This window comes from Diabrotica undecimpunctata, chromosome 5 (assembly GCF_040954645.1).
Source record: "Diabrotica undecimpunctata isolate CICGRU chromosome 5, icDiaUnde3, whole genome shotgun sequence".
Classification (NCBI taxonomy): Eukaryota; Metazoa; Arthropoda; class Insecta; order Coleoptera; family Chrysomelidae; genus Diabrotica; species Diabrotica undecimpunctata.
Genome location: NC_092807.1, coordinates 19,038,439 through 19,110,500, shown reverse-complemented (window position 1 = coordinate 19,110,500; position 72,062 = coordinate 19,038,439). Strand labels below are relative to the sequence as shown.

At 34.0% G+C, this 72,062-nt stretch overlaps 1 protein-coding gene across 1 annotated transcript; it reads left to right on the top strand.

Moving 5' to 3' along the window:
* Positions 1-15,281: 15,281 nt before the first annotated feature.
* LOC140441139 (uncharacterized) lies at positions 15,282-70,576 on the top strand. The gene is made up of 5 exons (XM_072531603.1): positions 15,282-15,443; positions 40,440-40,567; positions 42,568-42,777; positions 54,635-54,712; positions 57,825-70,576. The coding sequence occupies exons 1-5, from the start codon at positions 15,401-15,403 to the stop codon at positions 58,026-58,028; spliced, it is 663 nt and encodes a 220-aa protein (XP_072387704.1). The 5' UTR covers positions 15,282-15,400; the 3' UTR covers positions 58,029-70,576.
* Positions 70,577-72,062: the final 1,486 nt, after the last annotated feature.

The following is a 72,062-nucleotide window of genomic DNA, read 5'->3' as shown; positions in this document are numbered from 1 at the left end:
TTTTTTTATTTTTTACCCGAATGAATGATGTTCGATTTTCTGCCAAAGAGAAATTTTTTGATTTTTTAAATCCATTAAATTTTAATCTTTTATTATTGAAGTGAATACTTCATATCGCTCGGTAGAGGCAACAAATTTAAGTTTGGGAATGTGAGGTAGTGTTTAATGCAGGTGGGCGGACTGTTTCTACCTGTGGCGGGCAGAAACAGACAGATTTAAAATAATTTTTCACAAGTATATCCAATTAAGTTAACAATGAATTTGTTAATTTTTATTTTCATAGTTCTTAAACATTATGAAGTTTATAATCAGTTGCGTTGAAAAATAATGAGTAAAATATTAGGAGTACTTTAATAAATAACAAATTCCTCAATACTTACAATTTATTAACATTACCCCAAAGGAAGGGTTTCAATAATACAAAAAAAGTAAATACTTTATTTTGACTAATTAAGTAATACACGAGGCATGTTTTTTAAGTAAGTACCGTTTTGCGATTCCGCCGCCGCAGCGCTACAGTCGGCGTTCCGCGCATGAGCGCTGGTTACCTACATCTTTGTCTAGCACTGACGCCATTACAGTCTGATTCTTCATTGTATACTTATTTACTCCAGTGTTTAAGATGCCTCCAACAATCGTGAGTCACGCTGATTGTGAAGTACGAGCTGTTATACGATTTCTTAGTGCTAAAGGCGTAAAACCGATTGACATTCATCGTGAGATCGTTGAAGTTTACGGACAAAACATTATGAGTGATGGAATGGTAAGGAAATGGGTGAGAGCATTTAAAGATGGCCGCACAAATGTGCATGATGAAGAACGGAGTGGGCGTCCTTCGGTCGTTAATGAAAATTTGGTGCAGAAAGTGGACGAAAAGGTGAGAGAAAACAGACGCTTTACAATTTCATCATTGTCCGATTACTTTCCTCAGTATTCTCGTAGTGTTTTGTATCGCATTGTTACCGAGAACTTGAATTACCGGAAATTGTGTTCACGTTGGGTTCCAAAAATGTTGACGAATTTGCACAAAACCCAACGTTTAGGCAGTGCATTTACTTTCCTTGAGTGGCACCACAGTGAAGGTGAAGATTTTTTAGACCAAATTGTTACTGGTGACGAAACGTGGGTGGCCTACGTCACACCAGAATCGAAACAACAATCCATGGAATGGCGACATTCATCATCACCCAACAGAGTGAAGTTTAATTATTGTTAGTGGAGTTTCTGCCTCGTAATGAGACAATCAATGCAGCGTCTTATTGTGAGACATTGAAAAATCTGCGTCGTGCAATCCAGAACAAAAGACGTTCCAAGTTGAGTAAGGGTATCGTTTTGCTGCCTGACAATGCCCGTCCACATGTGGCTAATCAGACCAAAGATCTCATCAAATCATTTAAATGGGAAACTCTAGATCATCCTCCACACAGCCCTGATCTGGCGCCCAGCGACTACCATTTGTTCCAGCACTTGAAGAAACACCTGGGCGGTCACAGTAGCGCACCTAGAATTTGCCTCTGGGGGGGGTTTTGGTTGGTCACCAAAATTTTTTTATGATGTTACCTCCATTTTGAGTCCTTAAAATCTGTAAGTAACAGTGTCGGAATAGGGTCCTGAGGGGGGTTTTAACCCCCAAAACCCCCCCTCGGTGCGCCACTGGGCGGGCAGCGTCTTCAAGACGATAACAAAGTCAAAACATTTATGATGCAGTGGTTAAGAAGTCAGGCGGCAGAATTTTATCAGGAGGGTATTCAAAAACTGGTGCCACGTTATGACAAGTGCCTCAATATTCACGGAAATTATGTAGAAAAGTAGATTAAGGTACAGGCTTTCATGTAAAAATAAAATTATTGCCATATCTTTGCACGTCTTTTTTTAATTCCAAAACGGTACTTACTTAAAAAACACGCCTCGAATTTGCTTGTCTAAACAAGAAGTTAGTTAGTTAGTTATGATTCCTCGCATGATTCTAAGATCTCTATTCCTGAATTTGAGTTACAATCTTCATCCTCAGGAAAGCTTTCTACAGATAAACCAGTATTAACAACAAATTGCGTGAGTGGTACAGCGTATTGTCTAACAAATGTGCTTTTTCGATTTAAATGTTTTTATAATTTTGCGCGTGTTTACATATTATTATATTAATCCACTCCTCTAATAACACTTCTTCCGAAAATTTAGTTTTTGCTCTATTTTCAACATCATTTATATTAAATGTTGTATTATGAGTTGTCATTCTACCTTTTATCAAAGCTCATATTTTTTCGATAGAGTTTAACTCTAGATGATAGGGAGGCAAGTGAAGACCTTGATGTCCATGATGTTCAAGCTCAAAATATTATACATATACAGATGAGATAGAAAAATTATCGTAAAAATTATTTTAGAGGATTTTTCGGCGAATTAAAATAAAAATAATCATTGCATATTTTTGCTAAACGATCTTTAACTCGTTAAATAGTTTCGTAGACAGTCGTTTATAAGCTTTTTATGAAATTTTTGTCAAAAATAGAATTTGATTTATTATGAAACTTTAAAAGTAATTATGGCTTACATTACTGTTATTGTTATAACAATTGACTTTTTAATTATAAACATGCATCTGATTTAAAAATTCACACGTATATTAACGCACACAGCGTTAGGAACAAATCCAGTCTCTTCTCCAGCCTGAACAATAATCAGCCTTTTGCCCTTGGAAATCGGATTCTTTAAAGTTTTTCCACTTTGATCTGCCCAGTGATATGGTGCAGTATGGCTGATGTGTACCTATATGTCTTTCATTGGTATAAATTATGGTTCTACCCTCAGATCAAAATTGAATTAGCTGCTTTAAATATTGTAATCGTTTTGAAAGAATATCATAACTTTTCATTAGGACACTCCAATTATCTTCAGATTTCCGCATTGTCTTTGGATTTTCGCCACCTGCGGTTTTTCGAGATGATTTGAAGACTATATGTTTAAAAGTATGATGGTTTTATTTGTTCCTATCTTTTTAGGAGCCATATTGTTAAGTAACTATTATTAGTAACTAAAATAAACACACTCTAGATACCCTAAATGACTTAATAATACACTAATTACTACTACCAATATACTAAGCACTAATCTAAAAGAAAATTAATAAAATATCCAACACGATCAAATCAACATGTCAAACACTCTCTGCGATACGTACTTATCAAACTACGACACTGGTAAGTAGTGCACTGGTCGTTTCCATGGTAACACTAGTAAACATGATTCACTGCGCATCGTCGAAGTATGAGTCATATTCCCAAACTTAAGTTAGTTGCAGTCACTCGTGATCGAGACGCTCACAGTAAAATATATATAATATATAAAGTTCATTTTCATCTTTTAAATATCATAACTATACTATTCTAAAGGCTGCAGTGTCAGGGAGAATGAATTTAGACGGCTTCCAAGAAAATAATAACATCTTTACCCAAATGGTAGTAAATTATTGGTTTTTTTTCGTAATAAATTATATTGTTCTTTTTAGGAACATCTTCAATAATTCTAATTCATGAGACTATATGGACATACCCTCTTTATCATATATGGGTTTTCAATTTTGTGTAAAAGTATTATTTTAAAATCTTTCTATATTTGCAGAAAAATATTATATCTCAGATTAATTTGAGACATCTAGTTTTATTAATTTCTAGTACTTGGGAACTCGTTATATATTAACTACCACTCCATCTTAACACATTTCCCAAAATAAAACCGATTGCTTGATCTTTGAATGTTCTTTTCCGGAGTGTACCTCATGCATTTAAACATGATATCGTATCAGTTGTTAAGTTAAGCGCGAACTCCACTTTAGACAAAACCTTTTAGCAAATTACATCAAGAACGATATGGACTTGTAATACATACGATTCCTTGGAAAATGTTCAAATACGTGTTTGCTACTCTGGATAAATAGCCGATTTTAGGGCTTTCAGAGAGGAGAAACTACTTGGAGGGTGGGTTAACAGGCTCTTCAGGACCGTCACGAATAAGTCAAACCGTTAATTCTCGATAAATTGTTCTTGCTCGTAATGTTTTGGCAAAACAAGGTTTACGGTGACTTTTCCACTGTTCAGAATTTATAAAAACATCAGCAAACGTCAACTTACTTCATATTATTTTTAATTATTCCAGGTTGTGAGGCCGCTGCAGTAGGAAAAATGTTTCTGATTCGGTTTGTTTGCAGATTCTTGTTAAAAAAAAATGTCCTCTTTAAACAAATCAGAAGGGTTCCGGGCAAAATTTGGAGTTTTTAAGTTACTTAAGTTGATAGTTTTCGAGTTATAAGCGATTTAAAATCTGAATAATGCAAAAATACCAATTTTTGAGATTTGAGAAATATGTAAATTATTATTTTTGAGCTTGCCAAGTGCGTAAATTGAAGTTTAAACATTCAATTTCATGATTCTAAAGAGTAATCGGGGCTTATTTCAGTTTAAACCGCTGTTTTTTTAATTTATAGTGCGTCTCTGTAGCACTTATTATTAACATAGTTTTTTTTAATAATTTATTTAGGGTAGTTGGGGGCAAAAACACGCACTTTCGTTATCTCCTATTATAACAATTTAGAACTTTTCCAATGTTATTACGGGAGAGCTTATATATTGTTTTTCCATTTTAAGTATCGACAGTAGTTCTATAAGGTCAATAATAAATGAAAAAAAGTTTTTAAAACATGTTCATTTGCGTACTCATGCCCCTACAAATGGGGCAGTAGTACGCAAGTGCGTATTTTTGCCTCAAATCTAAAATGTATGAAATCGCAAATAAAAGAGATGGTAGGCGTTTAAAAGAAACCAATATCTATTGAAAAAAACCAAACGTAAAATACAAAACGTTAATCTAATTTGAAAATCAGAATGAGCTGATTTTAATTGGCTTTGAAAGCTTTAAAACAATATCGTCCTTACGAAAACGAAATGTTGAGTCGCTTAAAAAATACACCTTCGTAACCATCATCATTTACTTGGCAGACCTTCGAGACAAATAATCTATATTTAACCATTTACTTAAAATTGCTCATTTTTCCTTCTGGCAGAATTCTATTAGTATAATCCTGCGTTGATTTCTTTCCCCTAGGTCTTTCACTGTGTCTTCAAATCTTCCTTTGCCTACTTTGGCGTTCAAATTACTTATGATAATTTGCCTATGATCGTAGCATCTCCTACGATAATGATTTTATTTTATTTATAGAAGACTGTAATACTTTTTGATTATTATAGAATTGCTTAATTTCTATATCGGGTTTATATTTTTCGGATCTGCATTAAATCCTTGGAGAATTATAGGGATCAGTCTGTGTATGGTGTGATATATATGAAGTTTATGAACTTAAGGACCCGCATCGTGAACTTTAGGACTCACATTAAGTCTACTTTGTATGAATGGTTTGGTAAATTGTTGCCTGAGTAGTAAATATATATATATATATATAATATTATATATATATATATATATATACAGTAAGGTCTCGTTATATGCGGTGGATACGTTCCACAGAAAAGCGCATATAAAAAAATTGCATAAAAAACACATTACTTGCTTTGAAAAACTTTTCCGTAGCCTTCTATAATTACATAAAACCAAGACAAAAACAGAAAAAGCTTCCAGAAATTAAAAGAAATAGGCTGCATGATAAATTACTTCGAATATCTCACAGAAATATTTATATTTATTCATATAGTGTCGATAAACAGAAAAACAAGGAAACTTTCAAAGTTGTCTTGTTCAAAAAGGTGTTTAAAATAGTTTATTTCTTCAATACTCTTCCAGTTTAAATCATAATATTTTTCTTTCAATTTTCTAACATCAACTGCATTTTCTTGTTTTACTTGTAAAGTACTTGTAAAGTACCGGGTAGCGGGTAGATACTGATCTATGATCCCGATAGGTGACAGATCTACTTCAGGATGTGCGCCTGCCCACGCGAGCCTTGGTTTATCTCCTAATACCATACAGGGGAAACCATTGTCCTACCCTCAGTCCATATCCAAACCTACCTTTTCTCTCCCAGTACCCTGGATGGATTTACCGATAACGACCCTAGATTGAATATGGAAATGATTTTTGATTAACGAATAGGAAGATGGTCCTCCGAAGAATAGGGGGTTGAGGTGCCGGGCCTGCTACCCGACACTCGGAAAACGTCATTATGCAAAAACCAATTAAACACAGCCTCGGATTTTGGACGGAAACAAGGATATACGACTTAGGCGGAGAAAAAAGACTATAAGAATAGGAACGTGGAATATACAAGAAATCGCATCTAAACAAAATGAAATAATCCCAGAAATCGAAAGACTAGGCACAGATATAATAGTCTTAAGCGAAACAAAAAAAAAAGTCAAGGAGAGGAAATTATAGGAAAATATACACACATATGGAGTGGAGTTTGCAAACATGAAAGAGCCGCAAAAGGAGTATCAATATTAATAAAAAATAAATGGAGAAAATACATACAAGATTACCAGCAAATAAATGAAAGAATAATGGAAATTAGGATGAACATATTTGGACAACCAACAATAATTGTTGGAGTATATGCAATGATTGACAATGCGACCATAAGGGAAAAGGAAGATTTTTTCAACGCACTAAAAGATGTATTAGACAGGACAAAGGAAAAAGATATTCTACTAATTGGAGATTTTAACAGCCACATAGGAAATGATGATGAAGATATAGTGGGACGATTCGGAGAAGACGAAATTAGAAACGACAATGGAAGGCGGCTAATCGAAATATGTCGAGAATACGATTTAGCCATAACCAACACAAGATTCCAGCATAAAACATACATAGATACAAATGGGAAGAACCTAGTAGAAACCAAAGATCAATTATTAATTTAATAATAGTAAGAAAGGCCAGCAAAACAATAATACAAGATGTAAGAGTATACAGACAAGCAGAATGTGCAAGTAACCACAGATTAGTGCTAGGAAAATTCATATACACGGGAAGACGACAAAAAGACAATATCCAGAAAGATGAGGAGATGCAAAAAATCGCAAATACGAGGTATAAACTAGAACTTCTACAACAATTTAGTACTCGAACACTTTATCAGAATAGGCTACAGAATATGCTACAGATGAACGAAGAATGGACCTCAACAGAAATGTATCAACACCTAAAGGAAAAAATAAACAAAGCGGCAAACGAAGTGCTGGGTATTGAACAACATAAGAATACATATTTGGAGAAATACAGCGACGACTTAGAAGAGATGATTAAAAGAAAAAAAGTGCATTTCATAAATGGCTAAACGACAGAAACCCAGGAACACAGGGAGAATATGTTACCCTCAGACAACAAGTTAAACAAAGAATAAAGCTCGAGAAAAACGAATACTGGGAGAGAATGTGCAGAGACATAGACAACACGATAGGGTATAACAGATCAACGGAAGCATGGAAAAAAATAAAAAACATCAGAAGTAATAAACGAAGTAAAAATACCATACAGATAATTACATCAAAAGAGTGGACAAAGCATTACACAAAATTATTGCAGGAGAATAGACCGGAGTATATCTCATACGACCCTGTGACAATAATAACTGAGGAAGCAGAAATCACAGAGGAAGATATAAATAAAGCACTAAAGAAATCCAAAAACAATAAAGCACCAGGACCAGGGAACATAAAAATGGAACTGCTGAAATATGGAGGCGCAAGGATAGTATCCTTTATACGAATGCTGTTCAATAAAATCGAAGCAGAAGAGAAGATTCCCGATGAGTGGAATTTATCATACATGTCCTCCATTTTCAAAAAAGGTGACAAAAGGTCACCAAATGACTACAGAGGGATCAGTGTAATGCCTTCAATAGCAAGAATCTTTTCATCAGTTATAAAAGGAAAACTAGAAAAACACATGGACCATTATAGCGAAGAACAAGCCGGATTCCGAATAGCCAGATCATGTTTAGATAATATATTCATTATGAGACAAGTGATTGAAAAGAACAAAGAAAAAAACATTGAAACACATATGACCTTTATCGACTTAGAGAAAGCATACGATAGCGTGCCCAGGAAACAACTATGGGAAGCAATGAGCAGAATGCGCGTTAGAGAGAAATGGGTGAATATAACACAAAGACTGTATAAAGAAACACAAGTGCAAATAAAGTTAGGTAATGAAATAACAAAAACAATCACCGCAACAAAAGGCCTCAAACAGGGATGTGGTCTCTCACCTACACCTTTTAACATATATATATATATATATATATATATATATATATATATATATATATATATATAGATCAGGCTTTGAAAAGATGGTATAGAAAATGCGGAACAATGGGCATACCAGTACAAGAGAATATATTACATTCACTACTTTTCGCAGATGATCAAGTCATTTTTGCACAAGACAGGGAGGATATGGAATATATGATAAGGAAATTAAAGGAAGAATATGAACTTTGGGGACTCAAGATAAATATGTGCAAGACCGAATACTTATGTATTGGACCCGAGGTTGCAGATTTGAACTTAAGTTTAGAAGAAGAGACTATTAAGAGTTGTAAGGCTTTTAAGTATTTAGGGTCAATGATTAGCCGAGATGGTACTTGTATGAAAGATATAGAAATGAAAATAGCACGGGGAAAACAAGCCACAAGAGCACTTCATGGAGTGATATGGAACAACACTCTAACCAAAGAAAACAAAAAGAGGATCTTTCAAAGCATAGTGATGAATATTACCCTATATGGAGCGGAAGTAAGGCCAATGACAACAATAATACGAAATAAAATAAGAACAGTTGAACTGGACTTTATGAGAAGATATCTACAAATCACAAGAGCGGATAGAATAAGAACGGAGGAAATATGGAACAGAATGGAAGTAAAATGCTCAATTACAAAAAAGTTGGAAAACAGAGCCCTGCAGTGGTACGGGCATGTACAAAGAATGCCAGAACATAGGTGGCCTAAAAGAATATTAAACTGGGACCCGCCGGGAAGAAGACGGAGAGGAAGACCTGCTACAAGATGGAAAACATACGTCGAAAATGCTATGATAGATAGAGACCTCAGAGAAGGTGGCTGGGAGAATAGAGTGCTGTGGAGGACGAAAACGGCGAACTCATAATGGGAAAAGCCGAAAAAGAAGAAGAAGAAGAGACTTGTAAAGTAAATCTTTGCCATTTAAAGCACGTGGTCTAAGATATTTATTTATTAAGAACTGTTTCAACATCCTATCTCCTGTCTTCTATCTCCCTACTCGAACTTTACTTGCTTTATGTCCACTTGCAGTTTTCTTCATCTTTTGCAATGTAAGTACAGTTAGGCATTTTTTTGATCGGCACAATAGTCCCCATCTTCAATAATTTTCGCTAGCTTCAGTGGAAATATTTTTGCTGCTGCTTTATCTGTTGCAGCACTCTCTCGTGTGATCTTAATATTATAAAATGCATTTCTTTTTATATACCGATTAGCCATCCTTTGCTTGCTGAAAATTTTTTACTAGCTTGGGAAGTAGAAGTTGGTGGCTCTGACTGTTTCATTAACTCATAAAACTGAAGAGCTTTTTCCTGGATTAAATAACCACTTACAGGAATTCTTCTTTGAATTAGTTCGTCAATGAAAATTGCGATGGCTCTTTCTGTTCTTTCAATAATACATCCCTCAAGTGAGATGAAAATTTGGCGCTTAATTTTGTACCAGAAATTATAGATATTCTTATAGCAACTTCATTCCTCTTATTTGCTCTTACAGTTGATTCGCCTAAATTAAAATGTTTTATAATTGCCTTAAATTCTTCTCTTTTCTCTAAGCGATCTAAAATTGCAATTTTCGTTTCCAACGAAATTGATTGTCTTTGATGTTTTTTTCTTCATTTGGAAAAATAAAATCTTAAAAAAAAAGAAATAATGGGGAAATAAGAATTCAGGGATTCTACAGTATTCACTGCCTTTCCTCGCTCAACCGTTTCCATCTCTCTGTTGTCCCATTCTCCATCGTTTAGGCCTCTCTTACTCATGGCGTCATCTATTTCGTTCCTCCAGGATCTTCGGGGTCGGGGTTGTCCTCTTTTCCTCCTTCCTATGGGGCTCCATTCGGTTATTCTCTTTATCCATCTGCTCTTAGTTTTTTTTGTCATTACTTCTCTTATCCATTCTTGTTACTCTGCAGAATCTTCGCAGGCATTCCATCTCTGTTGCTACTATTTTACTTCTATTTTTCTTATTTGTAATCTAATTTTCAGCACCATATGTCATAATACTTCGCACTAATGTTTTATAAATCTGTGTTTTTGTCTTCATATTTAGGTATCTATCCCACCATCATACCTACTGAGTTAAGTTGTCGGATTGCTGTTCTTCTTTGTCCTAATCTTTGCTTAATTTCTTCCTCTGCTGTTACCTTTTTCGTGATTATAAACCCCAAGTATTTGAATTCATCCTTTCCTTTGATTGTTACGTTGTCGTCAATCTGTAGATCTTCTATGTCTTCTTCACTTGTAAATAGGTACTCTGTTTTCGCGAGGTTAATATCTAGGCCAGCCTTGGTATATTCTTCTTGTAGTTTCTTCATTATGTAACTTAACTAATCTTAAACAACTTATTATAAAACGAAGTACTGCTAAAAGAAACAATATTTTAAAACAATAACAACAGGTTATACCTTCTAATGCGAAACTTGCAATGATGTAATAGGGACATCATGTAACAAGGGAATCCCCGAATTGCAAAGGCTCACTTTACTGACATCTGGATGTGAATAGTTGATATTTAATTATAATAGTTAATAATAGAAATTTTTGGATGAAATACAAACCGCGCAACTTTAAAATCGCATAAAATTAATCCGCATAAAAAGAGACCTTACTGTATATGATATGACATTTATTGATTTTGGCCATCGTATTTCTCTGGCTTAAAATTATCATTTAAGTATTGCTTTTACTTGTTCTTCCTCTTTATTTTCTTACAATTTCTCCTTTGCTTCGCACACCTTTTTTCTTATCTCTGTGTGTATGGCCTCACGTATATTTCTGCCCCCGTTTTTGTCGATTCTAAATTGTTTTTTATATTATATCGACATCCATCGGGTACCAAAAACTTAATCGGTAAACTCGACACTCGACTAAATTTTTTGCTTGTTAGAGCATTAAAATTAACACAGGAATACTTTGTGTAATTCGTGGTGCCATCTATCCGCCTCAAGCCAACACTTCATACAGAAAGCATTAGGGTTCCACTAATACTAAAATCCGTTGAACATAGATAGCGTGTGCGCATGGAAAACCAAATGATAAATATTTTTAAAAAATCTAAAAGGAGCAAAGAACATAACTGTAATCAACGAACCATAAATGTTATCGACCGCAATCATAATGTTTAATATAAGCATTGCCTTAAAGAAAACAATCTGTTTTGTCAATAAAATAATCCATTTCCTGCACTGATTATCAGGCACCTAGATAAATCCACTACAGTTCAAATTTCTACTAAATATTTGGGCTACAGACATATCAGTTAAATCTTAATCTAATCAACAAGTGCAGCTATTAGTATAAGAGCTAGCCACGTTTTCTAAAGATGAGAATTATGTATGCTCGGTAGTATTTTCTCCTCTATAATATATTCTCTCTTACTAGTAGGATAATTATATATTATATATATATATATATATATATATATATATATATATATATATATATATATATATATATTTAACTTTCTTCACAGTGAAAATGAAAAATCATTACCTATCTATTATTTTTCTATTTTTCATTAACATAGCAATCTTTCTCTTTCACTTTTCACATATAGATTTTCACATATTTTTTTCGTTAATTAACTATTTCTTAGTTCCTCCGTATCTTCATATTTTTCTTCTTTTAAGTATGATGAGAGTATAATTTAAAATTATTTAGTGAACTTATTTAATGTGCCGTAAAACGGGGTCAATAGAAACAGTTTTGAGGTTTTCAGGCTTTGTAGTTAACTATTTATCTAATCGGCCACCAAAAATATGCAAAATGTGTGTCACGGCCAATAAGGTTTAAGGGCCTAGTGAGCACATTTGAAAAAGTTTCCAAATTAAAAAAAAAAGTAGTGTGTTTCTATTCGCCCTCCAAACGGGGTGAAAAGAAATAATGCTTTGTTTTGCATTAGTTTCGCTTATATACCATTCCGGAGGTCAATAAAGACATTTAAAAATATATTAGTAATATGCCCAATTAATTTTTTTTAGTAAAAAAATATAATAAAAATACAAATTTGGAATCTATATCATTTATTAAGTATAAAAATATAGAAAATATACAGCTTTCTTACTTTAGGGAACACAAAAGACCCTGTTGCGTTGCATTAATTCTCACAGCATAACTTTTGTACTGTTATAACTATATGAACAAAAAATTACATGTGTAGGAACAAATAAAAAAGTTTTAACTTAAATCTAGATCTGCTGCGTTAATTCTCGCAACAGAATCTTCGTAAAAATAACAGATTGCATTAATTAAGATCATTTTGGTTGATGGGAAATTTAAGAATCTCCCTATTTGAACTGCTTGGCAACTCGGAGTTATCAGATGGATGAATTTGACCAACAACTTGGTCAAAAGAGAAATAGCAAACGTCTGGTTTCGTGGGAAATCCATAAATAAACCCTGGAGATTGCTTGGTTTGGCGATAATACCGTATGCTTTCGGTTTTCCTAAAACTGGTTGAAAAATTCTACCTTTGTAGGAAACACTAGGAACAGAAACACTTGTCTGTCCACGTTCTTGATTTTCAGCAATCTGGCTTAAAGAAATATTCATCTCCTCATCATCTGATTCGACCTCCCCTTCACTTCTGTGAACGACCTCCTCATCTTCACTCGATTCAGTCTCTTCTATATTTTTGTCGTTATGCGCATCTGAATCAAGCTGTTCGTCTTCACTTTCTTCTTCTCTAAAATCTGCTCCAGTTACCCTTTTACCAGCTACTACGGCGACCTTTTTTTTTTCGTCGTTGTGTAGGAGTATCAGAATATCTCATGGATTTCAGCATATTAACCACTACATTGCTAACATGTTCTTCTACTTCTTGAACATTTGCAGTGTTAGCACTAGGGAGTTGGTCTTGACTTGATCACGATCTAAAGGGTAGATCCCACATTTTCTAAAACCAGACTTAATATTTTTTTCTTGGTTGGGTCTAATGCTGTCCATCAGTTCTCTAACAAAATGGAGAAAGCGATCTTTGGCTTTGGGTATGGTAGCTGCCCTTCTTCCTTCACCCATATTCCACTTTTCAAGAATTTTCGCCATGCTTCTTTTAAAGGGCGAAAAAAAGCCACATCAAGGGGCTGGGTCATATGTGTAGAATTTGACGGCAAAAATTTAATGAGAGGTTGTCGCCGATTAGAATTTTTTTCCTGGCAAGTCCTTAAGTGCTGGAATTGCTAGTTTGGTGACCCAATCACCAAAGCTTATAGTATCAAACCAGCTGCTAGGGCTACGATTGTACCTCGCACCTTTTACCCCGCCAACTGTCCATGATTCGTACATGTTTTGAGCCTTATACACGATGCACGGAGGTAGCACCTTGCCCTCAGCAGTTGCCGCAAACATGACAGGCATCCTCGTTTTGTAATTATTCGTTTCCTCCCGGAATCGTCAGATAAATTCGTCTCATCGAAGTTTACAATATTAGACGGCGGTATACCTTCTAGTTCTGCACCCAGGAGATCAAAATACACATTTAAAATCTCGAGTGAAACCACTGCTCGAGATCGTTTAATGTTTTGACAAAGCCGTGTTCGTAGTCGTGTCTTATGTCGTGTTATTGCAAAGGCTCATAATAGTATTGCTCAATTATTCTTGTGGAGAAAAAATAAACCAGTCTTTAATCTTGATTTTCCTGATGCCTTTATAGTTAAAATTATAATATTAGTCATCATATACATGATGATGATGACTCTTGATGATAAAAGAAGGGTTGTCAGATAAAAAGAGTAAGGTTAATGTATTAATAACACATTCTTGGATTTGTAGGGATGAATTAGTCGAAATGCAAGGAATAATTTTTAAACGGGAACAAAAAATAAGTTTCGTAAAAACTCTGCATCGTGTTAGACGTATCAGAATAGTCAACGCAAGGAACCGTTAATAAACAGGGAAATACGAAATGTACGTTGTAGAACTGTTGCGGCTGACTTATTTAATTACCAGGGTACCACTAATTGTTGGCTTATTTGCGTAGTTTTCTAATTTTCCTCTAATTTTCCTTATTTCTTTTGTTTTTCAAGATCATCTTTATTTGGAGCTTGTCAAAATTTTTCTTATCTCCTTTTTAGTATTGGTTTTGGGCTTTTTCTTATGTTGGTGAGGTTTTGGAGATAGCAATTGAAGTATGTGTGTGAAAGAACTACCATTGATATGTGCATCAACCTGCTTACTGGTGCCAGGTTGAGGAGAATAATTATCCGATCTGCCGCTTGAAGTTGCAGACGATTGCTGATTTGGAGTTGCAGGTCTGGAAGGGCGAATTATGTCAAATTGGTGCAATGCTGACGCGGGCAAATCTACCGAGATGCAAGTTTGGGAAGAAGTATAAATATTGTTGAAGGCAGAATATATCAGTCTCGTTAAATATATCTCTGTTATCCGGAAGTGTGGAGGTAACCTTAAAAGAGTTATGTTATATTCTCTAGCCTTTAAATCGCATTTCAGCTGTCTGTGACTAATATGGCCTTCCAAGATTAGCAGAACTGGATATTCCTGAGTAGGTTTTGCGAATTTCGTAAAATGATCCAGATATATGAGAAAATGGTTTTTGTCCTATAGTCCCATAGTCTACAACACCAGCAAGTGCTCTTTTCAATAGAAGGGGTGGCATAATTTAATAGAGTGAATGGAAAACAAGGCGGAATATAATTTCTTGAAGCTGATATTGCGCATCCTACTGTTATATTGGAACCTCTTTCAGCACTTACAAGTGTTTCTGTTTCTGACAGACTTGTTTCTGACCTTTCTTAGCTAATAATTTACCTACTAGGTTTCTGTACTGTACTGATTCCCTATTTGTTCAAATTATTTCTACCTAGTACTATCGCCTACAAAAACAAAGGGCATTTTTTACTAGTATTTGACAATTTGACAAAATTGTGTATTTTTAATTACTCCTTTATTTTTTACCGACACGAACTGAGAACTGACAAGAACTTCTTTTCTAAAATGTCTAGCTCTCGTACTATAAGCCACAGAGATGAACTATATCGCCTGCGCATGAGCATTGGAAATAGGAACTGTCATTGCAGTAAAATACCACCATCTGATTTACGTAAACAACAGAATCAGAAAGTATAGAAACAAATTTTGCAGTGGTGCAGGGGGTTTTTGTGTTGGTGCTAAAAAACTGATGTTAATGGAAAATGAAACATATAGTTGGCAAAGTAGTTTTACTGGGTCATCAAGGTTAGCTCATAAATTTGTATTTTATTTATAATATCTTAACAAAATGATTTTACCTTTTAAAACATTAATTTGCTTATCTTAAATTATCTGCAAGAACTTTATTGGTAATTATCCTATCAGATACTTATAAGTATTTTATGTTAAATAATTTTTATTGAATAGACAACGTAAAAACTAAATCATTCTAAAGTTGTGTGAATTAAAATAAATTATTTAAGATATAAATTGTGTTAGGGTTGCTATAATATATACAAATAGGTATATAATACCTAATAAATTTGGTTAAATTATGATTTCACATACTTATCGCAATTCTTTTGTATTCTTATGTAGTTTTAGTTTTAACTAAAAAATGTACACCATTTATTGCAATATGGTTTTGAAGACTTTACATCCCCTTATTATATGCCCAGTTCTGTCTTTGATAGAGATACCTACCTAGGCCACAGTGTATGGCTTAGCATTCAACCAAAGAATATAAACGCATATGCATCTATGCAATATACCTCTATATTCTTTGATTAAACTGTGCCTAGGCCGTGTTTATCTTTATGTTATTTTACAAATTTTATGGGAAACCCATTAAGTATATGATTTGAATATCTAATAATAAATATGATACTCATAAAGTTATACCTAGACCTTTTAAAAACATAGTACTTACATATAAAAGAAATTTTATGACATTGTATTTCTTTAAGTTATAAAAAAATATGACTCACTTAAAACTAACTATATTCCATCCAAAAATAACAAGTAGGTAATTAAATCTTTATATTATATATTGTTTTGTTACAAGTAGAATGTAACCCGTAATTTGCTGGATGAAAACAAACTAAAAACATTATATTTCAATTGCTTAAGAGATATGTTTAATTTAATTTTGTCTATGCGTTCTGGGCAGTTGGTGATTTTTACCATTAATTTAAGTTCAAAATAAAGCATAGATCATCCATTATTCTTTTTTATTGTAATGCATTAAGTTTCAACTTTCTGAGACCATCCTATGACAATAATTCTCTTTTTAGTGTTATGTTTAAATGCAATAAATCTTAAAAAATTATTTTGAACTCTCTCTAACTGATGCTTGTGAGTCTGATAGAAAGAAGATAACTGATGAATGCTCAATAAGAGATGTCACCAGCAGATTTTGATACATATTTGTTAAAAAATGACACAATTATTTACTCATATTGTATTAAAACCTGTGCCGATGACTTGCAATTTCTTATCTTCATTTCTCTCTATTTTTCTACATGTCATCTTCCACACACTGTCTTCTCTCTTATTATCTCATTATCAAGTCATCATTTAAACTTTTCCATAGTATTTCTGGTTTTCTCCATCCTTTTGGATTCCATTCTAATTCCTTTTTTAACATATATTTTGCTCTGGATATAGGTGTATGAAAGAAAGTGGATGTGGATATCACCAGACGGAAAAACAAGAAACGAAATCGATTACATCATGTGTAACAAGAAAGATATCATAGAAGATATAACAGTAATAAATAATGTCTCTCTGGGTAGCGATCACAGAATGGTTAGAGCTAAACTGAGGATTAAGTATAGCAAACGTAGAATTAACTTTAATAACACGATACAAATAGACACAGAAAAGCTAAAAGTCGATAAAGAAAAATATGCTAGCAAATTAAAAACCGCCCAAGCACTGAATCTAGAACAACTCAGCGTTAATAAAATTAACTCAGTTATAACAAAAGAACTATTGAATGCTAGCTCAGAAGTAGCAACCCGCCATAACAACAAAAAATCCAAAATAAGTGCAGAATCGAAGAATATGCTGAAACAACGAAAAGAGCTCCTATCACTAAACAAAAGAAATACCACAGAATACAAAGAACTTAATCGAGCCATACGAAAAAAGATAAAAGACGATATTAAAAAACATCAACAAGAACATGTAGAAAGAGTGATAGAGAAAAATCGAAGTCTGAAATATACCAAACCGAAATTAGGAAATAAAAATATTATAACTATGAAAAATCAACAAGGCCAACTAGAAACAAGCAAAGCTCAGATATCAAACATAGTTGAAAACTTCTATACTGAGTTATACCGCTCAAGAAACGATCCCCCCGACTCTTCAAAGCAAAATCTGAAAAGACAAATAACAAACGTAAATTCTGAAGTAATGCCCGAAATAAGCGAAGCAGAAATAGAAAATGTAATTAAAGAATTGAAAAGAAATAAAGCACCGGGTAGTGATGGAATTCTGGCAGAAATGTTGAAAGAAGGCGAAGTAGTCATCAGGTACCTAAAAATACTTTTTAATAAATGCCTATTTGAAGGAAACATACCAAAGGAATGGAATACTACTAACACAATATTAATACACAAAAAAGGGGACAATACAGATCTGAAAAATTATCGTCCAATATCACTACTTTCACAACTTTATAAAACATTCACAAAAATAATTACAAATAGATTGACAACAAAGTTCGATGTATATCAACCAGTAGAGCAAGCCGGATTTAGAAAAGGGTTCAGTACATGTGACCATCTTCACACACTAAAGGTCCTAATAGAAAAAGTTAAAGAATACAATTTACCAATCTGTTTAGCATTTATAGACTACGAGAAAGCTTTTGACAGCATAGAATTATGGGCTATTGAGGAAGCACTGGTCAACAGCAGAATAGATTCTAGATATAGGATATTAATACATAATATATATCAACACGCCGAAATGGTAGTCACGATGGATAACGGAATGAAAACGAGGCCAATAAAAATCAACCGAGGAGTAAGACAGGGAGACACCATATCCCCAAAACTATTTACTGCCGCACTTGAAGACATCTTTAAATCACTAAATTGGAAAACGAAGGGACTATCGATAAACGGAAAGTATTTAAACCATCTAAGATATGCAGATGACGTAGTACTAATAGCCGACAGCTGGAAAGAACTGAAGACGATGATCGATGAGCTTCATACGGAATCCATAAAAAAAGGACTGAAAATGAATCTGAGTAAAACTAAGCTAATGTCGAATAAAGATGATCAACCGACGATAACCATCCAAGGAACAAAAGTGGAACATGTAGAAGAATACATATATCTGGGTCAGAATATCAAGGTAAACAAAGAAAACCAAACTACCGAAATAAGCAGACGAGTAAGAATGGTGTACGGAGCTCAAACCTGGACATTCACAAAAAAGAACATGGACAAGATTCGGATTGGAACATGTTCCAAGCCATGGAACGACAGATGCTTGGTATCTCACTAATAGATCGGCAAACGAACGAAGCAATCCGGAACAAAACAAAAATAAAGGACGCCGCGAAACAAGCAGCTAAATTAAAATGGAAATGGGCTGGACACAACAAACGTCTCGAAGATGGTAGATGGAACAAAGAAGTCGTAAACTGGCGACCGTACGATGCGAAGAGACCAAGAGGAAGACCTCAAATGCGCTGGAGCGTCGATATCAAAAGAGTCGCAGGACCAATGTGGAAACGCCTAGCACACAACAGGGATGAATGGCGAGAAATGGGAGAGGCCTTTATTCGACAATTCGGATAGAAAAAAAAAAAATAGGTGTATGCCTTTGTATATATTGTTGTGAATTTATTAAAAGGTTCAATATTTATAACACTTACGGATTTAATTTATTTCTTTATTTATATTAACTTATCTTACAATAATTTATTATATCCGTACGTACAAATTCGCGAGCGCGGGTCTTGAGTATTAACTGCCCTCCATATAAAAATGTTGTATTTATATACGAAATCCTGATATACTAGAACAGCATCGAAAGATCGAGAAGCTTAGCCGGCTCATTCACCATAATTTTGGTTCTAGACTTCCACCGAAATTTCTACAATAAAACAGAATAATTAGTCATAAAAGTTAGGCCAGTATATTTATCGTAACATTGCCCCCCTCTTAAAAGATGGTTCCTCCTGGAACCTTGTCGGGACTGGAACCGGAACTGTATGCTGGTATCGGCAACTGGACCCTCTTTTACAACTTCCAGTTGTATAAAAATGACAAGGGACGGTTTTCTCTCCGCACCAGTAACTATGCGGATTGCAACAGACTAACACCTGGACTTCGGTGTCTTTAAAGATCTCCTCCACCATATTTCGGATAACCCTCCAATCTAATTGGCGGCACTCCAACTTTGACATGGCTAACTTTTGCACGTCGGACTCTAGTACGTGCTCTCTCAATTGAAGTAAGGCTTCCCATACATCTCGGTAGGTAGGTTGGTCACGGGCAGTGTCTTTTGTTACCAGGTAGAAAAGGTAACGTGATGCATCTTGGAGTTTCAAGGTTTTACCGGGAGCTGGCACTTGGCATTGAAGTTCTGCAACTCGACCAAACTTCCTTCGAAAGACGGATGCCAACCCTGGTGCGTCTTTGATACTGGCCGGGATGGTAAGGGCCAGCGAGTAGTCATCGGGGAGCGCGAGTAGATCTTGCTTTTCTTCAGTGGTAACACCATGTCTTGCTTTACCGGTACCTCCATAGGCACCCATGAATTCCTCAAACGTGAGGTCAGACACGTCTTGGACTTGGTTTACTTCCACTTCTTCATCTACGTCGTGGTCACCTTCGAAAGACGCCAGCCGGTTATGGTGTACTATCATCGGCTTTCCCTTCGGAATCTTGCTTATTCGGTAGATGACATCGTTGATCTTCTCCATAATGAGGTATGGACCTTCCCAAAACTGCTGCAATTTGGGAGAATAACCTTTTCGCTTCTTGGGATTATACAGCCATACTTTGTCGTTCTTCTTAAAGCAACCCTTTTCGGCTTGTGTATCGTACCGTTTCTTCATTCGGTCGCTAGCGATCTGAAGGTGGGAACGGACCAACTCATGTACATCGTCCATTCTTCTTCGTAATTCGATCACATAATCTTCACCTGCTACATCTTCTCCAGGTCGACACCCAAATTCTAGATCACAAGGTAGTCGCATTTCGCGTCCGAATAGGACTCTGGCTGGTGTCTGGCCCGTTGATTCGTTAACAGCAGATCTGTAGGCCATTGTGAAGAACGGAAGGTATTGGTCCCAGTCTCGCTGATGATCGGACACCATTTTTGTCAAATACTTGCCAACTGTCCTATTCATTCGTTCTACCATACCATCCGATTGCGGATGATACGCGGTAGTTCTTGTTTTCTTCATGCCTAGTCTATCACATATTCCTTGGAATAGATCACTTTCGAAGTTCCTGCCTTGGTCACTATGGATCTCCAAAGGCACTCCAAATCGGCTGATATATTCTTGGATCAACTTATCTGCAACGGTGGCGGCCTTCTGGTCTGGAAGTGCGTAAATCTCGACCCACTTAGTGAAGTAATCCATTACTACCAACATGTACTTGCCCCCATTTTCACTTTCTGGAAATGGCCCTGCAATGTCCAAAGCTATTCTTTCAAACGGGCTTCCAACATTATATTGTCTCATAGGAGCTCTCCTTTTCCGGTGAGGCCCGTTACTCGTAGCACAAATAGTACATTTCTTACACCAGTCTTTTACGTCGTCGGAACTGTTCATCCAATAAAACCGTTCCCGAATTCGCTGAAGGGTTTTCCTTACACCAAAATGCCCTCCCGATGGACTGTCGTGTAACTGACGAAGTACTTCGGCTATTCTGCTCTTTGGGATCACCAACTGTCTTCTCTTCTCTGAACCGTCATCATTTTCCAGGACTCGTTTAAGCAAGCCATCTTCGATGATAAATGAGTCCCACTGGGCCCAATACGTCTTAACTACTGAGCATAGGTTTGATATTTCCTGCCAAGGTGGTCGACGGTTTTCCTCTTTCCATTTTCGGATTTTCTGTATAACTGGATCTCTCTCTTGTTCTTCCCTTATCTTAGTAGGCGTCCAGTCGTCGTTGACAATCGTCGTTCTTAGCACTGCTGCTTCCTTGGATTCCGTTTTGTTGCAGTGAGGACACTCTGCTGGGCATGGCCTTCTGGAAAGAGAATCAGCGTTTCTGTGGCTAACTCCGGCTCGGTGCTCAATCTTAAAATCGTATTCTTGGAGTCGTTCGATCCACCTGGCTATCTGACCCTCTGGATTCTTAAACTGCATCAACCACTTAAGGGCGGCATGGTCGGTTCGGATTAAAAACTTCCTTCCATAGAGGTATTGATAGAAGTGCTCTACTGATTTCACTACTGCCAGAAGTTCTCTTCTCGTGACGCAATAATTCCGCTCAGGTTTTGAAAGGACTTTACTAAAATATCCGAGGACTCGTTCCTGTCCTCCTTGAATCTGAGACAGCACTCCTCCAATTCCCACGTTACTTGCATCCGTATCTAAGATGAACTCTCCTTCTGGCAGTGGATACCCCAAAATTGGTGCTGTTATTAAATGCTTTTTCAACGTTTCAAAGGCATTTTGGCAGTCTATATCCCAGCGGTATTCTCTTGCTTCCTCTGTAAGTCGCGTTAATGGCTTAGCGATATCTGCAAACTTCTTAATAAACCTCCGGTAGTAAGTACATAGTCCAAGAAAACTTCTCACTTGATGTTTGTCAGTTGGTTTTGGCCATTCCTTAATGGAATCGATTTTTCCCTTATCCACGGCCACTCCTTCTTTACTGACTATATGACCCAGATAATTGACTTTACCTTGAAATAGCTGGCACTTCTTGGGGTTTAGCATCAATTGGGCAGCTTTAAGTCGATTAAAAACGTTTTCTAAATTCCTCAAATGATCTTCGAATGTCTCCCCCAAGACGATTATGTCATCTAAATAAACCAGGCATGTTTTCCAAGATAACCCTCTCAACACATTTTCCATAAGCCTCTCAAATGTCGCAGGAGCATTACAAAGTCCAAATGGCATAACGTTGAATTGCCACAATCCAGATCCTGTGGTGAAGGCTGTCTTTTCTTTATCGACTGGGTCCATTTCTACCTGCCAGTATCCAGACTTCAAGTCTAAAGTAGAAAACAATTTACTTCCAGCCAATGTGTCCAATGTGTCATCGATCCGAGGCAGAGGATAGCTATCTTTCTTGGTAACGTTGTTCAGCAAACGGTAATCCACACAGAACCTCGTCGTTCCGTCTTTCTTCTTAACCAGGACCACCGGAGAGACCCATGGACTCGTAGAAGGTTCTATCACCCCGTCTTTCTTCATTTCCTGAACAATCGTTTCAGCTTCCTCTCTCTTCGCCTGTGGTAATCGTCGAGCTGTTTGACGAATTGGCTTAGCATTACCAGTATCAATTTTATGCTTAACAACGGTAGTTCTTCCCGTCTTTCCTCCTTTCGGTACGAAAATATCACGATACTGCCGAAGAAATTCCCTTAATTTCCTTTTCTCCATCTGATTTAGAGACTGTCCTGCAACTGCAACCATTTGGTCGAATTTGTCGTTGGAATGATCAGATGTTGTCGCCTGACGAATTATGGATGTCACAGGTACACAAGTTCCTACTTTTGTCTCTTTCTTTATGGTCACTGGGTAGTCGTTGACATTGATAAGTCTCACAGGAATTTCTTTAGCCGAAGTCACCAATTCCTTTCCAATTATGATTCCACGGCCAACCTCATCGTCGTGGTTCCAAGGCTCCATCATAACAGGTCTCCCTTCGTCTACAATTCCCTGTAGTCGCGCTACTATGATCGTTTCGCTTCTCGCAGGCACGACTGTATCTTCTGTAATGGCTGCTTGCACAGTGTTGTCATTATGTGGATGGAGAAATACCTCCTCGTTGCCAACTTTGATTACCTTATTCTTAAAATCCAATTGGAATCCATGCATATTCATTACGTCCATTCCTAATATAACATCCTCTTCGATGTCAGCAACTATAACAGTATGGACAAACTTTTCTGCCCCAATTCCCAATTGTACCTGGATTTCTCCATGAATGTTGGCATTTTCACCTGTAGCGGTCCGAAGTCGTAACCTCGTTGGTAACAGTTTCTTTCGGCTGTTTATAACTGTCGGGCGTATAATGGTTCTGGTCGCTCCGGTATCCACCAACAACGTATGCTTTTTACCATTTATGTCTCCATCTACATATACACTATCTTCACGACATTTCAAAGAAGCTATTAGTATGAGAGGGTCTTTGGAAAAGTTTTGGGTCGAAGCTGCCCCCCTAAGGCTGACCCGTTCTAGTTTTCCTGATGGTGAGTTTCTTGATTTGCGTCGTACCTAGGGTGCTTACAGGAGCTTCGTACGTGTCCTATTTCGCCACAATTCCAGCATCTGATGGTCTTCGTTTTCTTGTATGTCATGCTTTTCATCATATTAACGAGCTGGTCAAGTTTATCTTCATCTCCTTCCTCTTTTACAGTCCTAACTTTACTGTACCCGCCAGAGGCCTGCGTAGCTGACTCGTATTCGAGGGCGGCGGATAGGACATCAACCAGCGTCTTGTGACGAGCTAATCGTAGTGTTCTCTGCATTTCATGATCACGAAGACCATCAATAAACGTTTGAACGGCCAATTTTTCCATCATGTCTTCGGGAGCTGTTGGATAAGCATATCGTACTAATCTGGCAATATCTACCTCATATTCTTGAAGAGCCTCATCTTTCTTCTGTCTACGATTTTTAAGCTGTGACTGATATACATGCTCCAAATGTTCGTGGCCATATCGCATATTTAACCTCTTCTTCAGTTGTTCGAAATCATCGGTCTCCTCTACGGCTATGGTCTGAAGCACATCTAAGGCATCTCCTCGAAGAGCGATAGTCAGGTTTACAGCCTTTTCTTTTTCAGACCATCCATTTGCTCTTGCGGCTGATTCGAACTGTTTCATGTAGTTGTTCCATGATGATTTTCCGTCGAAAGTTGGGACTTTAACATGAATAGAACCTCCACTTCCTTCAAATTTCGGCCGTGTCTCCAACTTAAATTTCGTCTCGTCTTCTTTTATCTCCACTGTAATCGGATTGTTACCTCTCTCTGCTGTCCCTGTTTCTTCCATCTTCCTTTCCATCTCTTTAATCTTTTCTTCGAAGGCCAACTTATCGGCAGCAACTTGGTTTTTTAGCGAAGACACTCTATCGTCAAGAGCAGATATTTCAGAAGTGACTTTAGAGATGTTAGCAGAAACTTTGCTTTCCAGAGAAGAAATCTCGTTAGAAACTTTGCTTTCTAAAGAAGCGATGTCGCCGGATACTTTGTTCTCCAATGATGCGATGTCGCCGGAAACTTTGGCTACATCAGAAGACACTTTCGAAATATCGTCGGAAACTTTGTTCTCTAATGATGCGATGTCGCCGGAAACTTTGGCTACATCAGAAGAAACTTTCGAAATATCGTCAGAAACTTTGTTCTCCAATTTCGAAATCGACGAGATGACAGCATCATGTTTGTCTTCAAATATATAAGTCTCTGGATCTAGTCCTTCTTCTAGCAAAGCGTTCTTTAGTCGTTGGACTAACTCAGCCTTTTTTCCGGTGGAAGATAATTCTCTGTCTTCAAGATGTCTTCTTAAATTAGTCACTGTCAGCTCATAAATCGTAGCCATTTTCACAATTTATTTTATATTCACTTGTATTATTATTATAAGTCTAATTTATGTTCGATCTCACTCTGACACCATTTGTTGTGAATTTATTAAAAGGTTCAATATTTATAACACTTACGGATTTAATTTATTTCTTTATTTATATTAACTTATCTTACAATAATTTATTATATCCGTACGTACAAATTCGCGAGCGCGGGTCTTGAGTATTAACTGCCCTCCATATAAAAATGTTGTATTTATATACGAAATCCTGATATACTAGAACAGCATCGAAAGATCGAGAAGCTTAGCCGGCTCATTCACCATAATTTTGGTTCTAGACTTCCACCGAAATTTCTACAATAAAACAGAATAATTAGTCATAAAAGTTAGGCCAGTATATTTATCGTAACAATATGTATTTTTAAAATAAAGATTACTATGACTAAGACTACTTTCTTTGGGATTATGTTATTGAGCATCCTTTGTACATGTCCATATCATATTAATTGTTTCGTTCATATTTCGTCTATGTCATATTTTACCTCCATAATATGTATGATTTTTTTATTTGTGGTCCTTTCTCGTCTTGATTTTCCCTCTGCTTGTCTCCAATAGTCCATCTCTGTGGCTCTTAGTCTCTTTTCAGCCAAGAAAATGGTAACAGCAGTGCTAAACTATTTCGATACCTAAATAAAGAAAATGCAAACCAGTGGTTAAAATTGACAATGAATCATGGTAAACGTACTTCACAGAACTATATAGATGCAAATATAGCCCTGAAGAAGAAGAACGCACAATAGAAGACATGAGAGATAATAAAATAGGGATACGAATATATGATGAATATTTACACATTAAAAAAATAAAACAGAAAAAAACACTTCGCCCGGATGAAATTCCCAATGAGGTAATTAAAAATTTAGGTGATAAATTATTAACAAGCATCTACAACCCAATAGTTAGAATATGGGAAGCAGGAGAAATGTCTGAGGATTGGAAAAAAGGCTGAATTATATAGAAAACAAAACATCTACTCTGTTCTAGAAGAAAAGGTAACAAGACTAGAAAAATCTAGATAGAAAATTACACTTTTGAGAAAGAAAGAAGAAATTTAAATATTTGGGAGTAATTGTGAATGGCAAAATAAAAGAAGTGTAGAATAGGAATATAATAAGAACAGGAAAAATAAGAAACGAATAAAATGAGGGAAGACCTAGAGTGAGATAGGAGGGCCACGTCATGAGAGATATCAAAATCCTCATTGTGAGAAACTAGAGGGAACTATGTACAGATAGAAATAAATGGAAGAAAATTGTAACAAAAGCCAACTCATACAACAAATTTTGAGAATGCATAAAAAGAATGCTGAATTATTCACCACAATAAGCGGATCAGAGAACCCTAAGAGCGAGAATGAAAGGCTTTGATGATGATACAACATCTGGCCGGCCAACATTTTTGATATCCCAATCATGTATGTCAAGATTAGTTTAATTTATATTTTCTAAATTTAGGAGAAATATCTCTAGTCAAGTCTAGAATTTGTACATTTTTATTTAACATGTAGATTATTTTCTTGTTCAAAGTCTCCATTGCTCATGTCATTATTTACATATTAATCTTATTTAAATAGCAATGCTGCAATCACTGTGAGAATCCCCAGGGATTGCCCAACTACAGAAACTACAAATGATTAACATTTTATCTAGTTTTATCCTTGTAATTATAACAATACTGGATATGTTCTTGGTTATTGATTATGTGGAGACATTTAAAATATATTTACATGCTACCTTAAAATTTTTTTGACATTATTGACCTTACGCTGTACTTTTAGTTGTATAGTTAACTAAAATTTATTTATTAAAATAGATTACAGTTTTATTCTTTTGTTTTAAATCCATTTGAATAATTCAATTCAAATATTTATATAGAGAAAAACTAGAATTTTAGCAGACTATGAAAATAAAGATTATATTAAATTTAATATGTGTGCGTTTTGTCATGTCTAAACTTATTTGTAATCTCATGACTAGGAAGTAAAAAATCAATAATATTTACCACTACAATTTACCAGCTACCAGTCTATTTTATTCAACAAGTTTTACACTGGCAGTCTTTATCCCCGAGTGCTAAATTTATTTATAAGTCCAATGCGACAACAGTGGGGTACAACAAAGAAATCTGGTGTAGTAATTAACAATGCTCCCTAACATAATGTTAAAAAAGATAAAGCACCACATTCTAATACCAGGAAACAGGTTATGATATATTGTTTAAGGTCTAAAAACATTTGCTTCAATCGTAGTATGTTAAAGCCTGATTTATATAATACTGTTAAATTCATTAAATCAACATTTAAAACATTCGAAATAGATGAACTGTTAATACAACATGGGAATGCAATTTTGGGATTACTTACTTCTTAAACATCTTGACTTAAATCCAATTGAATTGAATCTTCTTCCTTTATATACGCACTTTTGTTTTTTTATTGCTAGATTATTATTATTATTATTGCCTCAATGGAATATTGTGCAGTCCGTCGATATTTCTTCTACCTCTTGATGATTTGTCCTTGCTATTTTAACAACTTTTGTATCCATCATTCTACTGATATGGAGTCTAGATCTGGGACAACGTCGCTGCACGTTTTGAACTGATTGTATAGTCTAACAAGCAATCTAGGAGTCATGAATATTCAGCTCAGCAGGGTGCTATTGTTCCGAGGTGTGAAATTTCATAAGCAATAAACATAACTGCTTTGTGAAATGATCCCTTGTTTATGTAATTTCATACCTTTAACAATAGTACCACGCTGAGCAGAATATTAACGAGTCTCTTACATAGCTTGTTAGACTATGATCGTATTTATTTTATGTCATATGAAATGTCATGGTTTAGGTTAGTTCAGGGAAATAACCCAAAAAAAGTACCCTCTTTGTGACACTGACCCCTCCAGTCAAACGAAAGTTGTTTTGAGTAGTATGGACTCCTATAACAAGAACCTATATCTTTCCTGTAGTCGATTTTTTGGACTTAATTAGTTACTAACCAATTAAGGTCAAATACAGTATAATTTGTTTTTTTTTATAAAATATATTATAAATAAATTATTCACTACGAATTTTGAGCAGGATGAACGGCATGTGGAATGCAATTTTAGATTCCCTTGCCGAGCAATTTATCCAGCTGTTTGTTTCGCAAGTTTTAGGAAACACAGTGGCAAACATTTGAATTCGGTTTCGCTAGGTAGAAATCGTTTGATTTCTCTTTTTATAAATAAATTATTTACGACGTTTATTTAAGAAGTATGTATTAATCATAAATAATTATGTTTTACAATAAAAATTCCTCAAATATTACCAAAAAAAAAAAGAAAAAAAAGTTTAAAGATAGATGGATTATTTAACAATTTATTTATTTACATAATGCATATTCGTAATGTACACAAAAAGTACATACAAAATAAAAAAAAGAAACGTCGAAATCTATAAACAAAAATCAGAGATACAGTTAACAGTTCCTTCCCCCTCCACCGCTTCAGCCAGTTTCAAATCTGGCCGATTTTGAGGACCACATTTTGAAGCTTTGTGAACAATTTCGTCGAAGAGCAATCTTTTTCGAATTTGGCACAATAAAACTTTAATGTATGTTCTTTCAAAACGTGCTAATTTAATCTATTAATTATTATAAACAAAACTGCTGTGAGTGACAGATTTACTTCCTCCCAAATTATCCTAGGACAACTTCTTTTTTAAATTTATGAAAAATAAAATTTTTCCAAATATGAAAAAATAATTTTCTTGCAGGCTATGGTTAAAAAAATTATTCTAATTATTCTAATGTAAAAAATCGACATGTTTTGCAAAATGATTTTGCAATATTCAAAATTGTTTTTCTTATTTTTTTTTAATAATATTAGTAGAATGAATCTCCTTCTTTCATGAGCTTCCCGTAGAATTACTCTAATTTCATTATTTTCTGACTTATATTGTTCAAAAAAATTTAATTTGGGATAAACAAATAAAATAATTTTTTAAACTAGTTGACCGATCGCTTTGAAATTTTGATCATATTTTAAGCACTACAAGATCAACAGTGTAATATAAGGGGTTCTAAGCTCATTCTTTAAAAAGTTAAATTAACATTTATAAAAAATGGCTTATTTTGCAACTTTCTAAGCAACAAATAAGAATAGAAACATTTCAAAAACGCCATTTTAAAGCTTTTTTATATGACTTATAAGTTTCTTACTCTCAAATTTGTTTGAAATGCTGATAGAGAGCAAACATTGGCCGTTTTTTGACTGCAGGAAACATCATTGGCGGATCCAAGGGGGGGGGGTCACGGGGATCATGACCACCCCCAAAATAAAACTAAATGTCAATCAAATAATCCTAAAAAAAAAATAATTTAAAACCCATCAACCCTATAAGCAGGAAGTCAAGAGTTGAAATGATTCAAACTCATTTATTCTAAGGGTAAGTGTAGAATTACACGGAAGCCTTTTTAAATTTCTCTTTAAAAAAATCAGTAATTCTAAATAAATTAATACCTCGACTAAGACTTCCACAAATTCAGAGTTACGCGATTTTCAAATTTTGTCAATTCGTCATTTGAGTGGCAAAGAATCGTTCGATTATCGATGAGATAGAATTACCGTCCACACATTATTGCTCATTCAATGTACCTACATGACATGACTTTTCGCACGAAATCCGCACATTTTTATTTTCTATTAGGTATTTCTTATCTTCAGTTTTGTTTACGAATTGGTTGTTTGTAATTTGAATATGTATTATAATTGTTGAGACTGTGCTACATTTTATAATTTATCTATAATAAATATCAAAGTGAATATTGTTGTTGCATTCGCTCTGTCTGATACGTTAGTGAATACAAATAAAGGAACTGAGGGCTGATGTCCAAGGTATTTGTGAAACTGTGAAACAGTAGTTTGTCTTAGTGATGTTTTAGGTACAACTGCATCACAAGTCGTTTTTTTTAGTCACCAAAATTAGATTTTAAGTAGGCTACTGAGGCCATAGAGGACACTAAATGCATTCTTCAAAATAAAAGATCAAATGCTGAATCTGTTTTTAGCAAACTTTACTATGAAGTAAACAAATAGCTGAACAACTAGACATTGAATTGAAGATGCCTCGTATAGTTTCTGTCTAACCTGTCGTCAAAACCAATCTGCTAACTCTTGCGAAGAATATTTCCGAAGATCTATTTATTTACCCTTTTTAGATAATATCTTAACTGATTGAGAAGAACGACTTTCAACGAAAGTTTTGAATCTATTTAATTTTCGAGTTGTTTTACCTAAAACTGATAACACACCAGAAGATAAAAATGCAAAAAAAAATCGTTGACACCTTCCAGGATATTATTGGACCAACTACTTATTGCATATTCCACAGTAGAACAAGAGTTTTCCAAAAGTGGAAAATAGTCGTGCAAAATAATGGAAAACTTCCTGATTCTATTTTAGAAGTATTAGAAAACTGCGATATTCATATGTATCCAAATACCAGAATATTTCTGCAAATATTAATTACACTGCCAGTCAGTGCAGCAACAACAGAGCGTTCTACGCTTAAGCGTCTAAAGACTTGGCTTAGAAATAGAACTTCTGCGGAAAGGTTAACTGGTTTAGCACTCACCAATGTGCATCCTGAAATTTGTCTAGATGTTGATGCAATCATAGAGCAATTTGCTAAATCGGATAGGTGAAAAGAATACATTTTTATAAAATTATATAATATTTACTTATCTTATTCTTATAGTATTTTTAATGACTAAACTTTTATTTACCACTCGTTGCCGGCTGTTGCTGACAATTCGTGAGAAAAATTTCAATAGCGAGTAAAAAAATATTTAACTCACTTATAGCCTAATATGCCTAATTATAGAAATAACTATTCCTTAATTATATTATGTTTTTTGTTGAATAAATCAATTTAAATAAAATGCTGTTTACACTTATTCTTAAGGTTTCTTCTTCATTACGAAAGGGTAGCTATAACTACAGCAAATTGAGCTATCTTGAGCTGTTCTTAGTATCGAATGTGTGTCCATGCCTGTGCAGTCTCTTACATTCTTCAGCCAGGAGCATTTTTCTGGACCTCTTTTTCCTTCTGCTTTCCCTTCCATTATGAATCGTAGAAAGTTATATTTTTCTTCTCTGTAAATATGTCCTAGATAACTCGTTTTTCTGTTGTTTACAATATTTAGGAGTTCTCTCTCAGTCCTCATTCTTCTCAGCACCTCGTTGTTGGTCACGTGATCTGTCCACGAAATCTTCAGCATTCTTCGAAAAACACACATTTCAAAGGTTTCTATACGCCTCATACTTGTAATTCCGAGAGTCCATGTTTCCACTCCGTATAGCAATAAGGAATAAATGAATGTTTTTACAAATTGATATCGGATATCCAACGATAAGATAGAGTTTATTAGGAATGTTAAATACATTCATTAATGTTTACACTTACATTGAGTTATTGCATTTAAATTACTTAACTTTGGTTTATACTTATTTATCCTTGGTTTGTTCTTGATTTTGTAGCTATAGGATAGGTGGGTTTAAATTAATTGTCTTTAAAATAACTAGTTTAAATTGACAGTCCTTGATTTTTCAGTATTTATATTTTAACAATTTTCCTTTTTTTTTAATAGTCTTATACACTTGATTTTACTGTCATAGAGTATGTGGGTTTAAATTATTTTTTTTGTTTAAGTTTAAGATCCCTTAATGTTCTACCCTTCTTTGCACCCGTAGGGTATTTGACAAAAATTTTTGGATCTGCCACTGGCAAACATATAGGTTCTTATATAGCAATAAAACACTGAAAACTTTGTTTTCAAAACTTCCACAAAATTTATTATATTTTATCACTACAGCTGTATCAGGCTTTGTGGAAGTTATTTTCAGTTTTTTATTGTCATATAAAATGAATTTTCATCAAGTAACGGTCGAATCCATCACTTATATAGGTTCTTGTTATAGACTCAAACTGTCATTTGCCTGGAGGGCTCAGTGTCACAAGCAAAATTTTATTTCCCTGGACTATTACTACGGAAAGAAAATAACAAGCCCCATTACTCAACTTTTCGATTGCACACCATTGAATACTGTTTCCTAATCAATACTACCTTATTTTTTATACGATTGTTTACTGTTTTTTAAAGTGCAATAACAAATTGCAATAAAAAAATAATCAAAATGTTAAGGTTTTGATAACTACCTTACTATTAATAAAAAGTTGATACAGTTTGAGAACCACGACTCTTTTGGCGTATACAATAAACTTTCTACGTAAATTGTTCAAAGTATCTACTTATATTGATGTACCGTTATTTATAAAGTTAAACATCAGAAAGCAATTAGTGCTTTGAAAACCACAAATGGTTTTATTTCATCAACCACTAAATTTGTTTACTAATTATAGTTGTAGAAATATGGAAATGTTCCGGAATTTTGACTAGAAACAATTAGACTAATGTTTATTTTAATTTAATCTAGCACAAAAATAGTTTTTTGGTTCTTAATAGTAAATATATTATTTCTTCATTTAAGATCAAGACCTTTTAGATTACGCGTAGATTAAAATGTAATACTTTCTAATCTTTGTAATAGGAAGGGAATATTAATAGTTTTCTTTTTTCATACTAATGCCGTGGCACATTGTGCATGAGACTACCTTATAATTTCTGTAAATAATCTGAATAACTGTAATAAATCGCTAATATTCATGCACGTTTAAATAAGTAAACAGTCTTCTTCTTCTTAACGTGCCTTATCAAGTCCCTTTGACGCTAAAGATTAACACAGCAAGACTATCTCTACCTTGAGCTATTCTCTGACATTCTTCAACCACGAGGCTTGTTTTCTACCAATTCCCCTGCTGCCTTCGATGTTACCCATCATTATTATTAGTCGAAGAATATTATATTGTTTTCCCACATTCATCAATCAGCCAATCCCGTCCACTGCTGGACATAGGCCTCCCTCAGTTCTTTCCAGTGTTCTCTACACTGGGCCGCTTGTAGCCAGTTTCCCGCTACTCTTTTTATGTCGATATATAATATATACTATTTTCCTGGATTTGGCCGTATCAATCAGCTGACGAGTAGATTCTGCTCTGTTAAGAGAACTGCTTCATTAGCAGTCCACGGTATTTTTAGTGTTCATCTATACCAGCGGTTCTCAACCACCGTGTCGCGACACACTGGTGTGCCGGAAGAACCTATCAGGTGTGTCGCGAGATTTACGAATACGCTATTTTTATTTATATTTTATACTTTTTATAATATATCAATGATGCATTCAACCATTTTTTTTACTATTAGGTTTATACCACGTTATACCAATCAATAAAGTGCCAATCCGTATTTGTTTCCTCTCTGTTTTTAAAATTTAACCGACATAACTTGCGTTATGAATAGTTTAGCAAAGCGAGATATTATCTTGTTTCTTATCTTTAAGACGGAGCAACACGTGACGTACGCCGTGAATTTTCTGCTATGAAAAATATAAAATCTAGCTACCGGTCTCGACTACTTGACGTGGACAGCGAGATGAGAGTGTGTCTGTCTACAATTCGTCCTCGGATAGAGATATACTTTGCAAAAGTCATCAGGGTCGAATTTCACACTAATTTTATGTATTCTTTCTGTTTTGTTTTTTGCTTGTTATGTTTTTACGAAATAAAAAATAATATGTTTAATAAATATATTCATCTGTACTTACCTACCACTACCAAAAATTTGTACATATAAGGGTGTCGCGAATCTGTAAGGGGTACGTTAGTGCGTCGCTGAGTAAAAAAGGTTGAGAACCTATACAACCACATCTTAAAAGCCTCTAAGCGTTTAATAGTAATATTTTTAACATTTCCTTTTAGGCTTTTAAGTGTCTGTTTTAACTGACTATAAAAATATTCTACTTCATTGCCGTCTTGGATCATTGGCAAGGTAATTGTTAGACGTCATTTTTGACTCTGTCTACATCCCTTTAACACACGTATACTTGTTTTTGAAATGAGTCATTTTTGTCGAGCTTGATCTAAATTAACTGACGATTCAAATATATACAAAAAAGGAGTCTGAGACACAGGTGTAAATTGAAAACAATTTGAGACATTTAAAGAACTATTTTTCGACTCGTTTTTGTAGTAAAATACATTTAAAAATAAATATATTGCAAAGAACCATGGTACAGAGATGTACTGTGTATTCATAATAAAAAAATACATTATTACCGTATTAAGGGAGAAATATGTTTTGGCGATATGTTACAATGCTGTAACACTGTGAGTGTCTTTCTTTTATTTTTTTTAATAGACAACTGGTTGACGAGAGATTTTACGGTGGCTAACTAACTACACTAGAATCGACTCTAGATATAGTTGAATATCAGCAGAGGAAGGTTCAAAATCAGGGTTCCGAAGATATCCCAGAAATCTCCTTGGACGAAATTTACAAGGCTCTAAAAAAGATGAAGAATAACAAAGCTCCGGGGTAGGACGGTGTCGTCACGGAAGCGATAAAGATAGGAGGCTCAGTACCGATAACCTAAATTCAAATGCTCTTTAATCTATGCCTATGGAATCAAAATATCCCAACAAAGTGGAATAATTCAATAACTGTACTCTGAAAGATACAGACCAATCAGTCTCCTTAACCCTCTTTATAAATTATACACCCGAATAATAACAAACAGATTAGAGACAAAGCTGGATTTTTACCAACCTCGGGAACAAGCCGGTTTCCGCCCTAATTACGGCACAAACGATCACCTGCAGTGCCTAAAAACCCTGATAGAAAAAACTAACAAATATAACCGTCCCTTGGCATTGATATTTGTAGACTTTAAAAAGGCGTTTGATACAGTGGAATTACCGTCCATCTTAAGAGCACTACAAGATTGCAGGGTCGACCACATATATTGTAATATAGTTAAAAATATATATGAAAATGCCACAACAACCATAAGTCTACATTCAGCAACTAATAAAATAAAGATAAAAAGGGGAGTCAGGCAAGGTGATACCATGTCACCAAAGCTGTTCATTACCGTTCTTGAGTATGCATTTAAAAGACTAACATGGCAACAGAAAGGAATATCCATCGATGGAGAAAGATTAAACCATCTACGTTTTGCGGACGATATCGTGCTTCTGTCAGATAATCTGGGAGAGATCAAAGACATGCTCCAAGAACTGAATGACATACTACAAGAAACTGGGCTGGAGATAAATTTCGAGAAAACCAAAATGATGACCAATATGGTTCCCAGCGAAGAGATACAGATCAATAACAACAAGGTAGAATTAATCGATAAATACACATACTTGGGTCATGAAATTAGAATAACCAGAGACAACCAAACCTGCGAGCTAAATAGACGAATCACGTTTGGATGGGCGGCATATGGAAGGATGAGAGACATTTTTAAAACAAATACCCCAATTCACCTGAAAAGGAAGGCATTTAACCAATGCATCTTACCAGTCTTGACCTACGGAGCAGAGACCCTAACTTTAACGAAAGCTACTGCCGAAAAACTGAGGGTAACACAAAGGCGAATGGAGAGATCAATGCTGGGCCTGACCTTGAAAGATCGCGTGAGAAATGAGGAGATACGCCGACGAACTGGCGTAGACGATATTATACTGCGAATCAATAAACAAAACATGTTGTAAACAGGCTGGACATGTTGCTAGAATGGAAGACGGAAGATGGACGAAGAGATTATTGGAATGGAGACCAAGAGCCGACAAGGGAAGTCGAGGCAGACCACCCACCCGATGGACGACGACCTAAGGAGAATATAAACAAACTGGATTGCAGCAGCTAGAGATAGAGAGAACTGGAGACGTTTGGAGGAGGCCTATATCCATTGAATTTTAAATATTATTGTTTATTTGGCTAACAATGAATGTATACATATAATGGTTAACCAGCTGTACAATTATTTTGTAAATAACATTATAATAGTGTACTTACTGATTATTTAAATTTCTAAATCATCATCATCACTAAATTCACTACCACTATCATTCTGTAAATATATAATCACTGGATTAATTTCACTAATTTTATTTTCATGGATCCACTACCCTTCTATTAATTTTTCACATTTGTTTACAGTTTTGGTCCATATTTCTGGAGTTGCAGTTTTAAGAGCTTTTTGCTACATTTCCCTAACTGTATCATCACTGTATCCACTGCATCCAACGTGATTATCATAAAACGTTTTACATATACCCCAGATGTGTTCGATGGGATTAAACTGGCAGTGATACGGTGGTAACCGTAGTACTTGATGCCCATAACTTAATAGAGTTTGGTCAACTATATAAACTGTTGGTTTTTCATTACGTTTCGAAATTTCCAGTAACTCTGAAGGCGTATTCCGGAAAATTGATATTATTTTTAACTAACCAATTTTTTAAGCTCGGTACGTTCCATGACTGTTTTGGTTGTTTCTCCAAAATCTCCGAATGGTAAGGTGCATTATCTAAAACTATAACTGATGGTTCACTCAGACTAGGTAACAGTTTCTCCTTAAGCCATTTAACAAACATATCTGCATTCATGTATTCATGGAGTCCAATAAATAATGAACAACTAACTCTTGGTGGACAGCAAATAGAGAGAGTGACAAAATATAAATATCTGGGAGCTTACATTAACACAGAATTAGATCCAGACCAAGAGATCCGGGTACGAATAGAAATGGCAAGGGCAGCGTTCTTAAAATTCAAACAATTGTTCTGTGACAAAAATCGGAATACTGCGCTGAGACTGAGGTTTGTTGAATGTTACGTCTGGTCGCAACTTTTGTACGGGGTAGAAACATGGACACTAAAAGCGCAAATAGTTAAAAAGATTGAAGCCTTTGAACTTTGGATATACCGGAGAATGTTGAGAATTCCATGGACTGCCAGGGTCACCAATGAGGAAGTGCTGAGAAGGATGGGTCGAGACAAAAAATTGTTGAGAACGATAAAAGTACGCAAGACTGCATACCTTGGACACATACTAAGAAATAATAAATATAGTCTTCTGCAGGTCATCATGCAGGATAGAGTCGATGGCAAAAAGGGAATAGGTAGAAAGAGGAAGTCATGGCTGCGAAATATTCGAGACTGGACAAACATGACTGTAGACGAATTATTCCACGTTGCAAAGGACAGAGAAGCTTTTAAAAATGTGGTCGCCAACCTCCGTTAATGGGGACGGCATAGGAAGAAGAAGATGTATTCATGGTTATCTGCAGATTTTGATTTTGAAGAAAAAATCAAATCTGCCTTTTCTATAAAGCCTTCTTTCCCTTTTGCATGAAGAATGATGTCTGTTGCCTTCGCTATCTGTGTGTTTTATTGATTTTATGCTGTCGTCTTGCCAAATTATTTTAATTCCACCCTTTGCAAATATCCATGTCTCATCTAAGTATACGAATGTTGCATTTTCAGATTTAAGTCTAGTCTAGTATATTCTCAAAAATTTAATTCTTTTGTGAACCACACTACTCCTTTCGCATAAAAGTAACCTTATTTTCTTTTTTGAATTTAAATCCTAAATCTCTCAACACTTTCCAAAGGCTAGTCCTCTTAATTTCAGAAACTTGTCTTTCTCTTATTTTGGTCAGTAAAGAATCTAAATTGACATGTTGATTGTTTTCGTATTCGATACAAAATATTGCGAATTTCAAATTTTTCTCCATCAGGTAAGTCAATGCTTCTAGAATGTTTACGAGTTGTTTTCTTGTCTTTGTGATACTGTCACAGTAATATCTTCTTGAGAATCTCTGACAGTCTTCATTACAGATTTTAGCTTATTTTCAATTATCCCGAGTGCGTCACAAACGCGTTTATTTATACATAATAATGAATTTAAAGGTCCACCATTGACTCTTTCCATGGTAAAGTATTTAGGCACATTTGCAATTAATTCTTTTTAACTTTCTAACTGTTGTGCTTGAGAGGTAAAATATAATATAACAGCTTACAAAGATCCTAAACACATTAAGCAAATTAGCCTAATGATCTCCGAAGTACATAATATGTATTATGTACAACTTGGATAATTGGACTTGGTTAAATGGATTCAATATTTCGTACCCAAAATGTGCCGTAGTATTTTTTTCAAGAAAACACCCTATTAAACATCACGCTGTAACCTTACATGGCAATGATATTCCAATTGTTTCGGAATTTAGATATCTTGGTGTCGTACTTGACAGAAAATTGCTTTGGACTCAACATATTAATTATACAATTGTTCGCTGCGAAAAAGGTATTAATTTTCTTAAAATGGTGTGTAAGAGATCGTGGGGTGCAGATCAAAACATTGCATTGAATTTTTATAGAGCCTATATAAGATCTATAATAGATTACTGTTGTGTGGTATATGGGTCAGCTAGCATAACCAATTTACGTAAACTTGATAGAATTCAATTTAAAGCTCTAAGGATTGTGTTAGGATTGATGAAAAGCACTCCAAATGAAGCCACCCTAGCTCTAGCATCTGAAAACCCACTCTCATTGCGCAGATAATATCTGGCAAGCAAATATTTCCTAAACCAACATTATCGTGGCACTTATAATGCAAAAATAATTAATAAATTAAATACAGCTGATTTAACATCTACATACTTCATTAAAAAAAACTCTCCACCACTTGCAAGAGCAATTATAACTTGCAACGAACTGAAGTTAATAAACTCCCCTTGTAATGTTATCTGGGAATCGTTGGATATACCACATCTAACAAGTGTTCTAGCTACAAATATTATTATCCCTAAATACCAAAATGAATTTTGCTACAATACTCTTAAAGAAATCTTAAGTGGCTATTCAGATCATATTGTGGTCTATACAGACGGGTCAAAATCACCAACATGTACAACCAGTGCTTACTTTGTACCAAAAATGAAGATTAAAAAATCATTTATTTTAAATAATCAATCCAGCATTTTTTCTGCTGAAGCATGTGCTATATACAAAGCCCTTGAATTGTGCTGTGAAAACCAGTGGAACAAAATTGTCATATGCAGTGATTCACTGTCAGTATTACACTCCTTGCAAAACTTTAAATTCACAATAAATAGCAATATATTCATATTAGAAATTTTTCAACAGTTACTAAAACTATCAGATCCATATGGTACTAAATTTCTATGGGTTAAGGGACACTCAGATATTGTTGGCAATACTATTGCTGATTCTATAGTTAAAAATCCATTACAGCACCCACATATGGTGATAGAAGAATTTAACACATGTGACCTACTTGCCTATATCAAACAACATATTAAATTTAAATGGGACGGACAATGGATTCAGTTTGGTGAAAGCAGGGGCACTAATTTATACAAATTACAACCAACAGTAGATGTAAAACAATTTTACAAAGATGTCACACTAAGCAGAAACACAGTGTCAACTGTCTTAAGATTAAAAGTAAATCATGGATGTTTTCCGAAATATCTACACAAAATATGAGTTCTCCCAACAGACCGATGTGAGTGTGGGACTAGTATAGCTGATTTAAATCACATATTCTTCAACTGCCCCCTACATCGTAATACAAGTACGTGGCTGCTAAAAGAATTGATAAAAGAGGGTTTAAGTACACCATTAAACGTAAATCTTCTATTAAGTGAAGACAATATAAAAATCTTTAAAATAATTATGATATTTCTTGCAAAAATTAAATTAAAGGTATGAGTATAAAATTGATCGTATGCGTGAATATTTCCTTTGTATGTTTACCATATATGTTGCCCACCTACCTAACCGTGGTTTATGTCTTGTTTGTTACAATAAAGCCGCTCTGATGAATCCCTGAGCGTGAAAAGTGTCCTCCTTGTACAATCCTGTATGAATGAATACTAATATCTATATGTAATTACGTGGCTAAAGGTTTCAAGCCAAAGCCATTAAAAAAAAAAAATCTCCGAAGTATTTTTTAACAAAAATGAAAAGTGATATTTTAGTACTTTGTATATCTAATTTGAATATAAATTATCCTTAGCACGGTAGTATTTGTTTCAGAAAACAATTATTAAACAAGTAGGTGAAAGAAATTTACGTTAAATAACATTATGCAAGAATACTATTTATTAAAAAAAATGTAGCAAAATATGAACAACGGGTTAATGCCACATATATTTATTTTATACACAAAATTTAGCAAAGTATTAAACATTATGGAGAACATCAGTGCAGTTTACCATGCCTTTTACTACAATGAAAGGTTTTCTGCGAATTCCGTTAATCGTTTAGAGGTGTAAGTTGGTTGAATGTACTGTAGTGGTTGATATGTCTTATATATTGTAATCGTTCGTAGTTTCAAATGCCTGATGATAGAGTATCTCCGAAACCGGTCGGAGATACATACCATTAAGTAAATTTAAAGGATAGCGAATAGAAACTTTTGTTTTCACATCACATAGTTTTTAAAGTTTATTTTGCAATTGAATAAAGTATTCTATTGTAGGTGTTGGTAAAACAGCCACTGTGACTAGATATGTGGAGAGATCCTTCCCGCAGCAAACGGCTCCCACCGTGGGTGCTTCATTTTTTACATGTAAAGTGGTTGCCGAAGATCATTTAGTTACCCTTCAGGTGAGTTTAAATATTATTATATATATATATATATATATATATATATATATATATATATATATATATATATATATATATATATATATATATATATATATATATATATATATATATATAAGCGAGGTTCCTACAGCCTCTGTCGCTTCTAGCATTTCGACCGCCATCATTTTCTGGCCATCTATTCGTCTTCTTTGATGGCTCTATCTCTCATTATGTGCCGTACATTTTCTTCCCAAGCAACTGAAGACCTTCCCCTTCTTCTTCTTTGTTGTGGTGTGTAAGTTAAAGCTTTCCTTGGCCATCTATCTTTATTCAATCGCTTCACGTGGCCATACTACACTAGTTGTCTTGTTTCAATTCAGTCTACACTGGAATATACAGTATTTGTCCTCCTTCTAATATCTTTATTCTTGATATTATCTTTTTTGGATACACCACACGCTCTCCTTAGAAAGTCCATTTCTACTACTTCTATCTTTTTCTATCTTTTTGCGTGATCTGGCAAACTTCTGCCCCATAAGTCATAATAGGCTCTACCAAGGTTCGATATATTGTCAATTTCGTTTCTTGTCTAATATCTTTAGACCATAGTAGAGAGTTTAGAATGTTTACCGCTTTTTCTCCCTGCTGCGTTCTGTTTTCGATGTCTCTTTTGGTAGTGCCTTCTTTAGATATTATAGATCCGAGATATTTATATTCATTACATGTTTTTGTGTTTCAATTTCTAACTGTGGATCTTCTTCATCATCTCCTATTTTAAGATATTCTGTCTTTTACATATTCATATTGAGGCCCCATTTTTCATATTCTTTCTTTAGTTTTCTAAACATGTAGCCCATGTCTTCATCATCATTCTCTACGACTACCTTATCATCTGCGAAAAATAAAGTTGTTAGACATTTACCACCGCCTATGTCTATTCCCATTCCGGATACTTGTTTCCTCCACTGCTCTAGCGATGATTGAATATATATTTTAAATAAGGTCGGAGATAGACAACATCCTTGTTTAGGCCCCGTTGTTATTGGAAATGATTCAGATACAAAGTTTCCTTTTTTAACGACACTTCTTGTATTTTGGTATATATTTGCGATAGCATCCACATACTCTCTACTGAGACCTACTTTCGACAATGTTTGAAACAGTTTTTTCAAAGGTACCGTATCGTATGCCTTGTCTAAATCTACAAACAATAGGTGGGTAGATAGATTCCTTGCCTTTCGTTTTTCGATTACCTGCTGCAGAACGAATATACCATCAGTGCACGATCGTCCTGCACGAAATCCATTTTGTTCTTCTATGTCTTCATATTCTGATTCTATTCTTTCTTTTATTATTCGACCGTACAACCTCCCCACTGAGCTGGTAATAGTTATTCCCCTATAATTAGAGCATTTGCGTTTATCTCTTTTCTTGAATATTGAGCTGATATATCCAACATTCCAATCACCAGGGATATTTTGTCCTTTTAAGCATTTGTTAAATAGTTGAACCAACATCTCATGTAATATATTTGGTCCATACTTTACCAACTCAATTGGGATGTCGCCAGGTCCTGCTGCTTTACCGTTTTTCGACCTTTTGAGGGCATCGCTTAACTCTCCGGTTGTTATCTCAATAATTATTTGTGTATGTTCGGATATTTCTTCCATTTCGATCTCTTGGAATTTACATCTATCCTCTGTCAGTAAGACCTCATAATGGTGTTTCCACTGTTTTAGATCTATTAACTGTAAGTTAGATTTTTCCTTTCCTTTCCCTTGGAGAGACTTTATCACCTTCCACACTTACCCAACTCTTGTTCCACCCATATACCTATCCAACTCTGCACATCTTCGATCTCACATCTCATTTTTACTTTTCACTATTTCTATTTTTACATCTCGATTTAATATTTAATATTATTCAGAGGAATAATATTAAACATGTGTGAGATCTAGTGATTTAGTAATATTATAGTAACAAACCTGTTAGTATTTACGATTTTTTCTATGTTGTAGATATGGGACACTGCCGGTCAAGAAAGATTCAAGGCTATGGCTCCCATGTTTTACCGAAATGCAAATGCTGCATTACTAGTCTTTGACATATCCTCCCGTGATTCATTCGAAAGCATAAAAATGTGGGTGCAGGAATTGAAAGGAAATGTCTATGAACCAATGGTGCTGTGTGTTATAGGAAACAAGATCGACTTGAGCGAAATTAGGCGGGTAAATATATTTTACTGCTTTCGTTATTTTTGTAATTTTATTATAAATTGTAACATCATATTCACAAAATCAGTAGTGCTGTAATATACGCCATATGAATATGGTGGAATTTTATTTATAAAGTTAATGTATATATTAACACTCAGCATAGTCTATTCTATTATAACCACAAGACTGTCTTATATATAGTAAATTTTAGTTAACCATATATCAATATCTCCATATTTCATCTGTGTAACCATAATATAATTTTTAAGTCGAGATTTCAAATATCTGAGAATAACAACTGAACTTTTTATTTGATTATATTGCTGATAATATCGGCTATTATATTTCCTTCATTTTATCTTAAATTTTTGCAACTAATTGGTTAATTCAAGTGGTTATTGTACATTTCATAATTGTCAGAAGTCTAAAGAATACCGGTACCTACATAAATTCCCGGAATGACTTAATCTAATTCAAACTCAAGTAGTTATAATGCAATGTCATTCTGAATAATATTATACTCACCGTATAAGCTTCTCTTTACTTTACTTTACTCTTTACCCTTTACCATGGATGAACTTGTCGATGCATTGGGTTCACTTAAGACGCGTAGCGCGTAGGTCCTCCGGACTGGATCAGATACCACCTGAGGCGGTGAAGGGTCTAGGACGGGCGGAGCCTGCGTGGCTTCTGGAACACATGAATGCACTGCTGGAAGCACAAACCTTTCCTGAGCCTTGGAGGACATCGAGGTTAATAGTGCTCCCCAAAGCTAGGGAAAAGTATCGCCCCATCTGTCTTCTTTCATGCATCAGTAAGCTGTATGAAAGGGTGCTGCGAGTACGCATAGACTACATGATTGAGAGGTCAGGTGGTTTATCTCGGAGACAATTTGGTTTTTGTAAAGAGAAAAGCACGATTGATGCAACAGAGGGGATGAACATCGCTGGGTGGCCCTGCTGTTAAGAATGCATTCAATACGCTGCAGTGGAACGAGGTAATGAAGGCAATGGAGGAGAGAGAATATCCTGCTTACTTGATGAATGTGGTGGCGGAGTATCTGTCCGAGAGAAGGATTATGGTGGAAAAGTGCACGATCGTGTACGTGACGGCCGGGGTACCCCAGGGATCTGTCTTGGGCCCGACGCTATGGAACCTGGCATATGACGGAGTTATGCACTGTGAATACGGAGAGGGTACAACCCCCTTCGCATTCGCGGATGACCTCGTTGTACCGGTAGTTGCCCGGGATGAGCCAGATCTCAAGTACCGGGTTCGGAATGCAGGCCGCGTCGTAAAGAAATGAATGACGCCGCACGGACCGAAACTTGCGGCAGAGAAAACCGAAGCCAGGGGACAATGAACAGGCAAAGTATTGAATTGCAATGTGCGGGAGCATGTCTAACACCCAAGAAAAAAGTAAAGTACCTAGGAGTGACATTGCACCACAATGGAAAATGGGGGGAGCACGTGCGGGAGGTGGTCCGGAAGGCTGCGAATAGTGCGGCTGCGTTGAGGAGGGTGATGCCCAACATTGGGGGATCCAAATCCGAAAGGAGGAGGGTCTTACACGGTGTTGTACAGTCGATCATCCTCTACGCGGCACCAGTCTGGAGTGAGACGGTAGAAATAACGGCCTATAGGAGGCTTCTGACACAAGTGGACAGAACAAGTCTGTTGCGAGTGGCATGCGCCTACAGGACTGTGTCTGCGGCAGCCTTGTGGACCATCACTGGATGTGTTCCGTTGCATGTTTTGGCGGTGGACAGAGAAGAGCTCTATGAGAGAAGAGGCCCAAACCTTACTGTGGCCGAGAGAAGACAGGAAAGGGAAAGGTCAGTTGAAAGATGGCAAGAAGAATAGAACAACACGGAGTATGTGGCACAGTCTACGAAAATGTTGATCCCGAACATAAGAGATTGGGTGGACTGTGGCCACAGGCGACTGGATTATTTCCTGACGCAGGTGCTCACAGGACACGGGTGTTTTAGGGCCTACCTCTCTAGGTTCGGAAAGGCTGACATAGATGAATGCCTATACTGTGAATACTCGGACACTGTGACACATACGATGTTAGATTGCAGCAGCTGGATAGTAGAAAGGAACAGAATGGAGAGAGAGACAGGTGTGAATTTTGTTACAGTGAGAGAAATGATTGAGAGAATGATTGAAAATAAATCAGGTTGGACTAACATACACAGCTATATCCGTGCAGTGATCAAGAAAAAGGAAGAGGAATAAAGACAACTGGACCAACGGCAAGGGTAAGAGTAAAAGATGCTGGAAGTTGAAGCTAGAGAAGTGGGTCACACTGTATGAGTTAGATAGGCGTGAGTCAGACTGTGGGGAAGGAGGAAATGCCCGTCTGGGAATGATGCCGTACTAGGAGCGATAAGGGTCTTCTACGCGATACCTGGAACGAGACAAGGAGCCTCCTTGCTGATGAATGGAGTGTGGATGTGTATGAATGGAGAATGAATGAATAAAGATAGTACTTCGGAAGTGATGGCCGGCCTTACAGCGGCCATTCCGCTTCCGGATCGCTGGATGACAGAGGAGGGTCTGGTTTAGCAGGTAGGCGTTCGGCGTAGACTCGGCGACGAGAGGGCATTTTAAAGTACCTCGGGAACTATCGCCAAGAGTACGAAGAACGAATCCTGCACTAAGGTCAGTCAGGCGGCGTCCTGGACCGATATGTCTTTTGAAGATTCCAGACTCCCCCTCTATAAAGACGAAAAAAAAAATGTTCGAGCTTCTCATTCTTCATTTGGGAAAATCGTTCTTTTCATGATTGTATTTGATGATAAAACTCCCTACTAGAACCGAGTTCTTAACACTTCGATAACTCTTCTTAACTTGTCGATTCCTTGTTAAATGAAACTATTAACTTTCGAATGAAATAGCAGGCTTCAATTTTTACTGTAAACAACTTTGTAGACAAAAATCTTTCGAATAAAAAATCAGGCTTCGATTTGTACTGTAAATACACTTTTTACGTAAATTACCCTGAGTATCGCTTCCTAGGTAACAATTAATTCAAACTGATTCACTTATAAATTTATGATTATAGGGTAACGTTACCTAGTCTTAAGCACAAGCAACGAAGAGGAACGAGAAAAATACAAAGATCAAAGGCAAAAGACAAAGAAATTATTTTTTAAATCGAAAAAAAAAAAATCAAAAAGTAGAAGAATGTATGAACGACGGACAGCTAATATAGCTATAGAAGCAAAAAAATGGCACAAGTATTTCGAAGAAATATATCAAAACACGGATAGAGAAAAAGAAAGAGAAACAATAACGAACACAGAACAAGATGAAGAAGAAGAAGAATTGACCTATACAGAAGTGAAAGAGGAAATATGCAAACTTAAAAACGGGAAAACAGCGAGAGAAGACGGAATATGTGCAGAACTTCTAAAATACGGTGGGGAGGCACGATACAGACATATTTATGAACTAATACAGAACATATGGAGCATAGAAATAATTCCCGAATAATGGAAGAAGGGAATTATAGTGACAATCCTAAAACAAGGAGACCATAGAATATACAAAAACTACCAAGCAATGAATTTACTGAATGTAACATATAAAGTAATGACTGGTATAACTAGACCTAAACTGAGATGGAGACAACAAGTGAAAGAATACTTAAGGAGTATGGGAATAAGGAAACTGTAAAACCAAACCCAAAATCTCCACACAAAAAGGATCTTCAAGAGAAAACAGCTTCAGCTTCTTCGGGCATATATATATATATATATATATATATATATATATATATATATATATATATATATATATATATATATATATATATATATATATATGTAATAAGAGTAAGAAAAAAGAAGTACTTGTGACGTTTGGAAAAAATATATAAATATGTTTTAGATGGGTTGAGAAAATATTTATATATATATATATATTGTTATGATGCGTTTTTTGTTTGAATGATGAGCAATGAGTATTTTTAATAATATAATATATAGGGTTTTTATCGCGGTTCTCAAAGAATTAGCTTGTAAGTACTTTTTTAAATTATCTTTATTATAACTATTATGAAACACACATATATATCTAACCTAGTCAATGTAAATTTAAAATAAACTATCTTTAAACTGATATTCTTATAAAACTAATTAAATTCTATAGACAATCTAAAATTTAAACAAACTATCTTCAAAATTGAAATTGTTATGACACTAACTAAATTATATTAACAAAATTTTGTACCTTTCTTTCACTGAATGCCTAAATGAACTATTTTCCACTAAGTATATAGATTCTAATCACCACTGAATGTCTTCGTACTTCAGTTCTCCTTGTTTTTTGTGAAATTACTTTTTTCAATTATCAGCTTCTACCAATTTAAGATATATTTTTCTTCACCAGCATCTATACACTACCAACCAAACCAGCAAACAGCATTTATATTTATTCTTCTTTTCAATATACCAATATCCAATTATTATAAGTTGATTTATACTAATCTCCAACCATAATATAATTTAATTTCTTCCAATATACCTTTTTTTATCTTCAATAATTATTTGTGTATAATTATAAATGTGCATTAAATTATATGCATAATTTTTAATCTTCATTTAACTCACTATATTAAACATTTTGACTATTTGTACTTGATTCACTGACTCCAACTAACTTTCATAATAAACTGCTTGACTTCTGACTAAAAACTTTCAAAAACTGCCTGACTTCTGAATAAAAACTTCCAAAACTGACCTAAAAACTTCTTAAAACTCTTCTGACTGCACTATCTAAAACTTTTCTGACTAAAAACTTTCAAAAACTGCTATAACTGCCATCTTGAATCCAAATCACGGGTATTTATATCTTTTGGACATTCTAGAACCATCTCGTAAGATATCATGTTCTATTCAGTTCTATTTAATACATGTCTGAATTTTCTGGAACAAACCATTTCGCAAACATGGCCATCTCCGGAGATCCAGAGAATTCCATTCTTTTCTATTAATAATTTTGTTGACATTTAGGCTTTTCAGATCAGAATATATAATTAAATTAGTAACTAACACTCTAATTTAATAAAATACACATTTCAAACAATATATTATTATAATAACCCCACTTATATTCGTATTATGATTCTTAAACGTCACTTCAGAGTATAAATATCTGTCAAATTTCGAGAGTATTTTTGGTTGCCTAGGCACATGGCTCACTTAAATCTATCTACCACATTATAATTACTAAAATACAACTTTTTACACTTAATTATATGCTAATTTATTAAAAATACCCTCACATAAATATATTTTTATTAAATTCTCTAGTATATAACTTATTTAAAACAACCAAATATCTAATATTATGTAGTATATAACTTATAAATTATTTTCTATAAACCGTAATCGTATCAATACCCCAAAATAATATTTAAAATAAATAATTTACTTATTATTTTTTTAAATATTAATTTTCTCATACCTTATTAAATTTAATAAATCAATTTTTTTTTTATTTAAAATGTGTTAAATACATCCCTGTTCGCTGTCTATGTCAAAACAGAGAACAACGGAGCACAGTTCGGCTATTCTATGGTCAAACTGTCATGTCAAATGGAGCAATGGATGCGATATCAGAGAATAAAATATAACCTTAATTAAAATATAATCGATATGGTGTTCTGTTTGTTTATAGACAAAATCTAGGAATTATTTCCATTCAACAGGCTTTCATCCATATGAATTGGTAAGTTTTACACTTTTTATAAAGACATTTACACAATCAATTCTGTATCTAACCCCAAATTATGATTTTTAGGGTACCCAACAATTTCCATATGTACAAAATTCAACAAGTATGATGTCAAATTTATTCACAACAAAGAAATCTACCATCTATCTATGAAATGGATCTATCAGTAAGTTTTTTTATATTCTTTTCTTTGTTAGTTGACATATTGGGCATTGGTTAATAATTTCTTTTGCTATACTTATGTCATTCTTTGCAAAATAATTGTCCCTAAATAGCATCCATAGCTTTCTTGAACCAATATGCATATAATCGTTATGTAAATTTTTCAATATTTTCTTTGCTAAAGTTCTAGTTATTACATATACTTCTATGCCATTTATTATTTTATAATATACCCCATCTTTCCTAAGGACTTTTTGTTTTTCACTCAAATTGATCTGATCTCTTATAATTTCTTCTTTAGAATATAATCCTGTACTTTCTACTAATTGATTTAATCCAATTTTTATTGTTCGCTGCCCTTTTTGTGATGTATTTTCTAACCTTGATAAAGCATCTGCCACTATATTGGATTTTCCAGAAATGTATTTGATTTCAAAGCAGTATTCACTAAGTATTAGACTCCACCGATGTATTCTACTGTTTCCATATTTGTTATTTAATATAGACGTTAAAGCTTGGTGATCTGTTTCTATTGTAAATTCATTACCCAACAAATAAAATCTTAATTTTGTAACACAGTGTATTATACTTGCTAGTTCTAATTCTGAAACTGAGTAACCCTTTTCATGTGGCTTTGTAATTCTTGAAATGAATTGTATTGGGTATTCGACCCCATCATGTATTTGTAATAATACCCCTGATAATCTCTCTATAGATGCATCTGTTCTTAATATGAATGGCTGTGTGTAGTCAGGATAATATATTTTTAAATTTGACAGAAAAATGTTTTTAATTTCTTGGAATGCTAGTTCTCTTCTCTGATCCCATCTCCATTTTACACCTTTTCTCAGTAGTTCAAGTAATGGAATTTCTTTTATACTTAGATCTGGTATCATCCTTTTATAATAATTAATCATTCCAATAAATCCTCTTAAAGTTCTTAAATTGTGTGGTGTTTTATATTCCTGAATGACTTGTGTCCGTTCTGGATCCATTTCGATTCCCTTAGTGTTAAGTTTATAACCTAGATATATGACTTCTTTTTGAAAAAATGTACATTTTTCTTGATTTATTTTTAGTCCAACTTTGTCTAATCTATTTATTATAATTTTTAGGTGTTTCTCATGATCTTCAGCCGTTTTAGAAAAAATTAATATATCATCAATGTAGTGAATTACAAAATGTTCATATTGATCCAAAATATCATGAAGACATCTACATAGAGCACTGCAAGATGATTGAAGTCCAAATGGTACTACTTTGAATTGATATACTACTCCATCTATCTGAAATCCTGTATACTGTCTACTTTTTCTTTCTAGAGGTATTAACCAGAAACTATGCTGTAAATCGATTTTAGTGAAAAATGACATTCCTGTAATTCTTCCTAATATTCCATCTATACTCATTGGTGCTTCAAATTGCTTTTCAGTAATCTTGTTAATATTCCTTGCATCCAAACATAACCTGATTTCACCTGATCTTTTTCGTACTACTACTATGGGGTTAATAAAATGTGTGTCTGCCTTCTCAATGATCCCATCTTCTAACATATTATTAATTGTTTTGTTTACTTCTTCTCTGTATTTATATGGTATTGGGTATGATTTTGTTTTAAAATCTTTTTCTTCTTTAACTTTTATACTATGGATATAATTTTGTGCAATTCTATTTTCTTTATTGACAAGTCCCCTGTGTTGCTGCAATATGGAAATGACTATTGATTTATATTCTTCAGGGCAATTTAAAACTTTCATTATATCTTCTTCTTTACAAATAAAATTATTCTTTATTATGTACTCATTATTCCTTGCTTCCAATTTTACGCACTCCGCCTCGTAGGCATCCATCTGCTTAAAATTTCCATTCCTTAAATATTCACTACAATAATTATTCTTTACATTCTTCTGGGACATTTCCCTATCATCAAAATACATTTCTTCTTCATAAACATCATTATTTTCTTTTAATAATATCCTATCAACTCTTATTCCTTCTTCTACCTCATCTTTCTGCATAAATTTAATTATTTGCCCTTCCAAAGTTACCATTTTTTCTTCAAAATCTATCTTTACTTTCTTCTTTTCCAATTCATCATTTCCCATTAATATATCAACACATAAATCCTTGACAATAAATCCTTGCATATTAATTTCTTTATTAAGAATATTAATTTTAAAATTGGCTAGTTTATCAATTTCACCCAACTTCTTATTATTTGCACCAATAATTTTAATTTTTGGAATCTTTATTATATCTGATAGTTTTAATGTATTAAAAATAAAATTCTCCGAGACTAATGTACTTTCTGAACCAGTATCTATCATAATTTTAATCATTTTATTTTTGGCCAAAGCATTTATATAAATTAAATTAATAGATTCAATAATTTTATCTTCATCTAAAGAAATAAATTCAGAAGGTTTTTCATAATAGCAATGGCCTAACTTGTAATTCAGAAAGTTTACTGCACAAAATTTTGATTATTAGAATTGTCAGATTGTATCTGACCACTTGGATCTGATGTACTATGTCTTTCCCTACTATGACTTCTACTCACATTTTCCTGCCTTGTAGTACTTCGTTCCCTGTCTTCGCAGCTTCTATTCCTTCGAACACAATTTACCTGTCTGTTATAGTTAGGTCGCTCTGTATTTCTTCTATTGTTAAAATCTTGTCTATTATTATTAGTACTGTTATTAAAATGTTGTCTATTATAACTAGTATTGTTATTACAATTTTGTCTAATTTGATTACTGTTATTATTATTAAAATTTTGTAAATTATTACCATACCTAGTATTATTGTTATATGATTGTCTATATTGTTGATTATCATTTTTTTTATATTGAAAGTTATTATTGTTTTTTCTGTTGTTAGTATTACTTGTCATATTGCCTCTTTGTATTCTTTGAATAAAATTAATGAAACTATCTATTGTTTGAATATTTTGTACAGTTACGGTTTGCACAACATCAGCATCAAAATGTCTAGATACATTTAAGACTGTTTCATCCTCTCTAAGTGGTGGTTCTAAATATTTTGCAACTGTTATCAGTTTTAATGCATAATCTACCATATTTGATTTTAAATTGTGATTATACTTTCCAAAATATAGAATTTCTCTAAACTTTGCTTGCTCTAATTCACCCCAATAATAATTTAAAAATTTATTTTCAAATGTTTGAAAGTTATCTAAATCATTTTCAATACTAGCAAACCAAGTTGCTGCATTGTCATTTAATGTCACTCTAATATAATCTTTAATATCATTAATATTATTCACAAATCTTAATTTATGTTTTAAACTATTTATGTATACTCTAGGATGCAAATTTTTTATATTACCAGAGAATTTAATCCCAGTCTCATTTGTTAAATTTAAGTAAGGTCTCCCTATGTCTCTCATTTGTGAAATATCATCTATTCTCTGTTCCACATTTCTTATTTGATTACAATTTATTTGGATATTTTGTTGTATATCGTCTAATTTTTCTTCTGTGTTTCTCCTGTCTTCGTTAATTTTTACTTCTAAGTTACATTTCTGTAACTCTATTTTCTGTTCTATATCTATCTTATTATCTTGAATAATCCTCTTTACTTCTGTCCTCTCATTGTCTATCCTTTTCTTGTAGTCATTCCGTATACTTTTTATTTCATTTGCTACTTTTTTCTCTGCAGCTTCAAGTTTTTTATCCATTTGTTTTACAATTTTATTATTATTATCTTCTATTTTCTTTTCTAATTTTCTATAATTCTCTTCCAATTTCTGTTCCATTTTTTTCATGTCTTCTTTGACTTCTTTTGAATTCTCTTCCAATTTTTTTATGTCTTCTTTGATTTCTTTTGAATTCTCTTCCATTTTCTGTTCCATTTTTTTCATGTCTTCTTTGACTTCTTGTGAATTCTGTTCCATTTTGTGTTCTATTTTTTTCGTATTCTCTTCCATTGTCTTGTTCATCTGCATCAATAATGACATCAAAGCTGCCATATTGACATTTTCCTCTCTTTCTGGATTCATTTCTGCAGTATCTTGTGGAGCTTGAACTAAACTCTCCTCTTGTATAGGTTGTGTTTCTACTTCCACATCTTCTTCATTCTTTTTGCTTCTTGTACCTTTCTTCCTTGAGACATTTTGAGACTTTACTTGTTCAAATATAATTAAAAATAAAATCTATAATTTTTTCTTTCTACTGATAATTAATTTAATTATATGAGAGCACTTATCTTCCCAAACTAATTCTTTTAAATAGAGAGCCACCGCGTTGGGTGCCAAATTGTTATGATGCGTTTTTTGTTTGAATGATGAGCAATGAGTATTTTTAATAATATAATATATAGGGTTTTTATCGCGGTTCTCAAAGAATTAGCTTGTAAGTACTTTTTTAAATTATCTTTATTATAACTATTATGAAACACACATATATATCTAACCTAGTCAATGTAAATTTAAAATAAACTATCTTTAAACTGATATTCTTATAAAACTAATTAAATTCTATAGACAATCTAAAATTTAAACAAACTATCTTCAAAATTGAAATTGTTATGACACTAACTAAATTATATTAACAAAATTTTGTACCTTTCTTTCACTGAATGCCTAAATGAACTATTTTCCACTAAGTATATAGATTCTAATCACCACTGAATGTCTTCGTACTTCAGTTCTCCTTGTTTTTTGTGAAATTACTTTTTTCAATTATCAGCTTCTACCAATTTAAGATATATTTTTCTTCACCAGCATCTATACACTACCAACCAAACCAGCAAACAGCATTTATATTTATTCTTCTTTTCAATATACCAATATCCAATTATTATAAGTTGATTTATACTAATCTCCAACCATAATATAATTTAATTTCTTCCAATATACCTTTTTTTATCTTCAATAATTATTTGTGTATAATTATAAATGTGCATTAAATTATATGCATAATTTTTAATCTTCATTTAACTCACTATATTAAACATTTTGACTATTTGTACTTGATTCACTGACTCCAACTAACTTTCATAATAAACTGCTTGACTTCTGACTAAAAACTTTCAAAAACTGCCTGACTTCTGAATAAAAACTTCCAAAACTGACCTAAAAACTTCTTAAAACTCTTCTGACTGCACTATCTAAAACTTTTCTGACTAAAAACTTTCAAAAACTGCTATAACTGCCATCTTGAATCCAAATCACGGGTATTTATATCTTTTGGACATTCTAGAACCATCTCGTAAGATATCATGTTCTATTCAGTTCTATTTAATACATGTCTGAATTTTCTGGAACAAACCATTTCGCAAACATGGCCATCTCCGGAGATCCAGAGAATTCCATTCTTTTCTATTAATAATTTTGTTGACATTTAGGCTTTTCAGATCAGAATATATAATTAAATTAGTAACTAACACTCTAATTTAATAAAATACACATTTCAAACAATATATTATTATAATAACCCCACTTATATTCGTATTATGATTCTTAAACGTCACTTCAGAGTATAAATATCTGTCAAATTTCGAGAGTATTTTTGGTTGCCTAGGCACATGGCTCACTTAAATCTATCTACCACATTATAATTACTAAAATACAACTTTTTACACTTAATTATATGCTAATTTATTAAAAATACCCTCACATAAATATATTTTTATTAAATTCTCTAGTATATAACTTATTTAAAACAACCAAATATCTAATATTATGTAGTATATAACTTATAAATTATTTTCTATAAACCGTAATCGTATCAATATATATATATATATATATATATATATATATATATATATATATATATATATATATATATATTTGATTTGGTTGATTTGATTAGATATTTTATAGGGCACAGCTGGGAAGAATAGTAAGGGTTAAAGCCAGAAGAATCTAAAAATGACATAGTTCGAGAAAGAATAAAGATAATTAAAAAGTTAAAATATCGTTTTTTATTTGTTTTAGGTGACCCGAGAGGAAGCGTTATCGTATTCAAAAAGCATAGATGCTATATATTTGGAATGCTCCGCGAAAACAGATCAAGTAAGTATTATTTATATTTGTGCAGATGCTTTATTTATTTTATATGACTTTCTTTTTTAATTTTCTCGCTTGTAAAAACAACCAGGAAACTCTTTGACATGTACACTTCTTGATTCAATATTTTATTGCGAAATATTAAACACCATAATATGGTCTGATAAACAACCTCCATTGAAATGAAAAATGTTTTCAGAAAATTCTTTAATTTTAGTCAATACTGAATCCTTTAGCTTACTTAATACAACTCTGAAAGCTCTGCAAAATAAGCGTTTGTTTCTTTAGCTAAAAGTTGCAAAAGGCGCAGATTGCCGACCCCTCTAATAGTGTATCCAGATTTCATCAACGGATACTAATTTGAGAAACAATGTACAAAACTGTTGAGAAGTAGTCATACCCATCGACAGGATAGGTTTTTCTTATTAGAAATTCCGTTCAAAGTATGACTATTGCGCTTTTTAAAAAATTCTTTTAAACGTGGTTATCTACTACCACTAAGAAATTCGCGAACCAGAAATTGACAGTATAGTCTGAAGGAGTATTTGTCTCATAATCTTTAACCAGATTTTCTTTCGGTTCCTTCGCCATTTTATTTCTCAAATAGAGATTATTTAATGAGAGATTTAAAATAGTGTTTCTTCATATGCGTCATGACGTTCATATGCGTGTTTTCCAAACACGTCAAAATGCACCTGTCAAAAATTAATAATGGCTTGATCGCGCCAAAATTTGACATATTTTATAGTTGACTAAAACCGGTTAGACTTTCTAGAGGTAATGAGATCGCAGCGCCCCAATTGGCGGAGGAGGTTAGTTATTAGTCCACCAGATATTTCTTACAAAAGGTTTAGCTACTATTAAAAATTTTAATTTTAATCTGTCTTTTATTTGTCTCATGCAGATAGCAATATGCTTATTAAGTAATTGGCTGAAAGAATTTAAATGTAATGTAATGTTTATTTACGGACTTGCCATTTTTTTACAAATCTACTTAAATTTAGCTTAAACTATAAAAGCACAATGTGATTACATAAAAAGGTATTTTCGATCTTATTCTTTAGTGATAAATGAAAAAAATCATTGCTATTAAATTTGTTTGCATTTCTACACATTCTCTGTAAGGGTTTATTTACAGTACAAGTTCGATTATGAAATTTTAAATAAAATAAGTCTTGGGATGTGGTGTCTCTACAGGGAGTACGGAAGTAAACATTTTCCAAAAGAGCACTAGCATCAATGCCTCCTCGTATTAATTTATATATAAATGCTATATCTAGCGATGTTCGCCTTTTTTCAAGAGTAGGCAATTTAAGTAAAGATTGCAAAGCAATGTATTCAATTTCATTTACAGGTATTCTTAATTTAAAAGCAATAAATCTTAAGAACTTTTTCTGTACTCTTTTTAATAGATCTTTGTAGCATTTATCATGAGGAGACAAAATATTGCTATCATATTCCAAAATATATAATAATCAGATCTAATACGGGAACAGTAGATATTTTTGAGACAATAAATATTATGAAATTCAGAGGGGCTACTTTTCAGGAAACCTAAAGCTGAAGTGGTCCCTGAAGCTTACTGTAGGGTCAAAAATTACCCCAAGATCCTTAAATGTTGTGATTACCTCTAAAATATTCGGTCCAATGTGGTATCCAAGTGAAATCGGATGTTTGTTTCTAAAAAATCGCATTACCTTACATTGATTTATGTTCAAATTCAAAACATTGAAGTTATACCAATCCAATAATTTACTTAAATCATTATGTAATAAATTACAGCCATTGGAATTTTTTATGACTATAAATTTTTAGATCATCAGCATAGAGAAGAATATTACTATGATAAAAACACTTTTTATACCATTTACAAAACAATTAAAAAGCAGAGGAGATAAATGTCCACTCTGTGGAACACCAGAGGTTACATTGATAGTAGATGACAAAATTGGTTAATTTGTACAACTTGAGTTCTATCTGTGAGATAGCTCTCAATTCAGCCTAATAATCTTTCATGTAAACCAGCATTATAAAGTTTAGAGATGAGGACAGTATGATTAACTCTATCGAATGCCTTCGAAAAGTCGGTGTAAATGACATCAATCTGGTCATACCCTTCAAGAGCATCCAACAAAAATTCTCGTAAAACTAAAAGATTGGTAGTAGTAGTAGAACGTCCTGGAATATAACCATGTTGGTCGGGTATTAAAGTATGATTCAATAATGGACCAAGTTTTGCGGCTACAATCTCTTCAAAAGATTTAGCGAAAACTGAAATTTTAGATATAGCCCTGTAATTTTGTAACAATCCCTAAATTCTTGATGCAAATTAGAAAAAAGATCATAATCTTTCTTAGATCCTGTCATTTTGCATTTTGAATGAGCAATCTTCTTTTGAAATAATATATGTTTTAAATGAGGGGTGTACCATTTCGGAAATTTTGAGTTTTTGCATCTAGTTTTTAGTACAAATAGATTAATACAGGAATCTTACACTTCATAAAATTTATCAACGATATTATTTACATCTGTCTCATCAAAAATCCTATCCCAGTCGACTGAACCTAAATATTCATTAATAAGGATATAATTAGCCTTTTTAAAGTTAAAATAGAAATAATCATAGCTAAGAGAGTCAAAAATAACATTTAAAATAATGTCAAAGGACAAGGCTGGATGATAGTTATCACATTTTAATAAATATTGATCAGCAATTTCAATTTCAATGTTATTTAGACTAGAAAAAATATGATCTAAAAAACCCCCATTACAGTTTGGTACACTATTTAATTGAAAGAAATTTAAAAAAGCAAAACTTTCTGAAATACATTCAACTTTGTTAGTAATATTTCCAATCGGTCTTAAACCATATTCATCATTTTCGCAATGAATATTTGGTAGGTTAAAATCACCAAGTAGATATGCCAAACTGTATTGTGTTTCATATAAAATACCTTCTACACAATTTACATAGTCCTCATGCAAACATAACCAAGAGTTTGGAGGTAAATAAACACATCCCATGAGAAATTAAACATGGATTATTACTATTATAAACAGTTATTTTATTACGGTTAATATGAACATTATGAAATAATCAATCTTTATATTTTTTAAGGGCGTGGGTATGATATTTGAACGAATCGCACAGGGACTTCTGAGACTGCAAGGCGTCACGTCCACTCTGAAAGTGTATGAAGATGACATGATGGCGAGATCCAGTGAGTTAGAAGCAACTGACACTGCCAACGAAGAGACAGTGAATTTAAGCATCGGAAGCATCGCACACGGTGATACCGTCAATCACAGCGGTTGCTGTTAAATTGTCAATTGAGGTTACGTTACTAAGCCAAAATATCGTTAGTATTAAGGTAGAAATAAGAATTCGTAAAAAGCAGGGTTCGTTAATGTAGAAAGCGAGATACAGTGAGTTAAAAGCAACTGATAGTGCCAACGAAACCACCGAAAACTTAAGCATTCGAAGCATCTCAAACGGTGATAACGTTAATCACTACAGTTGCAGTTAAATTGTCAATTGAGGTTACGTTAGTTTTAAGATGAACTCCTAAAGATCATATTTTGTTAATATCATAAGTGATTATCTGTTTAAATAGGCTCTTAAAACAAAAGCACAACGGAAACAACTAGTGTATATATAGTGATAATGTTACTGTTACTACGTTTAGGACAGAACAATGTGACCTGCAAGTTCTGATGATTTAAGGTATCTTATACAGGCCTGTCCTTTCCGTCTCAGGAAGTTTAGTACATCTAAAGAATTTGTGTTAAGTAAATCTTTTTTTGCTATATCATATGCTCACAGAAAACCTCCTCCAGCGTTTCCAGCGAAGATCCAGCGCCCATCTTCGCGCTCCAATCTTGGAGACCTCCCTGTTAAGCCATCCCTAGTTCGCTCGGTCGTGCCCACATTAGAAGCGACCAAAACTGAGCGAAAGCAGCAGTTATTAGTTCATTTAGTTCACATCCTATCAACGCTATTCAGGGAATGGTCAGAGATCCTAACACAGGTTAGGAAGGAAATTGGAAGGTGTAGTAGAACATCTGAGGCCAGCTACTCCACTCAATGGTAGATGCTCTGCAATGCAATCTCGGGGACCTCCCTGTTGAGGCATCCTTAGCTCGCTTGATCGTTTCCACATTAGTAGCTACCAAAACTGAACGAAAGCAGCAGCTGCTACTTTAGTTAGTTCACGCCGCATGAACGCTAGCTAGTAAGGGATCGGTTTTTGTTGTGCTTCATGTTGGCTCCTTGGGGTTGAATTTGCGTAACAGAGTTTAGGAAGGAAATTGGAAGGCGCAATAGAACATCTGAGGCCAGCTACTCCACTCAATGGTAGATTCTCTGCAGTGCAATCTTGGGGACTTCCCTGTTGAGGCATCCTTAGCTCACTTGATCGTGCCCACATTAGTAACTACCAAAACTGAGCGAAAGCAGCAGCTGCTACTTTATTTAGTTCACGCAGCATGAACGCTAGTAAGGGATCGATTGTTGTTGTGCTTCATGTTGGCTCCTTGGGGTTGAATTTGCGTAACAGAGTTTAGGAAGGAAATTGGAAGGTGCAGTAGAACATCTGAGGCCAGCTACTCCACTCAATGGTAGATGCTCGGCAGTGCAATCTAGGGGACTTCCCTGTTGAGGCATCCTTAGCTCACTTGATCGTGCCCACATTAGTAGCTACCAAAACTGAACGAAAGCAGCAGCTGCTACTTTAGTTAGTTCACGCCGCATGAACGCTAGTAAGGGATCGGTTTTTGTTGTGCTTCATGTTGGCTCCTTGGGGTTGAATTTGCGTAACAGAGTTTAGGAAGGAAATTGGAAGGTGCATTAGAACTGCTGCGGCCAGCTACTTCACTCAATGGTAGATGCTCGGCAGTGCAATCCCCAGGGAGAACTCCCTGTTGAGCCATCTCCTATATGTGGATTTATATCCATAATCCAGTGGTATTTTTGTTTCCAGGATGCAAAAAAAATCTTATTCATTATCTTTTTGTGTAGTTTATAACACGCTTCGATATTTTATCACTAATAATACTTACATATACATAAATGGTGCTTTGACTTACCGAAGAGCTCAGATATATTTTTTTGTCATTTTTTATAATTTTATATTTATTATGATTATAATTATTATAATAATTTAATATTTACGAACCCTGTTAAAACTAACTCCAGACGAAAAATAGACAAAATCAAATGGTGCACACAAAATAAGGAAAAATTAGAATATTTTACCTGTTTATATTTGAACCCTTATTTATTTCATTTAACTTTTTATAAATTAGAAAATAATCAATATTTAATGCAACACATTGTGGAGTATAAAATAATTCTTACATTTTTAATCCAACATAGACATAATAAATTACTTTAGTGTGCGCCACTTAATTTTTGCATAAATATTGACTACATGATTAGTACGGCTGTGACGTTTAACAACAAATACAAACACAATTATCATATCGGATAAATTATGTGAACCATTAACTTTTTTTAAAAATATTCGAAAATACAACAAATTTTCGAAAATTTTCCACGAACGGGTTGTGTATTATTTTTGACTTTATATTTTTGACTTATCTAGAATTTGTTGTTTTTTTTTAATGCCAGTTGACTGGCGTCGTTAGTATATTATCCCTAATATTTTTTCGGACATTATAAACACGTGATATCATATCGGTTAACCTATGTCAAGTTATAAATACATTTTTTTGGTTTTACCGGAAATGTATCTTTATTAAGAGACTGTTTTAGGTGCATGAAGGTCTTGAGGCTTAACTTTTGTTATTTACTTTGTTTTTCAAGATGCTATTTCCGAGTTTAGTATCTTATATTCGCTCCCTGCGTGACTGACGCGACACCTACCGCCGTCATCTGACTGTTTTGGACCTACCAATTTTCAGGTTAAACATATGACATATGTTTGACATTGTTAAATACAGGCGAAATTGACAATTATTAATAATTAACTTTTTAATTATATTTTTTCAGTTTATGTACAAAATAAATGTAGTATTAAAAACTGGGTTTCTCAAAATTCATCATAATATATCTTTTTAACCCCAAACGGAAAAGAAAGGGAAAAATCTAGTACTGGCAAATCAAGTTTTTCACGTGAAAAAGCATATAATTAAAAACAGTAATAGTAAAAGGTATGATATAAAAGCTAAAGTAATCAGGCACTCTGCAGTTAGCTTGAAGTCTTATAAAATATCATTTAAGGTAAATTATTTAAATATTTCCTATTTCAATTGCATAAAAATGAGGTTATGTGATATTTTTTCATATTAATAGCACGGATCCATCTTTTTCTTTTCTCTAATTTAGATGTAATCTTTGGGAACCTATAAAAACTACACTTACTATTTTTGCTATTATTATCACAATTAAATACGCAACATGTATTTGCACACATTTTTGATAAAATTTATGCGTATAAAGATTCCATGATTCCAATTTTGTCATATTTCGCCGCTACGCACGCTGGCATCGTTTCAAGGTACCCCTACCATGGTCACGCACGGAGCGAATACACAATATTTTAAAAAATACTCTTTTGATTTTTTTATTTGGTCCTATCTACTATTACAAAGAAAATTAAGTTATTACGATTTGCCATTATCTAGCTATTATTAAAAAAAAAATCAATTTTAATACCAGCGCATATAGGGCTATTTGAACGATCCAGGCGGCCAAAATCATTTTTGTATTTTATTGTGTTTAAAAAAATGTTACTAAGCCAAACGAATAGTTTTTATAAAAACAATATTTATTAACAAGAAATACTTTATTTTATCCAGATTTAGCCATACGGCTCACACTCCCTCTAAGGGGAAAATTCACTCATCCCAGATACCTACGGTATCACAAGGATTGATCTCTGGTGGGACTCTTCCCGCGTTATCGAGCTCTAGGTGACTTGGTATGCTAGAGTATCTCCCAAAAATTTTCGTACACATCTGGATGTTGAGAGTAGTACAGCTTTCTGTATGGCCTTATAGAGATGTTCATTTAGACCCAGCTGTTTTATGTTCTCTAGGAGGTTTTTGGGAATAACACCAGTAGTAGATAGAATAATAGGTACTGTCTGGGTACTTTCCATTCTTCATTGTCTCCTGATTTGTATCTCTAGATCTCTGTACTTGGCGATCTTTTCGTTGTATTTAACACGTAAATTATTGGTGTTATGTATCGCCACATCAATAAGTGTTGTTTGCCTAGTAATTTTATTAAGTAGTATGAGATAGGGTCTATTATGGGCCACTGGTTGGTCTGTAAGCACAGTGCGGTCCCAGTATAGCTTGTAGTTGTCATTTTCAAGCATTCTATCAGGGACGTATTGATAATAAGGAAGATGGTCGGTTTGGAAAAGTTCCAGTTTGTCAGCTAGTTCTTGGTGGATAATCTTTCCTACTGAGTCATGACGTTCTTTATAATCAGTACCGACAAATGCCTGGCAGCCACCGGTAAGATGTTGGATGGTTTCTTAGGCTTGGCATCCATATCGGCATTTGTCATTTTGGACTTGAGGATCTTTAACAATATATTTCAGGTAATTTTTAGTTGGAATAACCTGATCCTGAATGGCAAGTAGGAAACCCCCAGTCTCGGGAAACATCTTTCCTGATGTCAACCAATAGTTCGACGCTGTATTGTCGACATATTCTTGGATGAACTCATTGAGATGTCGCCCATGCAGAGGTTTACTCACCCAGGTGCGCATTTTTTCTTGCTGAGTCAGGTGGTTTATGCGCATTTCTTGTTCCCTCAGTTTTAGCGGCGTTGTGTCATCTATTGCGCAAATTGCTTGATGTAAGGTAGATGTCTCAGCCTGCACCTGAAAATAAGTTCTTAAATTAGCAACCTGTTTATCCAATTGCTCACCTATGTCCATAAGTCCTCTTTCCCCTTGATATCGCGGTAATGTTGTACTCTCTACTGCACTGCGTGGATGGTGTTTTTGCGCCTTTGTGAGAAGTGTTCTTACTTTCCGCTGAAGACTCTCTATATCCGTTTTTGACCACTTTATAATACCAAATGAGTAGCTTAGCGCGGAACAGGCGTATGTATTTAATGCCTTAAACAAATTATTTTATTATTATTATGAGTTTTATTATTATTATTTTAAAATCAAAATGTTAAAAATATTCCTATCCGATAAAACTTGCTATTGTATATGTGTTTGATTGCTATTAATAACAGTGTTATCGAACACTTTTATCAAAAGGCAAATGTTTTTCTTCGCTTCGGGAAGAGTACCCAGCTAGGTTCGGATCGGCGGGTAACAACATTCGCAAGATTTCAGATAGAAAACTATTTTTCTTTCTTTTCGTATTGGCCTTCTACAACTCATCAAAGGGTCAGTACTCAAAAGTAAGAGATTGAAAATATCCCTGTTGCAGCTTTCTCTTGAAAATTTCCTTGAAAAATCTTGGCGATAACACCGGAAGTGCTTGTTACGCGCTTCTGCGGCTTCTTAGGCGAGCTGTCCAATTGGCAATAATGCATTTTTGATAATGATTGCACCATGCACGAGTATTTTGTGCAATGTAGGCGTCATGGGATACCATGGGTAGAGATCAATATACAGTAAACTCCCTCTATAACGAGAACTGAAATAACAGACTAATTACCTCGTTATAAGCCGATCTCGTTATATCAGACAATAATAATACTGTGCATACATATGAATCTGTAGTTTTCTAAACCATTAACTTCCTATAGTGAAGCCATTCGGAGCAATATAAGATACTAATAAATATTGTTTGAATGGCGTTTTTGAAAAAAAGTTATTTACTTTTATTGTCAATGAAATATATTAAAACATAAAAGAGTTGTTTACTTTTATTATCAATGATATACGTTAAAACAAAAAATCTGTACTTATATTTTTTTCCAACTACATAATGTATAAAGCATATTTTCAGGGATAACATAAACTATTGCTTCTGCAATGTTAAGAACTCTTGTTATTTTTAACTGCTTTAAACCTCGTAATAACCGTGTTCGTTATAGAGGGAGTATACTGTATAAACGAACAGTAACTGTCATATTGTTCATGATCAATTTTGTGGTAGCTTGAAAGAGTCTCCAAAATGACTTTTAACCTGTATATTAATTCGTAACTAATACCTGTAATTTCTGATGGCATTTTTTGATCCTCGAAAAATCTTCGACTTGTGTTTCCGTCATTTGTGTTACCGAAATTCGCCTTTGGCATGTCCAAAAGCAATCCAGTTTCTTTACGGAACCTTTCCTAGATTTCTTGCTTCCTTTCTTTTTCCAATTGTTTTTCGGCTTCTCTATTTTCTTGCTCTATATTTTTTCACTGGCAGTTTGTACGCTAAATGCAGAATACTTTCCAATAGTCGTACCTTGGCATGCAATACAGAGAGTTCAAATTGAATTGCTCCATCATCAACATACTTTGCTATATCTAAATTGTTGTAGTGTTTTGAAGTTGCACCACAAATGTAACATCTACTTGTCGACGCAGTTCCTCTGGCAGCGTTGCAAAGCGTTCCGTCCACCATTGTCATTATCAATTCATGTTTGACCCTAAATTGTTGGCCACATATGTCAAAATCAGTTGCAACGAGAGAGTTAATAGAAGTATTGACATAATCGATTTCCTCTTGCGTAATATCATTAGTCTCTTTAACGAACCTAAACCTTATTGGCCGGCAAAACCTAGGAGATGAGTGTGTGTGGTTTTTCCATACAGTTTTTTCATGTTTTTGTCCACATACTAATTTTAAAGGAACAAAGCAGCTTTGAAAGATGTTCGTATCACTGTCCGCATCACTATCAAACTTTTGTTTGTACTGCGATTGCTGAGACCCATCACAGCCCCATTTGTAGATTAATTCTAGGGTGTTGCGTTCTTGATCCTTTAATTTTAGTAATACCTCTCCAGGTACTCCGATAACCGCCTAACGGTAAGGTTGATCAAAGGCTGCAATTTAGCTTCCGCACTAGTGCTAGTTACCATGCAAGCTTCAGATGGCGGATAGCATTTCTTTTTTTCTTTTTGTGCTTCTTGTAATATACTGTGTGCGTGTTAGGTCTGCGTCTATAATCATTCGACTTGCTTCCTGGATAGTCAAAGGGCTAATTTTATCTCCGAAAGACTTTTTGCAATTGTATGCCTTTTTATACTTTGATGCGCGAGTTGGTGAACTTATGATTTCTTTGAGTACATTGGAAGCATCTCTCTTTCCTGTTTTTTGCAACTTCACTTGGGCAGCATGTATTATAATGTCTTCGTTAAAGTTGAAGCGAAGATCTTCAGTTCTTCTTCGTTTACTTCTTTCACTGAGATCTGCAAAAGTTTTATGCGGTCGTCCTGGTTGATTTGTCAGACTGTCTGTAAAGGGAATTGCAACGGTCCCTTCGAACCAAGAATAATTGTATTTAAGAAATATATTTTGTTTGTTATGAGCGTTAGTCCATCTTTTCTTTATTTCTGACTTAAAATGCGCAAAATTTGTTTTCAGTGTTTCTATTTGGTCATTAGTGTAGTCTTCGTTACACAAAAGCTGATTTTCTAAGTAATTTAGTTTTTCTTCAAAATTAGGTAAATTTTCACTTTTCATGCGGTCGAACAAGCATTTTCTAGTTACAATCCTTATCCCAGATACATCCCGTGAATCTAAAACAAATAAATATTTCGTTTAAAGCCAAAAATATTTTCGGAAAATTAACCTCATAATTTTCAAAGTACTAAAATTTTAATTATCCGGGACTAAATCTTTGATTTTCTAATAGATAAAACATTGAATTATGGATAATAAAAAAATTATTGCCGGATCTATTCCGATAGTACTAAAAATCAGCTACACAAGTAATTGTTTTTGAGAAAATTTAGATAAAAAACAACCTATTTTCAGAGCAATAAAAATGAATTCATAAATCAATAAATAAAAGAAATTTTAATACATTTCATAAATTACTAACCTCTTGTTTGAGTTTCCATGATATTTTACACCACAAACAAACTTAATAACATACAATATCACTTTGTAAATAAAGTTTATAGAGCGCCGAGAACAGATAAAAGTGCACAATGTGACAAGATGAAATCACTGACAGTAGTGACAGTTGACAGTCATGGAGGGGGGTCGGGAGGGGATGGATTTTATTCGTGGAAGTGTCATGTACCTCATTTACTTATTTTCGTAGAAGTACTTATTGTTTTGAAAAATCTACTTTTGGCCGCCTATATCGTTCAAATACTCCTATATGCAGCGGTTATGATCGCGGTAACGGTAATAAGCGCGGTGGCGAACGGACATACCACAAGTAAATAAAACGAAGAGTCTATTACAGGGGTCCCTAACCCTGCGCTTGCATTGTACCCTCCAACCGTTATATGTATGCACGCCGCTAAACGATCAGTATAAAACATTAAAGTTTTCAATAAAATTCAATAATAAAAATAATATTTTTCTTCTGTTGTCCTATTCAATTAATGAATGTGGGTGATGATTTCGGCAAATTTTTCTCTATTCTCTGCTGCTTTTATCAGTTCTTCATTATTTAAACCCTCCCAATGTCGTATATTTCGGATCCAAGATAATTTTCCTCTAGACTCCGCGTTTTCCTTTTGTTTTACCTGTTATTACGAGTTTGGCGAGGAAATATTTTTGATTCCTTAATAGGTGTCGAAGGTATAATGCTTTGCGCACTTTGATGGTGGGGAGTAGCTCTCTTTCTTTGCTTGAATGATCGAGAACTTGTCTATTTGTTATATTGTCAATCTAGAGAATTTTCAATATTTTCCTGTAAGTTCTTATCTCAAACCTCTCAATCTTGCTTAGGTATAGTTGGAATTGTGAGCGTCTATGATTCTGCCCCGCCTATCATAGTTTGTCAAACATAGCATTTAAGTACATGTCGACAGAAATATCTGAAACCGCCAAGGTCAAGATGGAGAACTTTGTTTACGCGACGTTGTTAGATCAATTGGGTTTCAAATTCCCGTCTCATACTTTCTCTGCTACCTTTATAGTTTAATTCTTCTACAAATTTCCGATGATTTTTAAGAGTGGGAACCTGTTGTTCAATAAGATGAAAATTGTAAATCTCCGTGCGTAATATACCTTCTTCTTCTTGCAGTACCGTCTCCTATCGGAGGTTGGTTACCATCACAGCAATCTTTACTTTGTTGGCTGCAGCTCTGAACAACTGTATTGAACTGCACCCATACTAGGCGAGCGGTTTACCCCTCAAAAGACGCTTAGAAACAGGATATACCGACTAAAATTCTTTTTGCATTTCTAATGCACCAAACGTTTTTTATTCGATTCTATATATTTTTCCAAGATGAAATGTATTTTTTTAAAATTTTTACAAGTGGGCCGGCAATTGTTATTAACAAATAACTAATACAAAAAAGCAATTTCACCGAATTGCTGCGGAATCAATTTTTTTAGGTGTATCTCATCAAAATAAACACTTTTTCTCTCTTGATAATTTTTCGAAAAATGCTTCCTTTTCGAGTTATTTGCATTTTTTTGTTGAAAAAATGCCTTAATTAGTGATTTTTGGGATTTTTTTTTCTAAAAAACTACTAAATGAATTGCAATTCTACACAAATAGATTTATAATCTTTAAACCGTCGAGTACAAGTTAGAATATTTTGACAAGAATAATTTTTTTCTCTCTTGCTAAAAACGTGGACCCAAATATTTCGAATATGCCTTTCGAGCAGTCTACCGCTAAGTGTGTACAGCGGTTGCGGCGATACAGGCGTGCGGCACGTAGAAATATTTGTTTAAATTTAAAAAATTAATTCAATACAAATATTACGTACAATTTATCAAAAAAAAAAAGATATTTCTAATTATTTTTATATAGACATATTATAATTAAAACAATTAAAATTAATTTTTTACAATGCTATAACAATGTAATTTTTCTTTTAATATACGTGGTGACTATATTATTGAATGTTTTATTACAGTGAAATACATTAAGCAATATAATAATTAATTTTCATTGAAAAATATAATAAAATTAAAATTTAATATTAATTATACATCGTTTTCATTGTCAATAATTTGAAAATTTTCGTCAACAGCAACAGGATTTCCATCTAATAAGCTGATTTCATTGTCTGCAATAAAGTCGTCTTTAACATTTTTACAATTCTCTGGTGTACATGCACCTACTGCGCAGCATTCTAAATTATAGGAAATACAATTACAATTTTTCGTAGAACATTTTCCGGTACATGAGCAGAAATACTTTTGTAACATATCTAAACTAGTTTCGCCTTCAAAATAATTAAAATCGAAACAATTATTTTCCATTGTCCAACCATGGGTTAATGGATCAAGAGATGAAATAATATTGTTTTTTGCTTGAATCCATTCATTTATTTGCCACTTTGCTCTTAAGTAGTGTTGTAATAATGCTGGTTTCGAAGGTGGTAATTTTTCATTAGATGCATTTTTTTTGGCGCCTACAGCACCTCAACCGCTGTACACGCTTAGCGGGATACTCTCGAAAGGCATATTCGAAATATTTGGGTCCACATTTTTAGAAACCATTTATCCTTGTCAAAATATTCTAACTTGTACTCGACGGTTTAAAGATTATAAAGCTATCTGTAAAATTGCAATTCATTTAGTAGTTTTTTCGAAAAAAAAATCCCAAAAATCACTAATTACGGCATTTTTTCAACAAAAAAATGCAAATAACTCGAAAAGGAAGCATTTTTCGAAAAATTATCAAGAGAGAAAAAGTGTTTATTTTGATGAGATACACCTAAAAAAATTGATTCCGAAACAATTCGGTGAAATTGCTTTTTTTGTATAAGTTATTTGTTAATAACAATTGCCGGCCCACTTGTAAAAATTAAAAAAAAAATACATTTCATCTTGGAAAAATATATAGAATCGAATAAAAAAGGTTTGGTGCATTAGAAATGCAAAAAGAATTTTAGTCGGTTGATGCTCTGCTTATAGGGGTAAACCGCTCGCCTATACCACTCCCTTAAATTTCGCAACCAGGAAATCCTCCTACGTCCCACATTCCTCTTTCCCGAGATTTTTTCTTGGAATATGAGTCTAAGCAGAGAGTACTTTTCTCCTCTCATTATGTGTCCCAGATATTCCAGTTTTTTCGTTTGTATGGTTTTTATGACTTCGCATTCCTTCCCCGTCTTCAGCAGAACATCTTGATTTGTTACTCTTTCTGTCCATCGTATTTTCCACATTCTCCTTTAACACCACATCTCGAATGCCTCAATGTTTTTGTTGTTTATCTTTTTCAGTTTCCAGGCTTCCATGCCGTACAGCAGAACGGAGAAAACATAGCACCTTAACATTCTCGTTCTTAAGTTTATATTTATGTCCCGGCTGCATAGGAACTTTTTCAATTTGACAAACGATTGTCTCGCTATCTCTATTCGCCTCTTGATTTCTCTTGTCTGGTCATTAGTATCAGTGAAGCAAACCCCTAAATATTTGTAGGACGTAACTCTTTCAACTGGCTGATTATTTATGGTTAAATTCACATTGGTGTATAGCTTCTTTGTTACAATCATGAATTTAGTCTTTTTGATGTTCAGTTTTAGACCATACTTATTGGTATGGGTGTTTATGTTTTCCATCAAAAACTGTAAATTTGCTAGGTTATCTGTTACTATTAGCGTGTCATCAGCGTATCGTATATTTTTAATCATATAATGATTATTATGCTCTCCGTTAATGTTCATACCAATGTTTTGCGTCATATAATGCTAATATACCTTGGTCACATCCATCTAATTTAATTTTGGACGATTTTTCGTGTTGTTTGTTGGGTGTTTATAATCCAGAGCTTTGTCCATTCTGAATGTTACGGACCTTCTTTGGCAATTTTTTTAAACTGGATAAACTGATATTTGCAAACATGTATCGATTTAATATGTTTGATTTACTTACTTGATAAGTTATACAATAATAAATCTTTGTATATTGTTGGTAGCTGAAAATATTCAGAACACTTGTATACAAAACAAACATAAAATAATAGATATAATTATTTCTTTGTATCCTATATATTTTATGATCTTTTGAAGTATCTATAGCTTTGTCCGCGGTACGAGTACTGGACGCAAGCGCGGTTCATAATCAGTTCAGGATTGATTTACACCGCAAACGAATTTTGAACAACCTTCAGTTCAATTCAGTCCTCAGTACCTGGTTTTATCCATCTTGTATCCTATAACATAGTTTTTTTTGTTAAAAAACAAACAAATAACAGATAATTCACCACTTACCGACGAAACCAAATGGTGTAACACAACACAACACAAATAAACAACGCAAAGTAAACAGTTCAAGGCGCCAACTTTGACGAATCAGCTGTATAAAGCACAGAGCGATGAATATATAAAAGTGTTTGGAAGTATTTTGAAATTCCTATTGCGCATGTACGAACTCTAAGTTCTCTTCAGATCTCAAGGGTCGGTTGAACTGGTTCTGAACTACGGACTAAGTAACCGCGAACAAGATTCCAGACTAGCAGTCCCTATCAGTACAGAACTTGATCACCGCGAATGCTCATTTTTACACTGCGCATGCGAAGTAATCAAACTTATATCATCTAATACTGCCGCGACTAGGAGAATATAAAACGATTATTAAAAATAAGCACCTTGGCGTGTCAAATATTATTTAAACAGTATTAATTCTATAAAAATTTACAAAGACGCCACGCAGAGGTGGTTATTATTAAATTGGATGTAATTTTATATTATATTTTTAGTCATGTGATATTCAGTATCCGAAGTGAGACTGAATGATATTTTTTATTGTATATAATTTTATAACATTGGTTACAATAAATACGGTGTTTATATAGTTCTGTAGTTTTTTTTATTAAGAAATTATGTGAAAGATATATATGGAAACTAATCCTTTTCGCTTATCTGTCGCCTCAACAAAAAATACAAAGATCAACCTAGTACAAACCTTTGATTACTACTGTTTAATAAGTTCCGATCTTGAAGATTTAACTTTCCAGCTTCCTACACCTATTAACTTAGTAGGTGACTTTAATGCACATAATACTATGTGGGGCTCCGAAAACACATTTGGAAGACGTAAAACAATCGAAAATTTCCTAAATAACGTAAATATAAACTTACTAAATTCAGGAAGTAGTACATGCTTTCACATCTAAACAGGTAGTTTCTCTTCCATAGATTTTATCTTTTTTTAATCCCGGAATATTTCCTTTACTTTCATGGTACACATTAAACAGTCTCTATGATAGTAATCATTTTCCTATTCTCATCTCTGACCAGTCAAAAATGCCCTCAAGAATTATAACAAAATGGAAAATCACTCAAGCAAACTGGGATCTTTTTAGAACCACTGTTAAGGGAAAAACCGATGAATTACTTTTTAACAATGATATAGATACAGATGTAAAACTATTAATTAACTGTTTAACTGAATCTGCCGAGGAATGTATTGGTAAATGCGCGAATGATCCTTCCAAGAAACCTGTTCCGTGATGGAATGTCGTGCAAAATAGCTGTCAAACAATGCAAAAAAGCATTAAATAAATTCTAATAAAGTATTTTAAAGAAAGAGTATTTTTAAAAGAAAGTAAGAAAGCCTCATGGAATCAGTACGTTAGTTCAATCACAAAAGATACGTCTCCCGTGCAAATGTGGCCAAAGATAAGACGTATGAAAGGTCATAATACATCCAGCAAAATTACCGCCATCTCCCTGCAGGATCATACAGTTACCGATGATCAACATATTGCAGATATCTTTGCCTTTCACTTTTCAGATAAGTCAAATATTCCGAATCTTCGCAATAACTCAGATACCAACATTTCCAGCCCCACAATATTTTCTAACACTAGCTCTATGAATCTTTCTTTTAATCTCCTAGAATTAAATGAAGCAATATCTTCATTAAAAACTCAGCAGCCGGTCCTGACGATATCCCATTAATATTCTTAAAAAATCTCCATCCAGACACACATCTCAAACTGCTAGAGTTACATAATAAGATCTGGTCTCAAAATCACTTCCCAACGTTATGGCGACAAGCAACTACAATTCCTATCAAAAAGAATGACTCATCTCCAAATCTTCTAAAATCATATAGACCAATTTCTCTCACTTGTTCACTATGTAAACTGTTAGAAAAGATGGTTAATAAACGCTTACTATGGTATCTAGAAAGAAATAATATCCTTGACCCATTCCAAACAGGTTTCAGATCAAATCGAAGTACAATGGATAACCTGGTCACACTACATACTGACATTGTTAACGCATTTTCGAATAGAAGCGAAGTCATAGCAGTAACTTTAGACATCCAAAGT

Bases quoted from the DNA above. Each gene is read 5' to 3' on its own strand.
- LOC140441139 (XM_072531603.1), top strand. From the start codon at position 15,401: ATGAAACATATAGTTGGCAAAGTAGTTTTACTGGGTCATCAAG. The intron at 40,568-42,567 runs GTGAGTTTAAAT...TCTATGTTGTAG, and splicing joins ATCATTTAGTTACCCTTCAG to ATATGGGACACTGCCGGTCA. The intron at 42,778-54,634 runs GTAAATATATTT...TATTTGTTTTAG, and splicing joins ACTTGAGCGAAATTAGGCGG to GTGACCCGAGAGGAAGCGTT.